Below are 57,379 nucleotides of genomic sequence, written 5' to 3'. Positions count from 1 at the left end.
CGAGACCTTGTATGGACCATAGAAATGGTGCACAAGCATTGTATTAGTGTTGCCCTTGAGAGAACCATAATGTGTCTTGAGACCCCTCAAGAATACATAATCTCCCTCCTTTAATTCCAATGGTCTTTGATGTGCATCTTCATAATGCTTCATCTTCTCTTGAGGCTTCTTTATGTTCTCTTTGCATGTTTGCAAAGAGAATGAGAACTTGCATTCTTTCTGCTTCATTCTTTGCATTGGGATTCACATTGTCATTCTTGAATGCCACAATTGGCATATGTACCTTATACCCATACATAGCCTCAAAAGGTGACATTCCAATCCTCACATGGTAAGTTCTGTTGTAGGCAAACTTAACCAAATGCAACCAATCATCCCAAGCATTTTGTGTCTCATAGCAATAATGCCTCAAGTAAGTCTCAAGCCATTTGTTTACCCTCTCGGTTTGACCATCAGTCTCCAAGTGATAGGCCTTCCTTAAAGCCAATTAAGTACCCATACTCTCAAACAATGTACGCCAAAATGTACCCATGAATTTAACATCCCGGTCACTCAATATTTGTTGTGGCATGCCATGCATCCGCCAAAACACATATTCTATGAATTGAAGTGCAACCATAGGTGCCGAATATCTCACTTTTGTACGAAGTAGCTTTTGTCAACCAATCAACCATTACATAAATGCTATCCCACCCTTTCTTGGTGGTAGGAAGACCTGTGATAAAATCCATTGCTATATGAGTCCATTTACCCTCCGGAATGGGTAAAGGCTGAAGCAAACCACCAAGCTTTTGTGTGGGATCCTTATTGAGTTGACAAAGCACACATTTGGCAACATCCTCCTTCACATCACTCCAAAGGCCTTTCCAATGAATGCTCTTTTTAATAGTATCATAGGTTTTAAACAACCCCAAGTGTCCCATTATTGGAGAAGCATGCATCTCATCCAACACCTTCTCCTTGAAAGCCAAATGAGGTGTAAGATACAGTTCTCCTTGAAGTAAAGAAGTCCACTTTGCAACCGTAAATGAGGTAACTCTTCACAAGTACCAAGCTATAATTTCTGCATCATTTGTGAAGTCTCCTCATGCAACATATACTCTTCTTAGATTTCTTCAATCCAATCTTCCATGATGGCAAACAATGTACAAGCCCACATTCTTGAGAGTGAATCAGCCCCACCACATTATCCTTCCTCTTCGTATAAGTGATTTCAAAATCAAAATTTTGAAGGGTTATCAATCTCCTTTGCTTTAGTGAGAGATTTGGTTGAGAAAGGAAATACTTGAGAACCCTATGGTCACTTCTCACATAAAACTTGCTTCCATAGAGATAGTGATGCCATTTCTTGATTGCATGTAATATAGTACTCATCTCTTGATCATAAACATGCATCTCCTTCTCTTTGTCATCAAGTTTTTGGCTTTCAAAAGCAATTACTCCATGGTATTGATACAACACGGCACCAATACCTCTTCCACATGCATTCGCTCTAATAGTGAAAGGCTTGGTGAAATCTAGGCATACCAAAATTGGGGTAGAAGTGAGCATTCTCTTCAACTCTTCAAAACTTTTATGGGTTGTTGCATCCTAAAAGAATGCCTCCTTTTTCAATTTATCGTTCAATAGAAGACGCTATGGGAGCATACTTCTCAATGAACCTTTGGTAGAATGAAGAAATCCCTAAGTATCCCCTTAGTTGAGTGATGTTCTTAGATATAGGCCAATTCTTCACACATTCCACCTTCCTTGGGTCCACCCTAATGCCATTTTCACCCACAATGTGACCAAGATACTTAACTTTACTTGTCATGAAAGTAAATTTACTCTTGTTGCATACAATTGGTTGGCTCTAAGTGCATCAAAAACCTTGCAAACATGAACCAAATTCTCCTCTTCACTTTTTCTATACACCAAGATATCATTGAAGAAGACCAAAACATACTTGAAGAGGTATAGTTGTAGCATTTTTCTCATTCAGGCTTGAAAAATGGCAGGTGCATAGCATAACCCAATTGGCATCACTATATAATGATATAGTCCCCTTTCAGTTATAAATGTCATTTTAATCTCATCACCACTCTTCATCCTTGTTTGATGATAGTCGGACCTCAAGTCAATCTTTGTGAAGAACTTGACACCCTTCAACTCATCCAATAGATCATCAATCCTTGAGATAGGATACCTATTTTTTATTTTAATCTTGTTCACATCCTTATAATCAATGCACATTCGAAAGGTACCATCCTTCTTCTTCACCAACAACACCGATGATGCAAATGGCAATTGACTTGGTTCCACCCATCCCATATCCATTAATTATGGAACTTGCTTAAGCCACCTCATCTTTCTCCACTTTTGACAATCTATATGGTGGCGTATTGATAGGCCTAAAGTTAGGCTTAAGATCAATTCCATGATCAATCTCTCACATAGGTGGAAATAATTTTGGCATTTGAAATATATCTTTGTACTCTTCCAAAAAAATTGCCATTATAACCTTGCCTTCATTGCCAATGTCATCCTCCTTGCAAAGTTGTAATACATATACCATACTTAACTTCTTGAGTTTGCTTTTGATTGAGTGCAATTGATAAGGTTCAACTTTGGTGTATGGTTGTCCCACAAAGTTACACCTCTTCTATCATGCATAAACTCCATATAGCCACGTTGCAAGTTCATGGTTATGCATCCAAGCGTAGATAACCAATCACACCCTAAGATTATATCAATGGGACCCATGTCAAGCATCAACAAATCCACTTTGCAAGCGTAATCATGTCAAAGCACCAATGCCACATCATGGCATACCATTTTGCAATCCATTTTAGTCCCATTGGCCACTTGTACTTTATGCAAATTTGTCACACATGGGTTGTAATTTGAGACTGCATATGGATTTTATATTCACAAAAAAAGCTATATGTACTTCCACTATCCAACACATGAGAAATTATTCCATTGATGTGTGCCTTAACCCTCAAAGTGTTTTCTCCTTCGCACTCAGCATACAAATCATGGGACAATGTGCATAAGGTTGGTTCCATACAAGTATCCTCCAAAAAAGTACACATAGGTAAGCCATCATCATAATCAACTTGTGATCAATGTTTAGTGCCACCGAGATCGAAAGGAAATTCACCATCCGGCTCATAATAATGGTCACTCTCCTCAAAGTTTTGGCAATCATTGAATATCTCAACCTCTTTCTCATTATCATCTTCCAAGACTTTGGGGTATACCATATTAAGCTTGACATTCCTTGCTTTGCAAACTTTGTAACGCTCCTTGTTCCATTTCGCTCCACATTTGAGGTATAAGTTTTTACTCCTCAATTCATTCAATTTCTCTCCACATTTGAAGCACAAGTTTTTACTCCTCAATTCATTCATGCGGTCCTCCCTTATAAACTTGCTCTTAGTAGCACCATTAGGAGGCTTCCCAGCAACACTTGTAGACTTTTGAGGAGCATGAGAAGCATTACCAAATCTATAATTTTATTTTCCTCCACTTCCACACACCATTGGAAACTCGGGCACAAAAGAAGTGGATTCGGTATCTCTCATATACTTCCAATAAGTGTTAGAGCTGAATCATTACAAAAACTACCTCGATTTGACCATGCATTTGAACACTTCTCCTCATATATCTCCACCAAAAGCATGGCTTCCTTAAGAGTAGTTAGCCTTTTTGCCTTGACATATAGACCGCTGTTGGTCCTCAAACCCTTGATGTACTTAGCATTTTTGAATTCTTCACTAAACCCATGTGCATGTAGCATAAAATTCATGAACTTGTGGATGCAGTGTTTGACACTACTTTGCCTTTGTTGCAAGTCATCCCAATCACACATAAGCTTGTCTTGATACGATTGAGAGATGAAGATGTCTCTCATTTTATCCTTGAAAGCATTCCATGAGGTAACTTCATAAGCTTGAGATTGTAAATGCCTCCACCAAGCATGTGCATACCCTTCTAAATGCAACGTTTTGCAAAGTAAACCATAGCCTTCTCACTTCTAGGGTTCATTTCGAAGGGAGAAGTCCATCATATTAAGCCACTCTTCAAAATCTTCATTGGAAGTATTCTCTCCATTAAACTTTGGCAACACTATTTTGTCTTTAACAACTTTGAACTCATCATGTCTTCTTACATGCCCATGATCAAAACTCCCTTGCCAATCATTATGCAAATCATCTTGCATAAGCCAATCGTCATCATGCAATGCTTTCCTTTGCATCCTTGGAGCTCTTCCAACAAAATTAGAACCTGAATGTTGAGTAGAGCCATGTGCCAATCCTCTCCCTCTTGTCGAAGCATGAAAAGAAGAGCCACGAGATGTATTTGGCATTGTAGCATTATATGGTAGTGATGATGTGTACGAACACACTTAGTACCGCTAGGGTATTTTTCCCTCACCAGGAGGTTTTTTCCCATGTGCGTATGTATACCCTCTTATCTACTCATTTTGGGGTGTGTACTTATCTTTTGTATCTAGCACACATTTGTTCATTCTATTCTAGTGAGTTTGTGTGCTCTCAAGCTTCTCTATCTAGTGTGTGTGCATTGTTAAAACCCTAACCCTAATTCCAACAATTGGTATCAAAGCTAACTTCCTTGACACTTGATCTAGTAGTCTGCCTCCCTCCTCTCACGACCTTTTTTTTTTCTGTCTCTGATTGAGATACCCTCTTAGGAGAAGGTGTATATTGTAGTGTGTTGTATACAAAGTATACAAAATTTTTCGAGGTCTGCAGCGCAATGCAGGCGCATTTTGGGCACGTTTTGGGTACCGCAAGGTTTCTGCAGACGTTCTGGAGAGGCATCATTTTGGATTGGGTCTGCTCGATTCTAGAGAGGCATTATTTTGGATTGGGTCTGCTCGATTTGGGTATTTGGGCTATGTAGCAACAAAGATTTGGTGTGCAGTAGCATCTACAATGTCTTCAACAACATTGACTATCATACTTTTGCCAGTAACACTCTATTCTCTACTCTGTGTTATTTTTCATACACTTTGTAGGTGATTCAGTCAGTTGGCAAGCCATCCAGGGTTGCATCCCCAGTGAATACTAAGTACTTGCAGTGTGTTGAAAGATTTTGCATTTGGTAAAAGTCATGGCTGACAGTAGTGATGTATTTAACATATTGTCTGCTGAGGACAAACTTGATGGGACTAACTACCCATTATGGTCATATATGATGAGGCATGTACTGGTTGCTAAAGGCCTTTGGAATGTTGTCAGTGGTAGTGAAACTCGTCTTGTTTCACAACTACCAGAGCAACCAAGTGCTGCACATACATCTGAAGTAGAATTTGATACAGATGTGGCTCCTCCACATTCACCACCAGTACCTCCCACTGCTGCTCAAACAAGATGGGATGGAAGAGATGCGTAGGCACATGCATTTCTTGCACTTTCTGTGAAGCAAAGTATTATTCCTCATATTCAGTCATATAAGACTTCAAAACAGGCATGGGATGCACTTGTTGCATTATACCAGGTGTGCAATGAAGCACGTGTTGCATATCTACGCAAACAGTTGGAATCTGAGCACATGAATGAGGGAGACTCAATGGATAGCTTCTTGACCAAGATCAAAGATTTTAAGGAGCAACTTGCTAGTGTGGATGAGATATATCATGATAGTAAATTGGTGCCCATAGTTCTCCATGTATTGTTGGATTCTTCTCAGAGTTTTGCCTCTACCCTTAGACTCATGATGAAGGGAAATCCAAATGCCCTTACATTTGATGAGCTGGTTTTAGTACTCTTGCAAGAAGAGCAGTCTAGGCAAAACAGATCTAATATGCGATTTGGTGAGCAAGCCTTTGTTGCCAATTAGAAAGGCAAAGGTAAAGCTTCTTCGCATGGTGGCTATAAGCCAAAATCAGAATCCTCAGGTAAGGATGCAGAGAAAGAAGGTGATAAGCCTAAAAAGAAGGGTAAGTGTCACTATTGCAGGAAACAAGGGCACTACATACATGAGTGCAAGAAAAGGCTAGGGAAGGAGAAAAAGAAAGAATCGGGCATGGCTGTGTGGCTGATGCATCTGTACCAAGTGCAGAGAAGAACGAATCTGTAAGTTTTGATCAAGATGATTAGGCATGGACTGTGCATTGTAATTATGATCCTTCTGTTCATAATGTATGCATGTTAGTAGCAGAATCAGATGCTTGGTACTTTGACAGTGGTGCTAGTAAGCACATTACTTCACAAAAAGGTTTGTTCTCATCTCTGGAATCTGTCCCTAGTGCAGGAACCGTCACGTGTAAATGGTTCCTCATATCCTGTCAAAGGAGTTGGTAGAGTTGTTCTCACTACTGCAAATGGGGGCGCATTCTCTTTCAAAAGTTTTATATGTACTAGACATTAAGAAGAACTTGTTGTCAGTTTCAGCCTTAGCCTTGTCATCAAGCTTGATGGTGAAATTTGTGGATGACAGATGTACAGTTCAGGATAGAAATGATGGTTATTCTATCATTGCCTCAGGTACCTTGTTTCATGGCCTATATAAGATGGATGTATTTGAGAAGTTGCATCATGATTCTTGCTCAGTCTCTATGACTGACTAGTGCTATGAGTGATGCAGAATTATGGCATATGCACAATTTGGCCATCTAAATTATGGTAATTTTTTACACCTTCAAAAGCATGATATGGTGTCTGAGTTGCCAACTCTTGAGACCCCTACTAGATATGTATGTGAGGGATGTATTCTTGGTAAAATGCATCAGGCATCGTTTCCAAAGGATGGATCTATAAGAGCTGTTAAGAAATTATAGCTTATACATAGTGATGTATGTGGTCCTATGAGGACACCATCTATAAGAGCTGTTAAGAAATTATAGCTTATACATAGTGATGTATGTGGTCCTATGAGGACACCATCTACTGGGGGATATCTCTACTTTGTCACTTTTATCGATGATTACTCCAGATATAGCTGGATGTATCCATTAAAGCAGAAGTCATAGGTTTTTATATGCTTTAAGCACTTCGTATCCATGGGGCTAAAAATGCATGTGAATGTAAAGTTTGCACCCTTTGTTTCAGATCGAGGAGGGGAGTATATGTCCAAGGGATTTCATGCATATATGGCTGAAAAAGGCATAAGGCATCAATGTACAGTGCCATACACACCTCAGAAAAATGGTATGGCTGAGAGGAAGAAAAGGTCTCTCATGGAGATGGCACGATGTATGGTGAAAGCCCAAGATTTACCTCATGGTTTTTGGTTAGAGGTAACTATGTGCACAAACTATGTGTTGAACAAATGCCCTACCAAGGCCTTGTAGTCTAAAACTCCTTAATGAAGCTTGGCAAGGCAACTATGTGCATAAACTATGTGTTGAACAAATGCCCTACCAAGGCCTTGCAGTCTAAAACTCCTTAATGAAGCTTGGCATGGCAGGAAGCCTTCTGTGGCTCATTTGCGTGTTTTTGGTTGTCTTGCTTATACTCTTGTGCATGAGCAACAACACAGTAAGGTTGATGATAAGGCAGTTAAATGCAATTTTGTGGGATACAGTTCAGAAAGCAAGGGATATAGACTTTACCATCCAACCTCAAAGCGGATTTTAGTAAGTAGAGATGCTGATTTGCAAGCTAATTTTGCATACATTCTACTGTTTTTGGTTGTCTTGCTTATACTCTTGTGCATGAGCAACAACGCAGTAAGGTTGATGATAAGGCAGTTAAATGCAGTTTTGTGGGATACAGTTCAGAAAGCAAGGGATATAGACTTTACCATCCAACCTCAAAGCGGATTTTAGTAAGTAGAGATGTTATTTTTGTCAAAAACTCAATTCAGCCCATGCTTTCATGCAAAAAATAGTAGAATGTATGTAAAATTAGCCTGCAAATCAGCCCTTTGATAAGGCAATTATTGAGGATGTAGTAGATGAGGAGAGAGCAGTCATAGAAGAATCTAGGCGTATGCCAAAATGGCTTGTGTGTAGACATTAAGGGATAGCAAGTTGGTAGCTCCTTTACCTAGCAGAACTCATGCAGGTTCTCATCATGCAGATTATTCTCATGTGGATCATGTTCTCATTTCTACTTTATGTAATGAGGAGGAACATGTTTCCTTTGAGGAAGCACAAGATGATGATCATTGGATGCATGCTATGTAGGATGAGTATAACTCTATACTCATCATGTTTCCTTTGAGGAACCACAGGATGATGATCATTGGATGCATGCTATGTAGGATGAGTATAACTCTATACTCATGTGGATCATGTTCTCATTTCTACTTTATGTAATGAGGAGGAACATGTTTCCTTTGAGGAAGCACAGGATGATAATGATTGGATGCATGCTATGTAGGATGAGTATAACTCTATACTCAAGAATGACACCTAGTATTTGATAAATCTACCTCATGGCAAGAAGGCCATTGGTACTAAGTGGGTTTACAAGTTAAAACATAAAGCAGATGGTAGCTTTGATCGTTACAAGGCCAGACTTGTTTGCAAAGGGGTATGCCCAGCAAAAGGGCATTGATTATGATGAGACCTTTGCACCCACATCTCATATGACTACCATTAGGTGTCTCATTGCTTTGGCAGCACATCATGGGTGAAATGTACATCAATTGGACATTAAGACTACATTCTTGAATGGTGATTTACATGAGGAGGTGTATGTATCGCAGCCTCCTGGTTTTGATGTGTGAAAGGGGAAGAGTCTAAAGTATGCAGGTTGAAAAAGGCACTTTATGGCCTTGAGCAGGCTCCTAGAGCATCATCGTATGAGAAGATTCATGCATACTTGGTTGTAAATGATTTTTGCAACAGTCCAACAGAGGATACCCTCTATGTGAAGAGGAGTAAGGACACATTTTTGGTCATCGTTCTATACGTTGATGACATGCTGCTCACAGGACCCAATATAGATCAGATTTTAGTCTTTAAGACTAATTTGAAGTCATCGTTTGAGATGTCAGATTTGGGGCCCTTGCATTACTATTTGGGGATTCAATTTATGCAGTGTAATGATGGCATTGTTATGCTGCAGTCTAAATATATACAAAAGCTATTGAGAAGAGGTTTAATCTTGAAAGCTGTAAACTACACCTATGGAGATAGGTACTCGACTTAGTCTTCAATTCAAGATGCAATGATGGCATTGTTATGCTACAGTCTAAATATATATAAAGCTATTGAGAAGAGGTTTAATCTTGAAAACTGTAAACTACACCTATGGAGATAGGTACTCGACTTAGTCTTCAATTCAAGATGCATGAGACTCAGCAGGCTGTTGGATCCCTTCTTTATGTATGCGATCTCACAGTTAAATAAATTTATGCATAGCCTAGGTACGAAGCATTGGCAGGCTGTCAAGCGGGTTTTTTGCTATTTGCAGGGCACTCAGTATTTTGGATTGTTTTATCCAAAGGGGTGTAAGTCACAGCTGCATGCTTTTAGTGATTCAGATTGGGCTGGATGTTATGACACACGAGTGTCCACTAGTGGGTTTTGCTTTCGCCTTGGTGATTCATGTATATCATGGCTCAGCAAGAAGCAGCCTACAGTGGCCACTTTCAGTTTGTGAAGCTGAGTACTGGGCAGCTTTTACAGCTATAATTGAGTGTATGTGGCTCAGACGTCTTTTGGCTGATTTGGGTGTTGGATCTATGTGCCTACACATGACAACATGGTAGATTGATTCACAAAGGCTCTTCCTCATGAAAAGTTTGAAGATTTTTGTAAAGCTTTGGGCTTATTGCCTTTTTAAGATTGATCGGCCATATCTTGTACATGTTCACTTCATCACTCCAAGGGGGATTCGTAGCATTATATGGTAGTGGTGTGTGTGAACACACTTACGACCGCCGAGGCATTTTTTCCCTCACTAGGAGGTTTTTTCCCATGTGCGTATGTACACCCTCTTATCTCCTCATTTTGGGACGTGTACTTATCTTTTGTATCTGGCATACATTTATTCATTGTATTCTAGTGAGTTTTTGTGCTCTCAAGCTTCTCTATCTAGTGTGTGTGCATTGTTGAAACCCTAACCCTAATTCCAACAGGCATAACATGGTGCATATTCCCTTGAGAAGAAGGAACATTGTCCTTGTTGCCAAAATACATGTCATTCACATCTCTAATGTTTACTCCTTTTGGAGGCCTTAGCATCCCATCTCACCAAAAGAGAAGTGTTGTTGCATTCCATCGCTAACCATGAGGAATTTGATCCATATGAGAACCTTGCAAAGGTGTACCATCATGATTATGCATCCTCGCATCTTGATAAGGCGGATGGACAACACCATTCCTTGACTCACTTCTCAACAAGGCCATCTCACTTTTCAAAGTGTTAAGAAGTTGATTTTACGAATTGATGAGTTGGTCTTGAAATTTGGATTGCTTATCATTGAAACTATCCAACATTGTTGTCATCATGCACATCATCTCGAGAATACATGTTATTGGAGACGGGTGGTACTTCTTTAGCTTTAGAAGGTTCTACCCTTCACAAGCATTTTTGCCTTTGCCATCTCCAAGAATTTTGTCACAAACCAATCCATGTATCAGTATTTTCTCAACATGTATGTTATCCCCAATGTCAAATGCACCATCAATGTCTTCCACAAGTTCTCCTTGATTAGGTTCCAACATCTATTGAGTTTCATCCACAATCTTGTGTGGCCTTTCCGAGGCGTAGCTGCAATTTTTGGATTTTAATGAATGAAAGGTCAAATGAGATTGGAATTGGGTGTTCAAGGTCTCTACAGAGAGCTAATTATGTGTGCTAACACAATATGCAAAAACAAAAAGTTTTCAAATGAGGCAAATACTCTTTGTTTTAGGGTTTATGAAGTACTATTGAAAATGGAAAGTTGGCTATAAGATGACCAAAACTAGACCAATTTTGATGATCTTTAGCTTGTTGGGACTATCGTAGCAAATATTATCATCCCCCCAAAATGTTTGACTAAAGTCAAAGTAGAAGTAAACTTTGTTTGACTTTGTCAAAAAGTCAACTATGTCACTTTCACCTAGCAAATGAAACCAGAATCAAAGACTTAAGGGCTTAATTGGAAGGTCTAATTAAGTACTAAAAGGATATGTAAATATCCTTGCGACACAATCTAGGATTTATGATTAAATTAGGGTAACTAACATCATATTAGTGAATTTGGGAATTTTCCAATTCCCATTTTTGAATACTTAAAAAGGGGGACATGGATAACATGTTTGTAAGTTTCTCAAAACCCTATCATATGACCTATCATTGGAAAGCGCTTGAAAAATAGAATCTAAAGAGCTATAAAGCGCTCATTTTGGATTAGTAGTGTTCAAGTTATGGTGGTTAATCCAAACTTTTGACCACGTGTCCCAAACTTGTGGGAAATTCCCATATTCCCCAATATGGTATTGGTTTGGTAATTTTTGGTAAACCCTAATTTTACCCCCCAAATGATGTCGGAATCAAGATCTTTAAGGCCTGATGCAAGTAGTTATGGACAAGAGGGTATAAATCCCTAGGCAAGGCCTAAAAACCCCTATGATTGAATTTAGGGATTAAGTTGCAAGTATGTAGGGCAATTTTAGAAACTTCGGCAACATTTTGTTTGCTTTTAGAAACAAATCTCAATATAAACAAGCAAAATTATTGATTTCCAACAACTCCTCTTGTAATTGCATTCATAATGCATCAATAGGCATCCAAGATCATCCAATTAAGTGTCCCTAATTGCATAACACTTTGCCCTTTGCAGAGCAATGCATCAACTATCCAATGTGTCAACACTTTGCCCAATGTGAGTACATCATTTTCCACAGTTGGTAGTCGATGAAGCGAAGTCAAAGAAGTGCGTTGAAGCTTGCTAATCTCCTTAGCCAAGCTCTTTCAACCCTTGTACCCAAGTTTGAATTCCGAGGACACAAGTTTGGGCCATATCTTTACCACCAAGACCTAATCCCTCATCGTACCGCTTTACCATAACACTCACGACATGGTGAGTTCATGCTCCCCCTGGTCTCTCCTTTATGTACCGAGGTACCCTCACACATCACTAGTGGTTAGAAATGATAAGTGTAGTACAATGTGATCTGGAGAGTGATTAAATCTCAAATAGATGATTGAGATCACTTACAATTGGATTTCAAGCGTGACTCATGCTTATCATTTCATCATTACAATAGCATTTACTCATGCTTTATGTTCTTCTTCATATCCCATCACATCCAACAACACAAAGAAACAACCAACAAACACCAAGTAATGATGGATAATGCGAATTGCAATCTTAAATCACACCAAGAATATGCCACATATGCCCATAACATCTAAAAAGCATTCAACCATCAATATGCCAATGTTCTTCAAGCATGTGGGACTTCCAATAGCATATGAGAAGCCATGGTAATCACCATTGCATAGAAATTGCTTGAAAATTGGCCAAACTTCCAAGATTGATAGTTAGGGTTTGATCAATTTGCATTAATGGCACCATTAGTGAGATTAGGTAATACTAATTACATGTAGGATTAGCCACTTCAAGTGATTAGGATTTCCAAATCACAAACCCTAAATCTTTCCCCAAATCTTCAAGAAATACACCAAATCATGAATTAATGGAAATAGCCACTCATCAATAGCCTTCCGGTAGCTTGAATGCTAGAGAATGTTAAAGTATGAAGCTCTATGTTGAAGATTTGTGAAGCACAATTTTCCAGTTTTCCTTCTTCTTCACCATGCTCCAAGAATCACCAAAGAAAGCTCCAAATAGCCCAAAGATGGTTGAAATAGACCATTGCTAAGTGATAGTAAGCATCAATGACAAGATTTAGGGCATCATTGTTGAGAATAATAAAAAAAGTTGTCTCCCAATGTTGAAAATCGCCGCCAGCTCCTGTAGGGGTTTTCTCCACCTATTGCATACCATTGAGGTGATGTTGATGTCCCTTGACTAGCTAAAGTGCTTGCCATAGCAATCTTGAAGCAAAAGATTGAAGATTGCTAGGGTTTGGAGTTTTCAAATGAGGACAAGAAAATCTTGAAGCAAAAGATTGAAGATTGCTAGGGTTTGGAGTTTTCAAATGAGGACAAGAAAATAAGGTTTTTCAAGGTTCAAAACGCCCCAAAAATGGACATCTACTTGAAGAAAATAATCCCCCCAATGTATTCTCCAAGCTTAAGCTCACAAACAAATTAAGAAACAAGCATATTTGGCTATGGAAATCTCTCAAAATATGAGGATTAAAAAAATGTGGTAATTAGCAAAAAGTAAACATGATTAGTGAACTTTCCCAAATTTGGTCCTACAGATTTCAAAATTTGGGGTATCCCCTAAATTTTGGTCCACAACATGTCCAAAGCCCAAAAGCTTTACAAATTAGCCAAAGGAATGGAACTTTCACCCTCCTTCAATGTCACTTTAGTCATCTTCCTGATCAAGAAAATCAAGAAAATGCCGAAAGTGACGAGAAATGATAGAAAATATAAAAATAATGGATCAAACAAGAGCTCTGATACCACTACCAAGAAGGAGGCCCACTCATTACATGGAGTAGACAATATAAGTGTTGGTCACCATCCTAGATCTCATATGGGAGAAGCTCACCATGGATTCTTGTGCCATAGGAATCAAGGTAATGTGTATTCATAAAAGATATCAAAAGGTACCTTTACAACTATGAGCCATTGTCTTATATACCTTGACCAATTTCACACTCAATTATTATACCCATGCCCATAAGCCTAGGCCCCAAAGCCCATATAAACATGCCCATGAACCCATGGCAACCACCACATTATTCTCTCTCTCTCTCTCTCTCTCTCTCTCTCTCTCTCTCCATTGGTTCCTTATATCAAAACCCTTATTTTGTGGATATTCGCCATTAAAAGTAAAAGTTGTTGTAGCTCTCACATGAAGGGCATGTATTGTGAGCATTAAAGTGGCCGTTGTTGTATTGGACTTAGCCAGCACTTGAAAGTTGAAATCTCTCTCTCTCTCTCTCTCTCTCTCTCTCTCTCTCTCACACACACACACACACACACACACACACACACATGCTCATGTGCATATGCACGTACACACACACACACACACACACACACACACACACACACACAGAGTTAAGAAATGAGTTGGCAAAGTGTACAATTTTTTTTACATTATTATAAGCACAATCAATGATTACAAAAATAATTAGTGTTGTACCTTTTACATGCAAACTATCTTGCTTCAGTAGATATCTTATTTTTAATCTTTAAATTGTGGAATCTAATAGTCTAAAAAAGTATATAGTTTATTTCACATTACAACCAGAATCAATATTCACAAAATAAATTAGTGTGATACTTTTTGCATGCAAAGTGTATTGCTTCAGTAGCTATCATATTTCTAATATCTAGATTGTGGCATCTAATAGTAAAATAAAATCAAACTGCACCTACAAATCGCATATGCTAGAAGACATTCTCTTATGAATTTGGAGGACATGTTGTAATGTTAAATTTTGTTTTAATAGAATCTTATTAACATTACATATTTTAACATTGAAAATTTTCATGTATCACACATGATTATACTTTGTAAATGATGACCGTTCATTCATGAATTAATGTAAACAACTTCATAGGGTAACAAGGGTAGTTCTAGAATAACCACCAAAAATAGTTACAAGCATACAAATGCACCAGCAAAAGATTGTTTTGATGTCAAAAATAAGTACTAAAAAGATGTTGTGTTAGTGGTTAATTGGCCAAAAACATGTTTTCGCTTCATCCATCTACCTTATTCTCTCCCAAGTCTAATCTCTCTTAGCCTTGCATTAGCTCTTTGGAAGTAGATATTTTCATTAAATGCTTTTCCACAATAAGGTGAAAAAAATCATCACCATGATATTGTAAAACCAATTACATGCTAGAACATCAAATGGTCTCTAGATTTGGTGCCTCATCCAAACCCTTTTTGAAAGTCTTTCATTTTGGTCCTTTCACCTTCATGTAGATATACACCACCAAAGAGTGAAAGTTGTAACTCTCACATGAAGCCTTGAAGGGCATGTAATGTGATCATCAAAGTCGTCGTTTGGTTACCGACGAGTATTGGACTTGGAAAGCACTTGAAAGTTGAAAGTGCTCTCTCTCTCTCTCTCTCTCTCTCTCTCTCTCTCTCACACACACACACACACACACACACACACACACACACACACACACACACTCACACACACGTGCATGCACAAACATGTACCTAGTAAGTTGAAAGTGTTCTCTCTCTCTCTCTCTCTCTCTCTCTCTCTCTCTCTCTCTCTCTCTCTCTCTCTCTCTCACACACACACACACACACACACACACACACGTGCATGCACAAACATGTACCTAGTAAGTTGAAAGTGCTCTCTCTCTCTCTCTCTCTCTCTCTCTCTCTCTCTCACACACACACACACACACACACACACACACACACACACAGAGAGTTAAGAAATGGGTGGACAAAATATACAATTTGTTCACAAGGCCAAGTTGAGGTCAATATTGTACTTGAGGATTTTGGGCTTCTTTGCACACAAGTTTATAGAGCATACTATAAGTGGATGAAGTGGGGGGCCAAGCCCATGTGATGTCAGGCTACAAAGAGTCCTAGTGGCAAGGCCCTAAACCATGCTTGAAAATTCAATTATTAAATTGCGAAAAGATGATACAAAAGTGCTTCAAGTACCTATTATCCAATTCATTCAATTGCGTGCTGAAATGCCCATTTTAGATGTAAACCTTGCAAAATTTTCAATTGTCCAAATGTATGTGTATGTCTCATGTATAGGAACATATGCTTGTCAAAGCGTTCACGGAAAATATTTTTCTAGAAGATCACAAAACTTAAGAGCCTTGAAATTTCGAAGGTTTTGCTTGAGAATTTGCAAATTTTTGAGCTAAAATACAACTAAGATGCCTTTAATTTTATAAAATTTACAAAAATAAGGACTAAAAATTCAAAGGTAAGGACAAAGATGTTGCAAGGTCCATTGTCTGGGAACACTTCAAAGGTTCCACACTGAAAAAATCTACTCTCCAAGTGGGAGCATTTCGTATCAGAAAAGAAAGATGATGAAATCTCGCAAACAGTAATTAATTTTTTTTTTAAAAAAGAGAATCTTGGAAACTTAATTAAAAAAATAAGCTTTATATTTTTATTATACTTTTATTTATTTAATGATTTAAAAAATCACCTTATGCCACGTGAACGAGCTGAATAGGCTACGAAAAACCGTGCACATCCACGTCATCGTCGTCTTGGACTTGCTGATCCGCCTGCCTTGCGTGCTACCCCCCTCTTCGAACTCCCGTCGCCATAGCCACAGAGCTCTCAAGCTCTGCATCCTCCCTTCTGTCATCGTACATACTACAGGTAGAATCTTGCCTCTGCACAGTCGTTTTTGTGTAGATTTTCTGTAGCTCCATCGCCACCCAATCTTGTCTTTTCATGGATTTTCTGCGTTTTTTCTTCCCCTGTATTTTGAAGAGAGGTTTTTGCACTGTGTGAGGCCTCTTTCGCCATATATGCAGAATTAGGGTTCTCAGACTTAGATGTACACAATTAGAGCTTCTTGTTAGTTTTCGTGCACGCGCCATAGATGTATCTTTTGAGGATTTTTCTTTTTCTCAACTAATTTTTCTATCTTCTGTGTAAAGCAGAAGGGATATTTGAACTGTGTGTGTCATCGCCATAGCCAAAGATGACATCCATGCATGGTGTGATTTTATGTAATGTAAAAAAGAACACAGGAGATGGCATCCATGACCATGGTCCAGTTCATGTTATTTTCTATAAGACAAATTTTAAAAACAAATCAAACGAGAACACAGGAGATGGCATCCATAGCCTGATTTGTGTGCTTTTTTTGGTGTGGAAGAAATATGTGGTTGGCCATGGATGTCCTCCGTGGCCTGACTTATGTTGTGTTTTCATTCTTTCTGCAAGAACACAGGGTTTGATCCAAGATGTTGGCAATCTTCAGCGAGGCAGTGGTGCATGGGCCGGAGGCCCTTTCCTCGCCTGGGTCGGCCAGGTGCAGCTCTGGCGACCTTATTGCCAAGTTCCGGGCCACTCATGCGCAGTCGGTCTGCATAGGCTTTGACGGGAATTCTTCCATGGCCTACACCCATGAACGCCAAGCCCTTCTCACACCACGGTATGTGAAAACCACCAAGGTTGTTTTTTTCGCTGACATTACTGGGAAAGAAGTAGTGAGAATTTTTTCACATTCAGCCATGTAGAGGAGAAAATAAATGTACCTGAGAAAGCTGCACAGCTTAGATCTAAAATTGCAAGCATATTACTGCACATAAAACTTGGAAACCTGCATGTACACCTCATCACTGCAGGGCTTTTGCTGCCATCGATGACATATTCTGTGTATTCGAGGGCGTACTGGAGAATCTCCCCATTCTCCGACAGCAGTATGGGCTGTCTAAGTCAGTAAATGAAGCGCTGCTTGTCATAGAGGCATACAGGGCTCTGAGAGACCGGGCTCCATATCCTCCAGATCAGGTGGTGGGAGATTTGCAAGGCCACTTCGCCTTTATTCTGTATGACAACTGTACCCACAAGATCTTTGTCGCTGCGGTGAGTTCTTCTGGATAGGAGGCATGTTGTTATACATAATCTGGTTGAGACATCAATGTGTATACGGCAACACAAGTACTTAAGATTGGTTTAGCATCAGAGACCCTCAAGTATTTCATTAAGGTTTGAGATGTGGAATTTTTATATTTAACCTAATCAGCAAGTTGTGAAGAAGATTTCTCTTGAATTGGTTGCAGGACCCTTTCGGCAAAGTGCCACTATATTGGGGGACCACATCTGATGCTTCAGTTGCCTTCTCAGATGATGAGCAGCTCATTCAGAAGACGTGTGGGAAATCCTTTGCAGTCTTTCCTCAAGGTAAGCAATGGCTTTGCTTTTTCTGCCATTGTTACAGTCTTCCCTGACATGGGTATACGATGAGTAATTTAAGCACTGAACTGTCACTCATATTGGGACTTTGTAGGTTGCTACTTCTCAAGCAACGATGGACTGAGGAGTTTTGAGCATCCATTGAAGGAAGTAAAGGCTGTGCCCCGAGTAGATAGTGAGGGTCAAACTTACGGCTCTACCTTCAAAGTGGATTTTGGGAGGGATCCATCTCGAAATCGGACTGATGGCCTAAGCCCTTGGGCAGTCATGTAGATCTGAGTCTTGATATGGTGCTCCATGTTTTGGAAGTCTCAATGTAAATATCGCTCTTTTTTGGCTGGTTAGAAAGCAAGTCTTCTATCTAAAAACAGCAACATAAAGAAGTGCATGAAACTCCTCACCATGTTTGTAAAGATGTATGTTGCGTTGGCTACATGTTAGTACTGTGGTAAAGCATAAGCCTCATTGCATGAATAATATGCTCTATGTTACATACAATTTTCTATTACGTCTAGCTCATAAAGTTTTGGGCTTATACATGAGTAGATTCTGCAATTTCTGTGTTGAAAGTCTGTTGCAGTGGACATGGGAAAAGCCAGCGAATGGTGCGAAACTCCTCCAACTCCTCCATAGCTAATAGACGTATGTTGCTTTAGTAATATGGTAATGCATAAGCCTCATCACCTGAATAATATGCTCTATATTACATACAATTTTCTAGTGTCTTGTGCTTGGCATGAGTAGTCGCATGTTGTGTAGCTCATGAAGTTCTGGGCTTATACATATGAGTAGATTCTGCATTGTGTGTAAATCTGCTGCAGTGGACACCGGGAAAAGCCAGGAGAAGGCAAATGGCAGTTAGTTACACATGCTTGGTGTGAATTGGAGGGTTGTTCCCCGTGTGATGGAGTTGTGAGGTCAATGTTAAATGGGCAAGTACTAGATGGTCCCTGGTAGGGTGAGATGCCCTTTGCAAACTGGTTGCCATAGCTGTCAAAAAGTTCTTGAGTGGAAGTGGAACGTGTTTTAATGCCAAAAACCACCCTTTCTCTCGACAAACATCTTGGAAGCTGAAGTAAAGAGCCTAAAAAAACAGGTGGTGGGTGTGACTTTGCTTTCTTCCATGTATTTGATTCTACCCCCCCTTCGTTATATCTGGCTGTCATCCATGACCGTGCTCACCAAAACCTAGGTGGAGCTAGCCTCAGAGGTGAACGGGAGGCATACATTGTAACACTGGTTTGTAGGTATATTACCTCAAACGACATGCTATTGCACATTTCACCATCTGGTTTTGGTGGAAAAGGTCCAGCAATCTAATCAGATTGATGTCCACTTTTATTGTAGTAGATGTATGTCAAAACCTTATCAATCAAAATGATAGTGCAAAGGTCCAGCAATCTACCCTTGAACTTGTATCAAGTTGATGTCACCTTTTAACTTGTATGATAACTTTTTGATAGTAATATATCATTGCATGACTAATATATGCAGTAGATGTCGACAAACCTCCAATATATGTAAATAGATGTTTAGCAGAAGTATTGTTGATCCCTTTCTCCCAAACATCATCCAGGCAGTAATTTAAGAACATTGGTTTAGATGTCAATGTACTTGAAATTAGTGGGTGTGCATTTTTTAAAAAGGAGTTTTTTTTTTGGACTTTGATAGTTGTCCACATGATCTGGTTTTGAGCTGCAGCCTTGAAAATGGTGTATATGGTAAATTCTTTTTGGTTGGAGAAGATCCCTTTGGGAACACCATGAACTAATTCTGAGCTTTTAATTAAGCGTATAAGAAGGATTATGTGCAACGAGAGTAAATTCCTTGTCTTTGGCTTACTAAAAGCTTTAAAAGATTACGTAGTGAGCAATTGTGATAGCATCAATCTTTGATGACAAGTTATTACAACACTCGATCGCTCAATTGTTTCATTTCTTACAAACAAGTCGTTTCATTTCTTACAAAGATAATCAAAAAGAGAGAAAGCTCCTTAAAGGATAAGCATAACCACAAATCTAATCCAATGTTGCACATCTGATCCATGTTATACTTTCATTGAATGATCTTTTAATTTTGTGATACACTTGATCCATGTTATACTCTCATTAAATGATCTTTGAATTTTGTGATGTCACACAACATTGGCTTAGGTTTCACTATCCACCCTTGAGAGAACATAAACGTAGCGACAGACCAAGGGGCATCAAGAGGGTATATGTTGCTAACTGTCTGGAAGAGAGAAGTGCTAGGTGTGGGTATCTCTGTGTTTGGGGAGCTCCCATATCCTCTGCAAAAATGTCACTGACTAGAACAGGGCTTCGGTAACCACTGGTGTGGCTCCTATCTCTGCTCTGACAATCTCATGAGGTATCGATGTTTTGCCCCGAATCATGCATGCGATCATAGTCACCAGTGGTTTCTCTAGTACCGACCATCCATCATAGAAATCTCTCTGGTCTGACCTGCGACGACAAGCAACTCCCTCCTCGTGTGGTAAGTCCCCATATGGGTGAGCCATATAAGAGTGTAGGTGTGACCAATGCGTCAAACAACCAGAGTTCGGTGTGCGGCTCCTGAAACTGAATGTAGGCACATTGTCTCTCTAGTGCCCCTAGGGCTACATATCCACGTGCCAATATAGCCTTTGCTGCTACTTGCCTCATAGAGAACTGTGGCCCGTTGAATGTGACTCCTAGGTACACATGATCTGGTGTACTCCATTGATTCACCTCTAAAAGTGAACTGATGGTCGGATCTAGTCACCCAGGCGGCCTGTGCGGTATTGAAGACCATAATCTTAGTCTTCCCAAGGTTCACTGTGAGGTCCCTATCTGCATAAAGCAACTGCAAAGCATCCAAATGCTGTTGCAAACCCTCAGGGGAGTCTGCAATAAGTACAATGTCATCGGCATATAGCAGTATGGGTATCCAAACCCCTGCCAGATTGGCCCCTGGCCCCCCATCCTATCAATGTAGTTGAATATCTCATCAATGTAAAATCCAAAAAGGGTGGGTGATAGTGGGCATCCCTGCTTCACCCCAATGGTGCTAGTCACTGTATCCGACATTTCTCCGAGAGTCCGTACTCTGCCTATCATCACTGCCTCATATAATGCATAAATGCCCCACTGCATCTCCTCGGGAACACCAATGTCATGCAATCCCCTCATGAGTCTGGTACATGGCACCGTGTCAAAGGCTTTGCGGAAGTCCACAAAGCAGCAATATATCCTCTTCCCCCGTGCTCGTCCCTCCTCAATGAGAGCCCTGAGGGTAAATATGTGATCCAACGTCGTGAAACCTCATGATGTCCGCGTACAACGGCATATATGGTGATTCTCCCGGCGTAGCGTATATGGAATGTGCCGGTGGGAAGTAGCATACTGCAATGTAAATGTCCCGAGGTCTATTTGTGCTCACTTTGATCCACATGTAGCGTGCGTTTGCACCTCATCACATGTATTGCCTCCCGTAAGTCCTCCCTTAACAGTACTGCTACCCCCTCACTTCCTCTAGTCTCCCCTGCTATGCATGGTTGGGGTCGACATACTGATTCCCATCTATACCCAAGAACCTCCGGTAATTTACTCCCTGCACATTGGGGTGTGTGTATACATGGCAATATCCCGACCTTTGAAAGTGTCCTCGAAGTACCCTGCATCTACCCGTAGGGCTCCATTGCAATTCCACACCGATAACTTCAAGGTCCCATAGGCCGCACCCCGTCAGGATGACCGGCGCTCCCAGATGAATACTTGCCCATCTCTATATACAGCCCACTTCCCCTCCTTACGTGCTAAGAACACTCGAGGCATGTTTTCCTTCCGGTGTGCTACCTGGGCCGGCGTAAGAGTCTCATCTAGATAAATTTTCTCTCCCTTAAGTGCGGCCCTCTTAGCGAGAAAGGCCACCTTCTTATCCATATCTGCAAATTTCAATATCAATGCTCGTGCTCTAGCGGGATATTCTTTCCCACTCTCCAGGCCTCTACTATGGGAATCTGTGGCTCCTATCTTTGTACTCAGTGTCTTAGCATCTTCTTGAGGAGTACCTTTCTCCCCCCTCTATAACCCGTACATGTAGGGCTCTCGCTCGCCGTTTAGCCTCTTCTCTTCGAGGGTTGCATTCATCACCTCCACTTTATTGTCATGCATTCCCTTGTGCTTTTTTACCACATCAATCCACTTAGCATTTTCTTCCACCTTCGCCTTGGTGCGCTGTGCAACCTCGGCGAAGGTTTTTATCTCCTTCTCCACCTGTATTTTTAGTTCTTTTATTTCCTCCTGCATTTGAGGTGCTGCAGCCATGCCTTGTCCCTCATTTTGATGGTCTAACTTTTCCTTGCATGCATTCAGCTCTGCCCTTGATTCCAAGATCATTTTATGCATTTCCTCTTGCAATTCTTTTTTGATTTCAACCTGCATGAAAGTTTGTACAACCTGCAGTTCCGCCCATACTTGGGCTTGCATCTCGCCCTTCATTTTTGCATACATGTCTACATACGCTTCAGCCAAACAGGCATGTGTTTCTTGCTACATTTCTTGCTTAACTTCCTCACGCAGGAGGCGTATCTCTGTCCTGACCAATCTGTGTATCTCATGATACATTGCTTCATCGATTCTCTTGGATGTCTTCCCCAATTGCTTTGACCCCGGGGAGGGCGTCCATTCCCTACCTTTTCTCACGTAAAACTTCTAAACAGAAAGGGACTTTACCAGTGTATGAAATGCAGCATCAGCGACTCCTCGAGTTCGGCGACAATCTCCTCTTCGTCCATGTTGTTACTTCCTTAGCATTGGCTGCTCCTCTTCAACATTGGCGGCTAAGAGAGAGAGAGAGAGAGAGAGAGAGAGAGAGAGAGAGATGGCGGGGTGGGCTGGGCACAGCAAGCGAGAGAGAGATGGCGAGGTGGGCTGGGCACAGCAAGCGAGGCAAGAGTGCTTGTGTGAGAGAGGAGAGAGGGCTGGTGACTAGGGGCAAGGGCGAGGGGGGAGAGAGAGAGAGAGAGAGAGTAGGCGAGGGGGGAGGGAGAGGGCGAGGGCAAGGGCGAGAGGAGGGGAGGGGCGGAGAGTAGGCAAGGGCGAGGGAGGGGTTGGGCGAGAGTGGAGGGTGGGCGAGAGGGGGGAGGGCGAGGGGCGAAGGACGAAAGGGTGGGCAAGGTGGGTGGGCGAGAGGGCGAGGGCGAGGGCGAGGGCAAAGGGGTGGGCGAGGGGAGGGTTGACGAGAAACAAGCAGTAGCACGAATAGCAAACCAACGAACCAGCCTGCGAACATCGAACCAGCGAACCAAAGAGAGAGAAAGAAAGAAAGAAAGAAAGAAAGATATATTAACGTCTACGAGAGGCCAAAGTCGGCCTATGAGACAAAAAATAATACAACTGTGTTCTTCCGGTCATCGGAAGAAAAGGAAAAGAAAGAAAAGAAAAAGTTTGCATGTGTCTGGATACAACTGTGAATCATCATGGATCGGTGGAGCCCATATACAAACAATATAAAGAGGGGTGGGGATGTGGATGGAGTGCTAAGGCAAGATGCATCTCTATATGCTGAAGGGGTAGTACAAGCATGCTATGCAGATCTATGTCTAACTCCATCCAGTGCCATAAGAGGGATATAAGATATCATACATCGCCGATGCTGAGGCTGTAAGTGGCGTGAACATGTACCCTGAGTTTGAATGAAAGCGAGCTAGCCTCTCCTGTGTCTCCATCTGGTGTCTCATCCGGATAGCTGCTATCTCTCGCTGACGGAGTCGGGGTGCTCTGTGTCCAATCTGTCTAGGTCTCCTCTTGGCTCTCAATTCCTCTGCTCTATGTGCGGTCACCCCACGTGGTACATCAACTGGCATTGGCATAGCTCTCTGGAAGAAATCTGGGAGCTGGGACTGTCTCCTACCCCTAGTGGGAGCGGGTGTCTGGAGGAGTCTCTCTCGAGAACTATGAAGCTCTAGTAGTAGTCTGCCAAGCTGTCTCGCTGGTCCGAGGCCTCCATCCACTGATGTAGTGAAGAGTGCTCCTCAAACAATCCTGCATAACTATCTCTGACCCCCTGGTGGGCTCTACATCTACATACAAAGTGATCCTCAGTCTCCACCTCCTCGCGGCACAATCTGCATATCCGCTTGGCTCTGGGAACCCGTGCCGCTCTCCCAGCCTCTATCTCTAGTTGATGTGATGAGACTCGTAGCTATCCAATAGCAACACGAGAGCTATGTGGCATGTATATATCCATATATCGCGGTCGCTATATAAACCCATCCCCTAAGATGCTCATAAAGTGGTCTCTGTAATACAGCATCTTCGGTGGTAGTGGGCTCTCAGGTGCTGTCCATGTCTCCTGTATGTAGCGCTGCCATATGTCATGTCTCATCACTCTGTTCCTCTCATTGAGAGAGGTAACCCCGTGGAGCAGACTAATCATACTGAAAAGGTGGCAACCGCTCAATGTCTATCCCATGATGTGAGAACCACTGTAGCATTTGTGCATACCAAGATCCAGTGTCCAGCCTCGGCCAGCTGTCTCGATGCCTCAAAAGTTCAGTGGGATAATCTCTCCGTGGGCATCTTCCTCATCCTGTATATAAAGGAGATCGTCTGGAACATGCCTCCACTGCCATAGGTGGTGCAGCAAACTCAGCTCGAACAATGTCGTGCGGGACGGATGGTTTGCTGCGTATCATCCTTGAGAGCATCAAGATCTGTGGTCTCTCCAGCTGTACCCATGTGGAGGCTGCAAGCCCTGGTGCCCAAACCGCTGCTGCATACATCAAGGCTGGTGTCACTAATGTATCAAAGAGCCACCCCTTCATGCGGGGTTCCTGAAAATGTGCCTGATGACACTGACGCTCAAGGTCAGCAGGAGCTGCATACCCCGGGTCACTCTGTCTCGGACTGCCTGAGCCATAGAGAAGCGTCCAGCTGAGCTAGTAAATGTGATGCCAAGGTAAACATAAGAGCTCACCACCTCGACCCGCCCTCCTACTAATGTGAGAGTAGTGTGGGTCTTGACTGCGGCGGCGGGTGAGGTGTGGAAGATCATAACCTTGGTTTTCCCAAGGTTCACTGTGAGACCCTGCTGTGCGCAGAAGTCATCAAGAGCAACAAGGTGTCTTTGAAGCCCAACCTGCGTGTCGGATACCAAGACGATGTCATCAGCATAAAGAATAACATGGACAGTAATACCTGATAGCTCAACCCCAGAGCCTCCTCCGTGTGTGATGTAATCGATCACCTCATCAATATAGAGCCCAAAGAGCGTGGGCGAGAGCGAGCACCCTTGCTTCACACCAATGGTGCTAGCAACTCTGTCGGACAAGCCTCCTGGGCATCGGACTCTCCCAAAGACCTGCTCATCATATAGCCTTTATATGCCCCACATCATGTCTGAGGGTATGCCTAGTGTTTGTAGTCACCGAAAGAGGCGCTCTCTGGGCACAGTATCAAATGCCTTGCGGAAATCCACAAAGCAACAATAGAGCCGTTGCCTCCGTGCCTTGGCCTGATCAATCAGGCACCTCAATGTAAAAATGTGGTCGATGGTCGAGAAGGCTCGTCGGAAGCCTGCCTGGCCTGCTGCTCTCAATCCCCCATCCTCTGCATGAGTGCTTAGCTCTGCCTCCAAAACTGCCCCGTATAGTTCGACCAATATACGGCCAATCATGATGGTCCTGTAGTTCCCGGGGTCTAGTACATCTCCCACTTTATGGATCGGCACAATAGTGTGCATCGTCCACTCAGCCGAAAACCCCTCTAACAGAGCTCTATTGAAGAGATGAGCAAGAAATGGTGCCAATGTATCAATAGCATAGATGAGATGCTCTCCCTGTAATCCTGTATGATCTGTAGGCCGTCCATGTTAGAGTCGGCATATGGCCCTCCTAACCATAGGTGGGGTGAAGAAGGTGGAGACTGTGGAGCATGGCTCTGTGGGCTATGGTATAGGGGGCTGTGGGCACATCATAGTGTCTCTCTGCATATGTCTGCCAGGTCTGAGGATTGTTAATAGGTGTGGGAGGACGGGGCTCTCTGAGTCTCCTCCAAGCAGCAGCAGCATCTTTGCTCATGAGCATGTGATATGTGTCCCAGTACTGAGCCTCCTCATAAGCTCGCCACTTACGGCGGGTGAGAGTATGCATCCTCTTGCCTGCCTGTCTCTAGGTGATCTCCTCGCGAGCCCTCTGCACTCGGAGACTGCAGTAAAGGTTTCTACACTCATCATCATACCATCGGTTTTGGGGCATGCTCCCAGATGTAGGTGACTGTCCTGTCTGTATGTGGTATGGGAAACTCCTCACGGGCTGCGGAGTGCAGTACATGTGAGAGCTGGGAGGTGAGCATAGCCATGCGTGCCGATGGGTCTAAGGCAAATAGCTGATCATGAACATGATAGTCATACACATCGGCTAGGTCCTAAGTGAAGTGGAAAATAGTGCGTGGTGGTTCTATGATGGGTGGGTGGGTCTCCAATAACCTCTTGAAAGTGAGGGATAGAAATGCATGATCCGCCCGCATGGTGGTACGGTAAAGTGAGACACCATATCTGCTGCCTCCTGGGATCCCATCACATAGTCCATTGTACTGTTGCCGCTCCCCACTGGAAAGCAAGTCAACCCATTTGAATCTCGCCACTAAGTCATCCCGTTTTATAAATAACAAGATGGTATCGGGCCCCAAGCTCCAGCAAATGTTGCCCATATCCAGTGTTGTCAACTCCTCCGTCAGCAGAGATCCGAGTGGTCCTTGTATCCTCTGTAGCTAGCGGCTCTAGTCTCAAGGGATCCTAAAAGTCATAGATCTCGCACTGTCTGCTCTGAGTCCGTGCATTGAAGTCCCCCATCAAGAAGTCTTCTCCCAATGTCGAATAGTGTAAGATCTCCTCAGATAAGACAGAGTATGGAGACTCACTAGCCTCTCCTCCACCCGGCTCCTCGGTGGTGGCAAACCGCGACCCCTTCGAAGGAAAGTAGCAAAGGGTGATATAAATCCATCTGGTCTCCGAGAGGCGTAAGCTAATCCACATGTATCTTGCCTCCGAGTCTCGTGCTACGACTCGAACATGCTCATGTAATCCATGTCTGAAAAGCATTGCAATACCTCCTGAACCTCGAAAGGTGGCCTGTCTCATCCCCTGTCGGTGAGCTGACTCCCACTGATAACCCTCAACCCGTGGTAAGCCCCTCTCCGAGCTCTCATGTGTCTCTGTCATCATCAAGATGATATCCCGGCCCTCCATCACCTCCTCAAGTCTCCCTGGATGTGTCCATAGGACTCCATTATAGTTCCAAACTGCTATGTGTATCTCTGTCTTCATGTTGTTTCCTCCGTGTCTCATAGGCCAAATGGCGCTATTCGACCCTCTTCCCATCAATGTAGATGTGACCATCCCTATAATGTGCCTTCTTCCCTTCTTTGCGCGCCGTCTTGATCTTCGGCATGCATAATCTTCTGCGCTCCAACTGCATCCATGTGAGGTCATCATCGAAGTAGATGGGGTTCCCTGGCAAGCTCCTCAAGATAGCCCGTCTTCTCATAAAGCTCATCCTACTCTCCTCGTCCGGGAACTGTAGCACTAAGGCCTTGCCTTTGCTGGAGTCCTTTGGGGTTGTCCTCCTCCATACTCTAGTGAATGGGAGTGGCTCATCCTCCTTTAGTCCCAGCTTGGTACATAGGTTCCACCCGCCAATCTCGGGCGTGGAGACAGTGCTCTTTGGTATCCCTGTGACTCGGATGTTTAGGTGCCGGATCCCGTCGCATCTTCTCTTCATCAAGAGTAGACTGCATCATGTGTACATCTTCTTGTACCTCCTTCTTGATGTTCTTCTTCATCACTTGTACATCTTCTTGCACCTTCGTTTTTATGTTCTTCTTCATCACTTCTACCCATCCTTCGCCAACCACCTCCATTTTCCCCTCGATTGTGTAGGTGAGGGTTTTGGTGATCTCTTCTTTGATTGCCTCTTTGTCCACCTCAAGAGTCTCTCCTTCCTCCCGTGGACGATCACGTAAGGATGCCACTTCGCCCTTCAAAAGGTTGATTTCCTCCTGCATGGCGAGCTTTTCCTTCTCCCACTCCTCTTGCATGGTAAGCTTCTCTTCCTTCCATATTTCCGCTTCGGCCTCCAGCTTTCCCATGCGCGTCAATAAGTCCTTCTTGACAGCGGTGATGAAACTGTCCAATGTCTTCTTCTGGTCCTTGATAAGATCCCTAAGGATATGATCAAGCTGGTTGATTTTGTCATCTACGGACCCTCCCATTGTAGAGGGAGGGAATGTTTGAAAGAAGCAGGTAAATATGTGGGAGAGAAAGAGAAGAAATGGTGAGATGAAATAGGGTGGGGGGTTCAAGTCCCCATTAGAGCCCTAGAGAGAGAGAGAGAGAGAGAGAGAAAGATATATTAACGTCTGCAAAAGGCCAAAATTGGCCTATGAGAGAGAGAGAGAGAAAGAAAGAAAGAAAGAAAGCGGTATTAACGTCTACTAGAGGCCAAACTCGACCTATGAGACAATCAATGTACAACTGTCAATGTCTTCTGGATGTCTAGAAAAAAAAAAGGATTGCTGCTTGTGTTGTAGCACCTATATACAAAATCTCAACAAGTATATTATTCCACAGTGCTTTTTCTTCAAGCTTCTTCATGCTTCCTCTCTAATCGTAGGCCATATGATTGTTCTCCTCAGCCTTAGAAGATGAACTATTTGAACCATCAGAAAACTCAAGCATGGCTATTCATTTGAAGTCCTTTGCCCTTCTCTAAAAGACAACATGCAAGCAATTCCCCTAAACTGATGAGGGCAAGGTCGACAGTTGCATTAGACACAATCTTGTTGCTTTATATGAGCTAATATAAAAAGGACATCGATTGTGTATTCATAGAAATATATAAAAGTCTACTATAGTTTTCCCTATTTCATTAACAGAAAAACAAGGTAATGGGTTCACTTGGAGCACAAGGATCATATACTCAAAAAATGGTGTGCAAGAAGTAGCCTTAACCATGTTATTACATCGTAAGGCTGTTATAGGGTAGTAAAGTAGCCTTACCATGTTATTACATAGACTTGCATCCCTCCTCACAAATGGAAGGGCAATGAGATACATCCATTGCTTGTATAAAATCACTAACACGCAGTAAATACATATTTCTGAAATCAATGAGCATAATCAGCTCTACAACAAAATACAACTTGTACCAACTTTGTGCAAAATGAAACAAGAATAACAGCAATTACTTGTCAACTCAAACCTCCCGCATAGCTTCCCCCAGCAGGAAAACAGTATGCTGGCTGCTCCAACTGCTCCAGGGTTCCCTTTCTATCGGTGTGGAGTCATTATTAATTGCAAGCTAGTCGATATTTTTTAACCCAGTTTTCACCTATTAAAGAATCCCCTTAAGCTTCTTGGCCTAATTATATACCTATGTGAAGGTCCGCGCTCGGAATTCAGGTATCTTTACTCTCTTTTGCAATGGGTTTGTAGTTGTGAGTGGAAGATGTTTGACATTCTCCCCCCACCAAGGGTGCAGCTGTCCTCAGATGTGTAGCCTCCTTCCTCGGATAGACACACAACAAAGGAACTAGCGAACTTGAGTCTTCTTAATCCAAAACGATGAACATTGTGAACATTGTGAGATCTGCACTAAAGCTCGGACTCCCTGTGCTATGTGGACTCAAACCTTGCGTCATCAATGCAAGAACTACAATGGTACCTCATGATGAATCACAGCATCTGATAAGAAACCTCCCAAGAAAAGCACCTGCACTTGATAGACACCGCATCAGAAGTCCTTATCTTGTAGTGCACCAGCTCAGATGCTCTGCAAAAGCAATCCTGTGGATAAAGAACTGGCAGATTTAGATGTTGCTACTCAGAAAACCAACACTACTCCATGTTAGGCTCAGAAGATTGGCTGCCCTATGGACACATTCCTGTGGACAAAACTCAAGGAAATAAACTCACTGGCCATATACAAAAACAAAAATTGCAACTATTCCTCAAGCTACCGAAGAGACCAAAAATGATGTTGAAGACTCTCTTAGATACTGATGGTGGTGCTACAAACCCTCGTGCAATCAATGTATTTGTGCAACAGTTCCTAGAAATAAGAAAAGCCAAGACACGTGCACCAAAGCTCCTTTGTCATCATCTAGAAGGAGCTACCTTGGTGAACTCGCCTTTCAAGTCCGACCTTGCAACTGGAGAATGGTTGGTTATCTTAATTCACAGGAACCTTGGAACTTCAAGAGATTCGTTGGAGTCCCCCACTTGCAATTGTTATTTCAAGAACTGAACCTGGATCACCTTTGTGGAGTTCCCTGCTAGAAATACAACCAAACTTTACAGTGGAAACTAGTACCACACTTCTAAGGATCTCATCATTGGGGGTCTTGGTATAGTTGACCAAAATTTCTTTAATTCTTCCAATGACGTGCATTCAGAAATCTAACTGCCCACAAAACTATGCCAAACAGAGATGTTGAACCATTTAGCAAACTGGAAGCCAAATTTTGCAAATTCGGTTATTACCCGTACATTTAAGCTGCAATTGAGTCTAGGACAGCAAACCCTAAACCTTTTTCACAACAAAGGTGCTCTGATCTACAAGCTGCCCAGCCATTCTAACAAAGAAAGAAATGCAACTTCTCCCTACAAAATGTTGGATCTCAAGCAGACCTAAGCTTTGATATTAATTGTAAGGCTATATGCACTTTAGTTTAAAGAGAGAGAACAGATAACAGCAGAAGACTTGCACAAACTCACTCAAAACACAGCAAATACACACCCAACTTACTGAATATACAAGCTGAAACTGATGAGAATAAACAGCTCTAGCCTCTACAACAAAATACAACTTGCTATATATCACCTCTATACAAAATGAAACAAGAATTATGTGACTTGAACCTTGATGCCTCCATGGCTCAACTTACACTGATTGGCCTAAAAAAGACTCTGCAAGCTCCAAATTGAGGTTCCTTCACCTTGCTTATATTCTCTTTGGCAATACATCTGCAGTGGTGAATGGCAGACATGTCACAGTTCATCTCACGTGCATAATGCTCCACAAACCTTGTCAATTCCAAGAAGCTCTGAAGCTCATGCACACCATCCAAAACAAAAATGACTTCCACCCAAGCTCAATCCACCGCCACACCAGCAGCTGAAATGATGTGACGAGAAAGGTGACGTTCAGCAAAACAAACTTGGACTTCTCATGATGAAAAGAATATATTTCCCTCTTAGATCAACTTCATGACAAGCTCTAGATTCTATTGTGCTCAGCAAAAGACTAACTATAGACCAAAATATTAGTCAAAAACACGATAATGAAGATACCTAGATGCTACTGAAATATTTGGGGGCTAGGATATCATCCTACTAATTGTAACTGTAGAGTTGATCAATCCTAACGGCATCACCAGAAATTCAAACAACCCAAAAAGTGACAATAGTTGTCTTCTAGATATCACCTAGTAAATCCTCACACACCCTGACTTTGAATTCGATTTGACGAACACCTTCACTTCTGCTAGTTGGTCCAAACAGATCATCTATACACAGCAAAGGAAAGTTGTTCTTGACGGACAACTTGTCAAGTCCTTTGTGATTAGTTAGCGAAAAGGATCTACCAATAAAGTGGCAGATGCTTTTAGAAGAATCCGCCATGTGAATCACATGGAGGCATACTCCCTTCTTTATTCTTGACCTCTACGAGCATAGATCCCCCGAATGGAGTAGAGTTCTGCCATATCATCCACCTCCTTTACAGGCTACTTAAACAGTGTGAGGTCCTACCTAATCATACAACGTGTGGCTCTGCTCTTAGAGAAGCTTGATACAATGGCTCTAAGGTCTTGAAGATGGCAACTGGGAACCAAGCATAGTTACTGGGGAACGCTGTTCCAAGTCCTGGATGTTCCAAAAAGTTCCCCCACAAGGAATGGCCAAGGGAAAACGTTCCGAAATGTTCCCCCACATTCTGAAACGTTCCCCCTGGTATCAGGCTGAGAAACACTTTAAAAAAGGGCAAAATGTTTTTTAAAAAAATGCATTTTTTCCACTCAACTATGCATACATAACACAAATTTTCAAAGTGAGATGAACTGTTGACATGTCTGCCATTCACCACTGTAGACGTGGCGTTCCCCCGTTCCCGTTCCGAGGGTTCAAAATGTTCCCGTTCCCAAGGGCCAAAACGTTCCCCTGTTCTTGTTTCTTGGTAACTATGGAACCAAGGCCCTCAAGAAAAAGGTGCCCATGCTCCTCCATGAGCTTCACCCACTTCTCTGGCAAATCCTCCAGGCCCTTCACACGATTATATTATTGGGCCAAGCTGAAGGGGGACTGTGCAGGTGAAAAGTGCAAAATAGGCTTAGGCCAACAAGACATTTATTGGAACTTTTGTTGCGTAAGTTGAGAAGAATGCGGATGTCACATGCACCCTGCATCGTGGTGCTTACGTGACACATTGACTCAGCATTCAATCTAGCATTATACAACATTAATACCCTTTTTAGGAATACTTGTCGTTTCGTATGCTATGGCCCCATTGTGAGCCCTTGTCCGGGACATGTCAACACGAGCTATGTAGGTCAGTCTCCCAACCTTAGGTGTCAAGGTCAGTCCCTTAACCCACTTGGAAAACAAGCATATAAGTCATCTGAGGTTAGGACATGTCAAATTCAGTCCATTAGTTGCATGTACTGATGGGCACTACTACTATCTCATCGTTTGTATGTCTGGAGATGAGCACTCAAGGATCTACCCACATGATCATCTCGCAGTCGTGGTGAAGGTAAGTCCTCATGAAGATCGCATAGCTCTGTAGTAGCAAGAATGGCACGTGCCTAGGTACGTGTCATGCGTCTGAAGCATGCCTCATCCTCCCGAAGGAAATCATATACCATATCTCATCTGTGGGCCTCTGAATGAATGTGAGATCAATCTGCTCACCACACTCAAGGCCTTGCTCTAGCTTTGCAAGAATCTCGCTGTCAACCTCCTTCACTTTCCATCACATTTCTCCTCCTTGGATGCTCCCATCATTGCCTTTGAGCTTCTCAAGCAAGCAAAGGTTTGCATTGATATACACCAACTTATCTAGTTGGCTAGTACTAAGCCTGTGACAAATCAACCACACAAGAAAAGGTTGAAGTTGGAACTTGGTCCATAATTCCGATTTCTATCTTTTAAGATTCGTAGTACATACTTCAAAATTTAAAATTTAAAGTTTTGATTCTCAAGACTCTAATACAATGCACATATACATGTTTCTCTTCTTGGTGTGAATATCTGCGCATATGCTCCATATACGCTTGGCTGCACCACTCATGCACTCTTGGGAGAGTACACGAAGAGCCAAGATCTGCAAACTTGGTGTTAAGTGTCCATTTATTTCCCACTTGCCATCTCTGCTCTTGCCTCATGGCAACCTCCCATGCAAACTGGTCATGATCGTGTGCATAGTTCCAAACATAAGCGCATGTTTCATGAGACAAACGTTTGCTAAAAACGCGAATGTTTGCAACGTTTCATACGTGTAGGTTTTTAAAAAAAAATTTGTTCCCCAATGTTGGGATTTAACAGGCGCCGTGTACTTTTGGTACTTTCTCACAACTTTTCGTTTTTCGAAGCTGCGCCGTTCACGGACCACCTGTCAAGCCAGCCGCCTCTCGAATCTCGACGTACGCCTGCTATACGGTCCGTACAGCCTGTAGTACCCTGTAAGCTCTGTCCACCTGGTCCCATTGACTGGGCGGCTAGTCTAGAGTCTAGACTCTGCATGATGGGCCAGGGGTCCATTGCTGCTCATGCTGCACTGTGCAGGCTGCAGCCTGCCATTGCCCCAAGGCCCCGGCCCCAATGCATTATGCCATAGACTCTAGAGCCCCCAAAGTTCAATGCTTGGCACCTGCAACTTGGCTCAAGCTGCCTGCAGGAAATTTGGGGCTTTTGCAATTTTCCTATATTTTTAAAAAATTGGGATTGTAAGTGGACATTGGACCTGCAAAAATTGGGGCTCTCGAGAAATTTTAAAAAAATTGGGACTAAGTGGACAGTCCCAATTTTTTAAAATTTCTTGAAATCCCCAATTTTTGCAAGTCCAATGTAAAAGCATAAATTAAAAATGCAAAAACCCCAAATTTCTCAAATTATTTGAAGCCCAATAATCAATTTTTGCAAGTTTCTATTGGACATTGGGAATTGTAGGAATTGCCTGGAGTTGGGGCTCAGGACCCGTCACCCTAGTTCTTGATGTGGGAGTTTTTGGGCTTTTGTAAAAATTGCAGATTTAGGATTTTGCCCAAATATGGCGCTTGATATTTAGTTTTTTTTTTCCAGGTTTGGACTCCGGAGATACATAGACATTAAAATGGGAAGACCTACAGGCCTCGAATGGGAGCATGTGACTATTGTAAAATTAAATGGCAAGGGTATGTATGGCTGCAAATGCAAGTACTGTGGGCATGAGTGGAATGGAGGGCCATTGCGCATAAGGGCCCATATCTTATGTATTACTGGCCATGGTGTTGGCAAATGTCCTAGTGCTCCCCAAGCTGCAAAGGATGCATGTAAGAGATTGCATGTGGACTTGACTCCTTCAGGAGCAGAGAGTGATATTGATGCCAGTGTTGCAAACTTGGGTGACACAGGTGGCTCCTCCTTTGGCAATGGTGCAAGGACTACAACCAAGAGATAGAAAGTCTCTAAGAGTAGTCAAATGCAAGGAAACTTGGCAAATGCATGGCAGTTGTTGCAAGCACGAAAGAATGCAACTATGGCTGTCATGAGGATTTTATATGCAGAGGACATCCCACACTTTAAGGTGAAAAGCCCGGACTTTCTTGATATGGTAAGGGCCATTGGAGATGTGGGATCCAGCTTCAAGCCACCAACTTATGAGGCACTTCGTGTCAAAGAATTACAAGATGAAGTGAATGTGTGGACAAAGATTTGATGGGGGTGCAGGATAAGTGGAAGAGGTATGGTTGCTCTATTGTGTGTGATGGCTGGTCGGACACTAAGCGAAGGCCTATTATCAATGTACTTGCCTCTTCCATCCATGGCACAGTGTTCCTTAAGTCTGTGGACACTAGTGGCCAATACAAGTCAGGGGAGTACATATTTGGCATCTTGAAAGATGTCATCCTTGAGGTTGGGCCTACAAATGTTGTGCAGGTATGCATGGACAATGCCTCCAATTGTGTGCGTGTAAGAGAGCTTCTAGAGCACGAGTGGCCAAGCATTTTTTATACTCGTTGCGCATGCCATTGCTTGGACTTGTTATTTGAGGACATTGGCCAGTTGGATTGGATTGCTCCAATCTTGGAGAAGAAGATTGTGAGTTTCATCACAAGAAAGCAGAAGGCACTAGCTATGTTTAGAAAGCATAGTACGAAGGAGCTCCTTAAGCCAGCTGAAACACGGTTTGCATACATGTTTATAGTGATGGCAAATCTGTTAGATGACAGGGCCCACAATGGGTTGAGGAGGTTGGTGGTTAGTGATGAATGGGTCTTATGGAAGACTTCACGCACATTAGTTACCGAGGAAGTGACCAGTATCATCTTGGGAAACTCTTTTTGGAAAGATGCCAAATTGATTGTGAAGATATGTGCACCCATCTTGAAGATTCTCCGAACAGCTTCCAGGGAAGGTGCAACCATGGGGCTTATTTACAAGCTCACAGATCGCATGGTGGAGAAGATTCAAAGTTTGGATGGTGTTGCTGCAGACAACTTGCCGAAAAGAGTTTATGTGTAGATCGATGGGACATGCTGCATTCACCCTTGCATGCTGCAGGTTTTGTGTTGCATCCCATTTGGAGAGACAAGGGCCAAGAAGCTGATGGGGAGGTGCAAATGTCATAGAGCGTTGGAGTGGGTACAATGTGGAAGAACAAGGAGTGCTTATAGATGAGTTGGATGCATATAGATCTGAGGGGGGCTCCTTCGCTCGTGAAATTGCAAAGAAAGAGAAAAGAATGTACCAAGCAATAACATGGTGGGAGTCATTTGGAGAAGTACACCAAAATTGCAGCAGCTTGCTCTTCGTGTGCTTTCTCAAGGGAGTTGTGCATCTCCATGTGAGAGGAATTGGAGCACTTTCTCTCTCATACACACAAAAAGAAGGAATAGGTTGAAGCCCTCCAACACAGAAAAGTTGGTTTACATACACAAACCTAAGGCTCATTTCTAAAATCAAGGCAAGAGGGTTTGAGAAAATGGAGGTTACCATGGAGATGATCAACAAAGAGAAAGATGATGAAAGGCTGATTACTATGCAAGAACTTCAAGAGCCTCAGGATGATGAGGACATTGTGGCGAATGCAACCATTAATGCTCAAGTGAATGTTGATGTTGAAGAGCAGGAGGATGATGACTCCGATGATGATGATGATGATGATGATGATGATGATGATGATGGTGCTTCTTCTCCCTCTCATGTGGCAGAAGAGAAGCAGGAATCAGGATAGACTCTAGGAGTCTAGTGTCATGATTCATCATTTCTCGTACTTGTCATTTCTAGTTTTGGTATTTGAGTTTTGTTGTAGCTTCATATCTTTATTGTTGGGATTTGGTTTTTTCCAAACTCATGTTGGAACTTGGGACTCGAGTCTTGGTCTATGTCATGAGATTTTTATTGAAATTAGAATTTCAGCTTGTCATATCTCAATGCTTATCATTTGACATTGATCAAAGTTTCAAACCTGACCTCTAGTTTCCCAGAGGTTTTAAGTTTTAAGTTACAACTTACAGCTTTTCATGTCTGGTATCATGACTCATGAGGTTTTTATGAATTTCAATTTTCAGCATGTATGAAATCCAAATTCCAAGTTCCAACATCATGCATCATTGCATGTATGAATTTCAGCATGTGCCATGTATTAATTACGGCATGCCTATGGCTTGACCATTCAAACTGGAGGTATTTGGAAGGCCACGTATGATTCTCCACAGAGACTTCAATCAAACGTTTTCATACTTTTCAGTCTCCCAGACGTTTGATGAATGCCAACGAATGTTTGGAACTATGATTGTGTGTAAAGAGGATGACAACCTCCTCAATTCTATTCATAGTACATACATTTGATTCAAGAATCAAGATAGGAAAACTTAAGTTTGTAAGTTCTATTTGAAACTTGAAAATCTAAAACTTGAGATAAGAGTAAGACTTAAGTGTAAAAGAATTTACGTGACTTGTTGCTCCATGGGAAAGACTCTATCCAAGTAGAAAGTCCAAACAAAATATGGCCATTATGAATTCTTGGTCATACCTTTTGGGTTAACCAATGCCGCGGCCACTTTCATGACCCTGATGAATGAAATTTTTGGGCCGTACTTGGACAAGTTTGTGATCGTTTATCTCGATGATATTCTGGTTTTTAGCCGATCTATGGTCGATCACAAAGAGCATTTACAAATTGTCTTTGAAGTACTATGCACCAATGTGCTGTACATCAACAAGAAGAAGAGCGAATTTTTCAAGAACCATGTGGAATATCTTGGTCACATCATTTCTGCTAATGGGATTGTAGTAGATCCTAAGAAGATTCAGGCGATTGTGGATTGGCCTTTGCCTCTCACCATTTTAGATGTTCGATCTTTCTTGGGACTCGCTAACTTTTATCACAACAAGGTGCATAGGTTTTCAGAGATTGCTGCCCCTTTGACAGAATTGACAAAGCTGGACAAACTTCAGTGGTCTTCTGAAGCTGAGGCTTGAGCAATCCTTCAATGATCTCAAGCATGCCTTGACGACAACCCCGGTCTTGGCCATTGTAGATCCCACCCAGCCCTTTGATGTAATGACAAATGCCTCAGATCGTGCTTTTGGTGGAGTTTTGATGCAGAATGATCGTGTCATTGCTTTTGACAGCAGGAAGTTTTCAGCCATTCAAAGCAGGTATCCTGTGTATGATAAGGAGTTTTTGGCAATCATGCATGCTTATCGGACTTGGAGACATTATCTTCTTGGAGCAGATTCAGTTGTACGTACAGATCATCAATCTTTGACGTACATTTTCACTCAACCTGTAATGAACTCTCGACAAGGCCGATGGGTTGAATTCTTGGCTAATTTCCACATGACTATCCAATATGTTCCTGGTCTTCAGAATGTGGTTGCAGATGCTTTGAGCCGCATGCCTCGAGCCACTAATTTTGCCATCACAGATGTGCAAATGGAAATCCCTGCTTGTTTCAAAAATGAGTATTTGACTAATAGAGATTTTGGAGATGCGTTCCGTGCTCTCAAATCTTCTAATCCCAGTCCTGCAGAAATGAACATGTTTGCGCCTACACCATCATAGATGAATTGCTGTTCTTTTCTGATCGCATTTGTGTGCCTCACAATACTTCATTGCGGAAGATTCTCATTCAAGAGCATCATGAAGTTCCTTATGCTGCTCATCCTAGTATCAACAAGACATATCGGCTTTTGTCTCTACATACTTCTGGCCTCAGATGCAGCAAGATCTTATCAAATTTGTCAAAGCTTGTCATTCGCCTCTCGACAACTTCCTCAAGGGTTACTTCAACCGTTGCCAGTTCCCAATGAGAGATGGGAAAGTATCAGTATGGATTTTATCACCACTTTGCCTCGTTCATCCAAAGGCAATGCTCAGATTCTTGTGGTGGTTGATCGATTTTCCAAAATGGCGCATTTCATTCCTTGCAAGAAAGCTGCTTTAGTCCAAGATGTGGTGTCATTGTTCGTGCAACATGTCTTCAAATTGCATGGTTTGCCGAAGACCATCATCTCTGACAGAGATCCAAAGTTCACTGGACATTTTTGGACGTCTTTGTTCAAATCTCTTGGCACGAATTTGTTGTTCAGTTCAGTCTATCATCCTCAAACAGATGGACAGATTGAAAGAGTCAATCAGATTTTGGAAGAAATGATTCGACATTACATTCAATCCCGTTTGGCATCATGGGAAGATTATTTGCCACTCGTGGAATTTGCTTATAATAATTCCCATCATTCAGCAATTGGATTAACTCCATTTCAAGCAGCATATGGGCATACTCCTCTTGTGCCTACAAACTTTGTTTTACAACACAAAGTGGCGTTGGCAGATCAATTGGTTCAAAAGATGCAAGATGTGCTTGTGCAAGTTCGAGATAAATTGGTCCATGTGCAACAAAAATATCGAAAACAGGCCAACAAGCATCGTCGACATGCAGATTTTCAAGGAGGAGATTTGGTCTTGTTGTATGCGGCACCTCACCGCTACAAAACAGTGAAGTCAGTTTTCCCAAAGTTGCGACCTCGCTTCTATGGGCCTTTCAAGATTCTTAAGAAAAATTCAGTTGTCAGTTACAAGTTGGAACTTCCACCTTCATGGGGGAAGGTTCATCCGACTTTTCATATTTCTTGGCTCAAACAGTATGTTCAAGGAGATTCGCCTGTTCCAGACTTATCTTCATATGTACCAGAAATTGAAGATGACCATATTATCCTTGTTCCAGAAGTAATTCTTGACGTACGACAGAAGGAAACAAGAAGAAAGTTGACTACAGAATTTCTTGTGAAGTGGATGGATTTGGATGAGTCTGATTCCACTTGGCAAACAGATGAAGACATGCAGCAGTATCCTAATCTTCTTCAGGAGTTCTTTGACAAACGGATGTCTATCATTTGACACATGGGTTTTATTTTAAATGGGAGGGAATGTCACGATTGTGACATATGTATGTATCAGATCCTCTCTTCATTGCTGATTCCTGTTGCAGATGCAAAGAGTAACCAGCCAAGGGAACCCCTACCCTCGACTGGTTGCAACTCTTCCCCAAAGGATGTACCTCTTCATCGAATAGCCACATCCCTTCGACGAATGGTTGTATCGCTTGATGAATGGTTGTGCCTCTACATCGAATAGACACATCCCTTAGCCTAAAGTTGTATCCTTTCGTCTATGGTCATGTCCTTTCGTCAAAGGACATGCCTCTTCAAATGAGTCTCTTCATCTCCTATATAAGAGACCTATTGTACTCAGTTTAATTCAATTCAATCTTCTCTCAAGTGTTCTCATGAAGTCTCTTGTTCTCTAATTTAAGTACTTAAGTAGTAATTAGTACACAATATGAGGGATTAACAACATAATCCTCACATGATGGCCCAATGGAGGAGGTATCAGGAGGTGTGTGGGCTGGGTTGCTAGTGCTGGTTGTTGGGTTTTATGCTGTGTATGCACCCAGAGGAGTGCTAGTGATCATCAATAGATTACTGGGGCACTTTTTACTTCAGTTAGTGGAGGTTTTTTCCCCCAGTTTAGCTCAGTTTCACTTATATGCAGTTTATAAGTGTTTTGGTCCACCCGGCACATTTATGGCCGGACATGTGAACACTTATCTTTAGGGTCACTATCATGTGGCTATTGTACTTCACTTTTTGATTATTCATGTTCTCTCCTCTCTTGGTTTCCACGCTTGCTTGAAGCTCCTGTAAACCCTAACCCTAATACTGCAGCTCCTTCATTTGGTATCAGAGCATTGAAGCTCTGCCTTGCACTGCCCGTACATTGCCATTGTTGTGCGCCATACTGAGGTCTCAGAATCTGTTGCCCGTACACTGCGCCATACAAATACTGTTGCTGCCCGTACATCTGTGCGCCGTACAGCAGCTTCAGTACCTTCTGCCCGTACTTCTGAGCGCCGTACAGCTGTGCGCCTGCTGCCCGTACACCCACTGTGCGCCGCCTTCAGCTACAGCTGTGCGCCTGCTGCCCATACACCCACTGTGCGCCGCCTTCAGCTACACCTGTGCGCCTGCAGCCCGTACACCTGTGCGCCGCCTTCAAATCGTCGCCTTCAGCACCCGTACCAGCTATAGTCAATGCTGGTCGCCTTTGTGTACTCAGTCGACTGCTGCGCCTGTACCTGATACGCACATCTGAACCTGCAGCTGACGTGAACCTGCTCGCCCAACACAATACTGTACCTGCCCGTACAGTAAGCGCTACCTGCACAGTACTTCCACCTACATCAATCCTGTGAAGTACAGTAATCTGTACTTGCACTTTGGTGATCAGTACCTGCAGAAATACCACAAGCTACACAGTCATTCAGTGGTAAGCATTAAAATTCAGTTTTTGGGCATTTTTATTTTCTCTGTGAAAAATATACAGGCACAACAGGCAGATTTTCTAGCAAAGAACAATACAGGTTTTTTGCACAGTTTGGGTGCAGCAAATTTGGGCATTTTTGGGGCATTTTGGCATTGTGTACGCCATTTGCTGCTCTACTCAGTCATTGGTGCATTGAGCTGCACATTCAGAGGATTGAGAGTGCAGGCATATTTGGGTGAACTGTATTCAGTGGAGTACAGTTGTTATCAGGGTTTCTGCTATTGGGTTTTTTGGTAAACAGGTACAACATTGTGCGTAAAGCATAATGGCAAATCAACAGCAAAGTGATGTATTCACATATTTGTCTAAGGAAGACAAATTGGATGGCACGAACTACTCCTTGTGGAGTTTTATGCTGAAAAATGTGCTTGTGGCAAAAGGTCTTTGGGATTTTGTTAGTGGTGATGAACCACGTCCAGGTCCATTGGCTCCAGAGACTCCTCCCCAAGGGGGTGCTCGTGGACGAGGACAACAGGTACAGGCTCCAGGACAGCCATTGCCTGTTCAGAGAACAAATGCTCAAAAGACATGGGATGCCAGGGATGCACAAGCTTTGTCACTCATTGCATTGTCAGTACAGAGGTCCATTATACCTCATATTCGTTCAGCTGGCTCTTCACAGAATGCATGGGTGACTTTGGAGCAGATGTATGCTGCTCGTAATGAGGCTAGGATCTCATTTTTGAAAAGAGAGCTGGAAAATCAGAAAATGAATGAAGGAGATGATATGTCTAGCCACTTAAACAAGCTGCAGGATTTGAGAGAGCAACTCATCAATGTGGATGAGATTATTCCTGAGACACAGCTTGTGTCCACCATCTTGCACTCTTTGCCAAGATCTTACTTGGCTTTTCATACCTCTTTGAATCTCAGCATGAGGAATACTGTTGAACCCCTCAAGTATCAGGAACTTGTTGCTCTCTTACTACAAGAGGAGCAAATGAGGAAGAATATGAATATGAACACAAATGCTGAACAAGCATTTACTACAAGTCAAAAGGGGAAAGGAAAAACTCAGCCAAAGAGTGCAAATCAAAATTCAGGTGATGGTGGTTCTTCACAGGATACCAAGAAAAGTGATGGACAGCCCAAGAAGAAGGGCAAATGTCATTACTGTAAGAAGCCAGGTCACTACATCACTGAATGTAGGAAGAGGATTGCCAAAGAGAAGGCAAAGGAAGCTGGGATGTCTGTTAATGATGCTTCTAAAGCTCCTCCAGAGACTGCTTCTTTTGTTGAGGACAGGGATTACTGTTTTTATACATGCAGCTATGATGCCTCTTGGTCTTCATAGGCACTCAGTTTGACAAAGCATGCATGTACTTGGTATTTTGATAGTGGTGCCTCAAAGCATATCACATCTCGCAGGGATTTGTTTAGTCATGTTGGCCCTGCCCCTGTTGGCAAAACTGTTCAGTGTGCCAACAATGCTTCATATCCAGTTCGTGGCATTGGGGAGATTCAGCTCACAGCCATTGATGGCTCCATTCTCCGCCTTACAGATGCCTTATATGTACCAGGGATAAAGAAGAATTTGTTGTCCATTTCTTCTTTAGCACATTGTGGAATGCAGGTCCACTTTGATGATGATAAATGCATGGTCAGAGACAAAGCTAATGCCTTGACCTTGATGCTTACTTGTACATTATGTCATGGACTTTATCAGTTGGATGCATTTCAGCCAGTGGATCAGTCTGCTTATCATGCATTCACTCTTACTCCGGCTATGGTTGATGCGGAGTTATGGCATGCTCGCATGGGGCATGTAAATTTTGGTAGTCTTATGCTTATGCAGCGACATAACATTTTTACAGATCTACCTCTCATGGAGAAGCCTCCTGATCACATTTGTGAAGGATGTATTTTGGGAAAAATGCACAGGTTTTCCTTCCCACGTGATCAGGCTCTAAGAGCAACTGCAAAGTTGCAACTTATACACAGTGATCTTTGTGGTCCCATGCAGACGAAGTCATTAGGTGGTTGCTTTTATTTTGCAACATTTATTGATGACTTCTCTCGTATATGCTGGGTGTATCCTTTGACACAGAAATCACAGGTATATGATGCATTTTTGGCCTTTGTAGCACTTGCTGAGACAGAGTCAGGATGCAAGGTGAAGACTCTCTGTTCTGACCGAGAGGGGGAATATATGTCACATATGCTGAATTCCTTTCTTGGGAGTAGAGGTATAAAACATCAGTATACTACTCCTTACACTCCATAGCAAAATGGGGTTGCAGAAAGGAAGAATCGGTCACTCATGGAGATGGCCAGATGTATGCTAAAGGCAAAAAGGCTACCACATATCTTTTGGGTGGAAGCAGTAATGTGTGCTTGTCATATTTTGAATCGATGTCCCACAAAGGCATTGGTTTCTATTACTCCTTTTGAGGCTTGGCATGGCCGCAAGCCTTCTGTATCGCATTTTCGTATCTTTGGGTGTCTTGCATATGCACACATACCCAAAGAGTTGAGGAGGAAGCTGGATGATAAAGCCACAAAATGCATTTTTGTTGGGTATAGCCGTGAGAGCAAGGGCTACAGGTTATATGACCCACTATCCAGGAAGATATTCACTAGTCGGGATGTGATTTTTGATGAAAAATCAGAAATATCCATGGCTGGTTATGAGACAAATCAGGCTGAAAATGATGTGTTTGAAGGTCTACTACCCATGGAGTTTCATTCCACAGTTGGTGATCCAACTCATGAGAGTACAGGACAGCCAGCAAATGATGTAGGTGGTGCAGAAATTCAGCAGCCAAATGAGCCAGAAGCTGAACCAAATATGGGGCAGCAGGCACCACAGGTCAGACATATACCTAGATGGTATTTGAGGACATCACAGGACAGCCATTTAGAGGGTCCTCTTGCTGGTCGTACTCGTAGGGAGACAAGGTCCAATGAACATGCACACATCATGGATTTGAATCTGGTTATGGCAGCCAGTTTAGAGGATGATGATGAGCCTGATTCATTTGTGGATGCACGAGATAATGTGCATTGGAACAAAGCCATGCAGGATGAGCTTGATTCTATTAAAAGGAATCAAACATGGGATTTGGTTGATCTGCCCAAAGGCAAGAAAGCAATTGGTACTAAATGGGTCTATAAGTTGAAAAGACATGCAGATGGATCCATTGACAGGTACAAAGCCCGTCTAGTTGCAAAGGGCTATGCACAGAAGAAGGGCATTGATTATGAGGAGACATTTGCTCCTACATCCCGTATGTCGACACTTAGGTGTGTCATTGCATTGGCTGCACATCGTGGTTGGGTTGTTCACCAGTTGGACATAAAGACTGCATTCCTACATGGGGACCTCGAGGAGGAAGTTTATGTATTTCAGCCCATGGGATTTGCAGAACATGGTCATGAAGGGAAAGTTTGCAGGCTAAAAAAGGCCTTGTATGGTTTGAAACAAGCTCCACGAGCTTGGTATGCAAAGATAGATGCTTTTCTACTCACTCAGGGATTTGTGAACAGTCCATCAGAGGCCACTCTGTATGTAAAGAAAGAAGAGACAGATCTGCTGGTCATCAGTCTTTATGTGGATGATCTCTTGCTCATGGGATCAAATGATGACAAAATTGCAGCTTTTAAGAAGATACTGCAATTTTGTCATGTCTGACTTGGGCCTTGTACATTACTATTTGGGCATACAGTTTGTGCAGGATAACAGAGGCATTGGGTTGTTGCAATCACGTTATGTTGCTAAACTTCTGGAGAAGTTTAAATTTCAGGATTGCAAGCCTATTAGTACTCCTATGGAGCCTGGGATGAAACTGTCACTACAAGATGACAGTGATTCCTTTGATGCCACTACATATGCTCAGGCTGTTGGGTGCCTCATTTACTTGTGTAATACAAGGCCAGATATTCAGTATGCAGTCTCTCAGTTGAGCAGATTCATGCACAGCCCACGGTTGTCACATTGGCAAGCTGTGAAGCGTGTATTCCGTTATTTGCAGGGTACCTTGTCTCTTGGATTGCTTTATCCTGAGGGGGGTGACATGCAGTTACACGCTTACAGTGATTCAGATTGGGCTGGTGATTTTGATACCAGACATTCCACTAGTGGAAATTGTTTCTTCCTTGGCTCTTCATGCATTTCTTGGCTAAGCAAGAAACAGACCACAGTGGCCACTTCGTCTTGTGAGGCAGAGTACAGAGCAGCCTACACTACTACTGTTGAGTGTGTTTGGCTGCGTCGTCTCATGACTGATATGGATATTTCAGTGGAGGAGCCTACACCTATCTATACTGATAGTCAGAGTGCCATTGCTGTGGCCAGGAATCCTGTGTTTCATGCTCGCACGAAACACATTGAGATTCACTATCATTTTGTTCGGGAGAGACTCCAGGCACGAGATATCAGTCTGATCTACTGTCCTACAGATCAGAATGTGGCAGACATCTTCACCAAGGCATTACCACGTCCGAAATTTGAAGCATTCCGCAATGCTTTGAATTTGTTTCCTTTTGGTGGATGATGTACAGTGATCACATATCACTCCAGGGGGGTTTGTTGGGTTTTATGCTGTGTATGCACCCAGAGGAGTGCTAGTGATCATCAGTAGATTACTGGGGCACTTTTTACTTCAGTTAGTGGAGGTTTTTTCCCCCAGTTTAGCTCAGTTTCACTTATATGCAGTTTATAAGTGTTTTGGTCCACCCGGCACATTTATGGCCGGACATGTGAACACTTATCTTTAGGGTCACTATCATGTGGCTATTGTACTTCACTTTTTGATTATTCATGCATACCGAAGTCATGTTCTCTCCTCTCTTGGTTTCCACGCTTGCTTGAAGCTCCTGTAAACCCTAACCCTAATACTGCAGCTCCTTCACTGGTGCCGAAGAAATCTGTCAGGGTCCTCTGTCAAGGTACATCATGGCTCGGCCTCCTGTCTGCCAAGAGGGTCTCTCTGTGTCTCCTGAGCTCAAGTAGAAACAATCCCAGGCATCTCTGATCCTCAAACTCCATGACCCTGTGTAACGGCCCAAAACCTTCTTGGAAGAGGCAATGATATCTCATAATAGACTGTACATCGGCAAATGTAGTGTTCCTCTGTCTCTACCTCTTGGTAGCATAGCTGACAACTGCGGTCATCCAAGATCTGATGCACATATCGCCCTGTCTCAATCTGCAGCTGGTGTGATGAGGTCCGGATCTGTCCAATGGCACAACGTATCCCATGTGATAGGTGTCCATCCATGTACACCGGGCGGGTGATAAAATCATCTGGTGAGAGGTGTAAAATGTGTGGTAGCCACAAAATGCAAGTCAACCCTTGCATGTGTGTCACATCCATATAATATAGTAGTACAAAAGTTATATGGATAGAGTGTCCTTTCACACTTCATATCCAAGGGGAAAAACCACATGGAAAAAAGTACCCTTGGTTAAGCCCTGTTCACACATAGCACTACCATAAGTGAGCATATGCCTACAAATCCCCCCTGTAGTGAAAGTGTGAACCTGTACAAGGTAGCAGATCACTCTTTGTATGAGAGTAAGTCCAAAGCTTTGCGGAAAGCTTCAAACTTTTCTCGAGGTAAAGCCTTTGTGAATGGATCTACAACATTATCCTGTGTAGGGCAGTAAGATAAACTGATCTCCCCTGCATGTAACTTCTCTCTGACATAGTGATAATGATAATCTCAATGTGCTTGGTATGTGCATGAAATACGGGATTTCGTGCCACAGCCATAGCACTCTCGCTATCAGTGAGAATGGTGGTGGGTGTCTGCTGACACTCACGAAGATCAACCAATAATCTCCTCAACCATACACAATCTACTGTAGCTGTGAAGGCTGCCCTGTACTCAGCCTCGCAAGTAGATGTAGCAACAGTGGGTTGCTATTTGCTCAACCAAGATATGCATGAACTGCCAAGAAAAAAACAATTCCCCATCATCTGTATACATAAACTGTATGCCGAGATAGTAGTGTAAAGACCCCAAATCTGACATATCAAATTCAGCTTTCACATCAGCTTTGAAATCTGAAATTTGCGCTTTGCTAGTCCCTCCAATGAGGGAAGCTCCATAACACCCGACTCCCAAAGGGTGTCTACCAACCACCTGGGTACTCGAACAAAACGCGGAGCCTCCTGCTGTTGCGGGGGCTCATCTCCAACTGCAGGCTCAACCTTCTCAGCATTGGAAGCATGCATTTCATTGTCCTCACCTCTTGTGTTAGCATCTCCAACATTCACTGTATGGACAGCTGTCCATAGTGTTGTAAGTGTAGATATAGCTGACTGAGGCTGTCCAGCTGGAATAATCGACTGGGAATCATCATCAAAATCCTCTGGGTCTCCAAGAAGTGGTGGCTCATCAACAGTGGAATCCGGAACATGCTCATCAAAAACCACATCCCTGTTGACGACAACCTCGTTCCTCTCTGTATCATACAACCTGTATCCCTTGGAAAGAGAGTTATATCCCACAAAGACAAGCTTTTGGGACTTTGAGTCGGGCTTCCTCCTCTGCTTCTTTGCAATGTGAACATATGCATCACTCCCAAACACACAGAAATGGGAGACATCAGGTTTCCTGCCAAAATACGTCTCAAAGGGAGTCATGTTCGGTACTGAAGTCGTCGGAGAACGGTTGAGAATATGGACAGCCGTAGCCATAGCCTCTCCCCAAAGTGGACGAGGAAGATCACGATGCTCCAGCATCATCCTCACCATCTCCCCCACAGTCATGTTCTTACACTCAACTACTCCATTCTCTGATGGCGAACCTGCATTGGCCAGCTCCCGCTTAATGCCATGTTCTGCACAAAACTACACAAATGCATTGGAAGAAAACTCTCCTCCTTTGTCAGTCCTAGAGTCTTTATCTGCAAGCCAGACTCTTTCTCCACCATCACATGCCACTCCTTGAACCGAGCAAAAGCTTGGTCCTTCTGTGAAAGAAAATAAACCCATGAGAATCTGCTACAATCATCTACAAACAGCATGAAGTACAAAGAACCTCCCAAGGATGGCGTCTACACAGGTCCACACAAGTCAATGTGTACCAACTCCAAAGGTTTCGAGGCCCGCCTAGAAGCCTGCTTCAGAAAAGATTCCCTGAGCTGCTTACCATGAATGCAAGAACTACAGCGTCCCTGCTTGTTGCCAACATCTGGCAAGCCAACCACCATCTGGTCCCGGAAAGCTCGCCGCAACGCATCCACATTCAAGTGGCCAAACCAAATGTGACATGTGAGGGAATTGACCGTCGTAAACACAACCTTAGGCTAACTAAACTACACTTAATGATGCTTGAGAAATAGACAAATAGTGTCAATGCAATGCAGTGCAGCTATATTAAATGAATGAGATTACAATGAGATCTAAATAGATCTATGATGTTGTCCTAGATGAAGATCCTTCTCGGGATGAGAAGAATGGGCTGAATGCTGATACTGAGGACTGTTCCTTGCTCCAATGCTGAGGTCCACCCTTCGATGCCGGCTTCCCTCTATGTAGGAGATAGGAATGATGACTTATATGCTGAATATGCTGATTTGAAGACTATATGCTGGATGAACTGCTGTCCCATTGACTTTCCCTTGTCTCCTGGGAAGGAAACGCTGAAGGGAATGCTTGGAACTGATGCGTTGCTGAACTGATGCTCTCCTTGTTGCCTGGAAAGGAAACGCTGAGGAGATGGATGCTCAATGCGTTTGCTGAACTGATATATATGAACTGAACTGAGATGATGGACTAAATGGATGATGATGCGCTGAACTGAGATATTCTGGACTGAAATGATGCGCTTCTATTTATATGGGAACATGGCTGCTGGTCGGCCAGTTCGCTACAGTCGGCCAGCCCCCCCGATGCTCGCGACTGGTCATAAATGCCTAGAAGGCTGTCGGCTGCCCATACCATGCTGTCGGCTGGTCATACTGCTGTCGGCTGGTGCTAACACTCCTGACCAGACGCAAATGAATGCCTTATATGCTCATGATGACTAAAGTACTGATGTTGGTGCTGAAACACCCCCATATACATGCTTATGCTGATACATGCCTGAATAATCCTTAAATGCCCTGATTAATGCTTGATGATGCCATGCCACTTGTACACCTGATGGGTGTGCACGTGACATTCCCCTCTGCTAAATTGTTGCTAGGTGGTATACCTGGCAACCTTTCGACTCCTCTGGTGATCTTTCTCCACTGAACCACTGCCTTCTTCTCACTTCTTCTGCCGGGATTGAGGTCGACTGTAGGAGTTGAATCCTTTGAGCCAAAGACTTGTCTTACTGCGGGAACTGAATGGCAAATGCTACTAAAACTGCTTGGAAATACTGATCTCCATCCGGTCCTCACTGTGAATCGGTATGGTGGAATTGTCGCTCACCAATGAAAATGCGACCTGACTACCGTTTCAAATCCTGAAAGAAGTCACAGGAAGGAGTCATGTGCCTAGAACATAGTTGACTGGAGTTTCGGAAACGGCGGGGAAACGGCAGAAACGGAGTTTCGGTCTCGAGAAGAAATGGGGAAACAGGAAACGGCTATACAAATAAATATATAATATATATATGACATTAGAAACCTTAAACAATATGCCAAAACATGCAATGTGCACTTGCCACTATCTGAAAACTGAAACCATCACTTTTAAGTTTTCACATTGGTTTACTTGCGATTCGCGAACAGACAACTTTCAAGACTTAAGACTCCAGAGTCTAGACCCAAATATGAAGCTCACAATGAAACAAAGTACATACTATAGAGTAAAATGAACAATGAACACTTGTCATCTGTCACGACTCACTAGTCAAGACTCAACTCAACACTAAATAGTAAATACTAAAAAATAAGTGCCGTGTCTCATGACTCATGAGTCATCATATATGTCTACAATATACATAAATCATCCATGATCGATCATCAAATCATAACACTAAGACCATCTAGCTGCTAGCATCAGTCCTGAGACCCCTGACCCTCCTCTGCATCAGATGCACTAGACGAAGCAAACTCTGAGGGACAGCTCTCAGCATCGCTACTAGTGCTGGCTGAGGATATGGCTGATGAAGTGCCAGCACCACCTGTCGCCAACCTGGACCTCCTCGATGCTCCTCGTGTGCGATCAGCTGGAGTGGACATCTCCTCATACAACAGGTATAGATGTCCATCTCCTCTCTAGGAATGTCTGGTATATCGTTCACCTTCTCTATGTCGACCTTGTCGACATTCACCTGACGAGGCTCGGGAGAAGTGGATGTGTGCTCGATCAGGCGCAGGTTGCAGTGGGAATACACCAATCTCTCCAACTGTGCTGTGGTCAGACGATTCCTCTTCTTTGTATGGAAGAGGGCCCATGTACTCCAGTTCCTCTCGCAAGGACCCACGCTACAATCCTAGGAGAGAACTCTGATGGCAAGACGTTTCTGTGCAACAAAAAATAACAATACATTACGATTTACGAGTTATAATCATGATTCGTGTCACATGTATGTAAATTGGTTTAAGACTTCCAATAGTAAGTATTTACTACAGTCTACTTACCAAGGTGGGTGCTGATGATCCATATTTCTCCCACCATCACACAGGCTGCAACTGTGTCTCTCGAAGTTCGGCAGTGGATCGGCCAAAAGAGAGACTCCTATTTCGGAATAGGAGTAAGTCATCCTCAAGCCTCCTCAGCACCTGTAGATCTCCACCTGCCCACTTCTCAAAGTAGTCGTGAAGCCCTTGTTCGAGCTCTTCATTCTCATATTGCTCTTCACTACGCCACAATGGGTGCAGCACATGAGCAACGGCATGGATTGGTCTATGAAACCAATCCCATCGTGTGCTCCACACATGTCGGATCTCATCAATCCTGGATCGACAGCCACAATGTGCAACAGTGCATGCGACAGAAAGTAAATGTGTGAACTTTGAACTTTGTATGTACCTTGTAAGCAATAAGCATAGAATTTTAAAATGTTACTTTAACTTACTTTTCGCGTGGCAGGAAGGTGTTTCTGTTGAAAGACTCGCCGAGTTTGTCCATGTACTCATAGAGGAGTCCCATGGTGCTACCCTCCATATCAGTGATACGCAAGACTGAGTAGATGGGCTGGTTCGTCTTGATGAATGCTTCGGCCTCTTGCCACCATGCCTCATCCATCACCATGCGTCCAAATGTCCTGTACTTTGCCTCTTGATGCTCAGGCATATTTGCCCACTCTCTAGACACCACGGTACACATGAGACCTCTGCATACTCGCACGAGGCGCTCAAGAACGATAAACATGTATGCAAACCGTGTGGTGGAGGGCTTGAGGATCTCTAGGTCACTGTGGGCACGATAAATGGCCAATACTTTGGGCCACTTTGTGAGAAAAGAAACCATGGATCTCGCTGTGGAAAAAATCCTGTCAACCCAAGCTATCTTTCCCAAATCTTCCATCAACAGATCCAAGCAATGCGTCCACCTGATGTTTGGATACCTGGCCTCAAGTAGTTGCCCCATGGCAACACAATTCGATCCATTATCAGTGACCACCTGTACCACATTATGAGGCCCTACCTCGTTGATGGCTTTTTCAATGTGCTCCCACATATAGACACCTGAGATGACTGTGCCAGCTCCTGAAGCATCAATGGCTCTTAGAAACATTGTCCCCTTGCAAGAGGAGACAAGTATGTTGTAGACGTTGCGTTTACGCACGTCAGACCACCCATCACATAAAATGGTACAGCCATATTTTGTCCACGCAGCCTTTAATGGCTCCAACTGCACCTGTATGCATGTCTTGGCCAGTGTGGGACAGTTTGCTACACAGAAGATGTCGGCTGTACCAGATCATGGCAGCTGCAGCAAGCGCTTCATGTCATGAAGAGGCGCAGCCCGACCAGTATTTATTGGAGTCCAAGCACCAATTGGTTGGTGGCTCCTCCATTATTCAAGAGGCATATAAATAGCAAGTTTGCTCATTGTTTTATTCATTCAACTCCATAAGAGTTGGGTCCTTAGGGTCCAAGTAGGGACTAGATTTTGGGTGTTTTATCACCTTTTGTATGAGGCAGCCTAGGGCTGCAGAAAAGTACCTTTTTGTACTACATGATATATACTGAATTTCCAGCCATATCTCTTTCTCTCTACTATGTCTTCATGTCTGCGTTTTGCATCAGCAATGTTCTAAGTGGTGTTTAGGGCTGAAAGAAGACCCCCAGAGCTTCCGCGTGTTACGTCAGGTGATGCTTTTCAAGTCAGCCAGCCCCATATGACCTATACATAGGTGGGCTGGCCTCTCCCCTTTTCATTCAGTGTTTTGCTTGAGGTGTGGTTCATGTGTTTGACACACTCTCACCTTTTGTATCCTTCACTTATGAGACTATTATGTCTCTTGCTCGGGATTGCTTATTCAACTTATTAGGTTCATATCTCTCTCTCTTCTCAGATCAGCACACTCTAGTGCTCATCTTGTTTCTGCTCTGTGCACTCTTTCATGGTATCATCGCTCTAGGTTCAGAGTTTTCTCTGCTGCCCCAGATTTTGCCCTATCTGCAGCACCTTCACCTCTGCGTTTTTCAGAATCACAGCCCTCTGGATTGCTGCTGCGTTTTTTGGACGATTACTGGTGATTGCTCTACCTTCTTCTAGGCTTCATCGCTTCTAGCTTACAGGTATATTCTCATCAGAGTTTTTCTCTGCAGAAGTGTGGAACTGGTCGGCCTGTATTTTCAGGTCTGCAGCCCCCTGTTTGGCTGCATTTTCTTCTCCAGTGGACACTATCTATTGTAGAGGGGGTCTTGCGGTGATTCTGGCTTTGGTGGCAACCTTGGTACTAGTGGTGTACACTTCTCTCTTCTGAGGTGTGCATTTTTTCTTATGAGATTGAGCCCAAGTTTTAGTGATGGCTGCCCTGACTACTCTTCATATGTTCTCTGAGTTTGCAAAGTTGGATGGCTCCAACTATACTTTATAGAAGGTGAAGGTGAAATCTGCCTTGCGTGGAGTGGATCTCTGGGACTGGCTTGTTACAACTGTCAATGCCACCCCTCCCACCCTTTCTACCGTTGGTGAATAATCGTCGTGTTTTTTCCTTTCTGAAGCATGAAGAAGAAGTAGTTTGTTGTGCGAGGGTTAGTAATACATGGTAGATTAGGTCATCTCTCTCTACTATGTATTGAGCATGAAGAAGAGGCAGTTTGTTGTGCATGGGTTTAAGTCTCTGATTAGGTGCTAATCCCAATCAACAATAGATCATAAACATGCTTCCGCAAGCATCCATGTTACACACACAAGGCACTAGAAATAACTTTGAGGGACTCTTTGGAGATTTACAAATACAATAAATCCTCCAAAACTTGACTATCCCCTCCAAATTTTTGTTCTCGGGTCCTTGGATGATGAACCTGGAGATAGGTTCCCTGCACTGGGTGCAGCCCAACCACATCAATTCTCACAAATAGATAAGATTCATTCTTTGAACTGGACTATGAAGCTAGCACAACAAAAAACTACCTCAGACGAAAATCAATGTGAAGCCTACGCAACAGAAGCCATCTCCAAATCCAGCCTTGCAGGGAACACCTGCAAAGGCAAATGCTTGTTATCAACACACGCTCGAATGAAAAAATGCCATGTATATAGCCCCCAAAACATGGAAACTCAAGCGTACATTGAATTACCAGCACAACAGTGTATAGCTGCTCACAAGGCTATGACATTTACCTCTGGGAACGAAATTTGAGCACCCACAATGACCCGGTTAACACCAAGAACACAAATTAACAACCTTGATATTCAAGCTATTGTCACACACAATAAAGAAGGGAACTTAGAAAACCTTACCCAGAACAGCACTCCTACAGCAATGGAAGTAAAACTTGAGTACTGTGCCCGCTACTCGCATCTGCTAAACAAGCGCACTCCCGTAATGCTCGTGCCCCCAAAAAAAAAACGATCTTCTTCAGATCTTTGGCCATGAAGTCAAGGGGTACGTGTTTTGAAACCGCATAGAACTTTGTGTTCACCTGCTTCCTCCATAACTAATGCCATAAGATTGGCCATTGCCAATAAGGTCCTCTTCCTGTACGGAAAATGGATGCATGATGAAGTCCAGCTGTGGCATATAGGCTTTATCCCTTAGCCTCACACACAACCTTTTTAGCATACAGTATATATCATCACTCTGAAGATTATTCTCATCTGCCACACAAAACTCGTAGATATGGCTTCTTATCTTGATCAAAGCCTTCCCTGGTTTCTTCCATGCATGAGCACTGGCTTTGAGACCTTGGACCTTCCCAACATCTTCCCACATGTTAGCATCCATATAGACATTGGACATGAGAACATACCCAGAAGCATGTCTGTGATCCAACAAGACAAAATTATCAAAGCACCGACTCCCTATCTCCACGTTGCCATATGTTTTGCAGTGACTAAGTAAAGATGACCAACCCATAGGATTGGTTTCGAACGGAATAGTCTGCAGTAGATCTTCTGCTTCATTTAAGCATCCAATACGACCTAGGAGATCGACGACACAGTAATAATGATCAGGGGCTGGTGGAATGCCATACTTTTGTTCCATCAAATTGAAGTGGTGAAAGGCCTCATCCACAAGCCCAACATGACTGCATGCAGATAGAAGGCAGATGAAAAGAACCTCATTCAAATTGAACCCTTTTTGCTGCATGGAGGAAAAATATTTGAGGGCCAAGTTGTAGTTACTACATTGGGCACAACCAACAATGATTGCACTCCATGTGAACTCGTTTCGATGTGGCAAACTTGTAAAAACCATCACAGCGTCATCAAGGCTCTCACACCTCGCATACATGTCAATGAGTGTGTTCCCAACAATCACATTGGACTCACAACCACCTTCAACTATGTGGCAATTAACTAGCCTTCCCCACTCTAAAGTTGTTACATTTGAACATGCTCTCAAAGCACTCACAAATGTAACAGTAGTTGACTGCTTGCCATCTTCTTGCATTCGCTGAAACAATTGGAGAGCTTCTTCGTCAAGTCCATGCTCAGCATATCCAAAGATCATTGCATTCCATGCTATAACATCTTTGTTTGGTAACTTGTCAAACACAATGCGTGCATCCTCAACGCTCCCACTCTTTGCATACATGTCAATAAGGGCATTCCCCACATATTCATTCAACTCAAACCCACCTGCTATGATAGACATATGGATAAGCTTGCCCTGATCTAAGGCTCCTATGTTAGAACATGCTTTCATGATGCAAACAAAGGTAATATCATTTGACTCAATCCCCTCTTGCTGCATCTGAACAAAAAGTGCGAGGGCCTCTACACCACGTGCATGGTGGACAAGTCCTGAAACCATGGCACTCCATGTAACCAGCTCTCGCTTTGGCAGCTTGTCAAAAACACCACGAGCATCCTTTAGACTTCCACATTGTATATACATGTCAATCAATGTGCTCTCCATAAAAGCATCCCACTTAGCACCATACATGATGAATTTAGTATGTATCGCTCTGCCTTCCTCTAGTGCAGATATATTTGAACTTGCTTTAAGAATTGAAGCAAATGTGACAGCATTTGGGTTCACTCCCTCTTCTTGCATGCGCTCAAAAAGTTGGAGAGCCTCGTGACCATATCCATGCTGGCCAAACCCACTGACCATTGCATTCCAGGTCACAACATTTTGCTTTGGTAAATCATCAAACACTTTGCGCGCATCATCCAAGCTCCCGCATTTGACATACATGCAGATGAGAGCATTGCCAACAGCCACATCCGAAGCATAACCACTTCTTCTGATGTGGTCATGGATCAGCTTACCTTTGTCTAGAGAGGCAACACTGCCACATGCTTTCAGCACACATAGAAACGTAACATCATTCGGTGTGATGCCCTTCTCTTGCATCTGATGGAAAAGTTCAAGAGACTCCTTGCCGTGCTCCTGTTGGGCATATCCTGAAATCATTGCACTCCATGTGGCGACACTTTGGTTGCTCAAATTGTCAAAAACCCTCCGTGCATCTTCAAGACTCCCACATTTAGCATACATGTCAATAAGGGTGTTAGCCACAAATAAATCTAGGTCACAATCCCTTGTGATGACCTGGGCATGGATCAGCATGCCCTGGTCAAGAGATGAGATGCTGGCACATGCTTTAAGGACAGCAACAAAAATATAAGAATTAGGACATACATTAGAGCGTTGCATTAGATAAAACAATCTGATGGCATGCTCACATTCTCCAAGGTTTGCATGGGCTAGGATGATTGTACTCCAAGAAAATATGGTGGGCGGGTCCAATTTATTGAAAACTTGATTTGCTTCATAGAGATTGCCACAGAGAGCAAACATGCGGATCAGGTGGCTGCCCAGAAAGGGGTTGGATTGAAACCCACTTTGAATAATACGGCGCTGCACCTCCCTGCCTGCAGGCAAGTCTCTCTTGGCAATGCAATTTTGCAGAAGCGAGTGAAGCTTTTTGACAGAGAGACGGGTGCCCATAAAGACCCACAAACCTTAATGATAGAAATCAATAAGGCACGCGAGCTTCCGAGGTTCAGAGATGAACGAAGCAGCCTTGATTTGAGATTTCTGACTGAACTTTTCAATAGCGTACCTCTGCTTGGGGTGGAGAGCAGAATGGAACGAAGCACTGTTGACGCCAAGCGGTAGTGGAAGTTTGGTGAGTGCTGACCAAACGCTGCAGTCCATCTTGTTGTTGCAAGCTCCGTGGCCATGGATCCGGCTTGCTACCAACACCTCCATGCTCTCAACTTCGATGTAAGGGTGTTCATAAACCTCAAGAAATACCATCATAATCAATTTTAATTTGACTAGTATTGGACCTGCTGCGGTATGGATCCTCGCATCACCCTCACATTGAGAGACCATGTGTGCATGTACAAACATGTGTGTGTGCACATACATGTGTAAGTGTGTGTGTGTGTGTTAGTTCGTGCATGTATGTGTGTGCGCGCATGCAATTGCATGTATGCATTTGTGTGTTTGTGTGTGTGAGTGTGTGTGTGCACACACATGGGGATGCACACGTGTTTTATTAAATTTTAATTTTAGTATAATTTAATTAATGAATTAAGTTTCCCTTTAAATTATTTCTCCCCTCTCTGCCCCATCACTCTCTCTCTCTCTCTCTCTAGCACTACGGGCATCTACTCTCTCTCTCTTTCTTTGTCTCCCTGCGTAGCACTGTAGACTGCCTCTAGTTGTAGGCATCTACCCTGTCTCTCACTCTCTCTTTCTCTCCCCCTAGTGTTGTTGCTACTTTTGTCTATGAAGTTGCCTCCCAAAATTCAGGGAGCGCTCCTCTAGGGTAGCCACTACCTCCCCCTCAGACTCTCTGTGTCAAGC

The 57,379-nt window shown here is 43.1% G+C and overlaps 3 protein-coding genes across 20 annotated transcripts; 1 reads left to right on the top strand and 2 right to left on the bottom strand.

Moving 5' to 3' along the window:
- Window positions 1-16,231: 16,231 nt before the first annotated feature.
- Window positions 16,232-18,474, top strand: LOC147611767 (stem-specific protein TSJT1-like). 2 transcript variants are annotated; one of them, XM_086784828.1, is made up of 5 exons: window positions 16,232-16,371; window positions 16,952-17,155; window positions 17,349-17,589; window positions 17,787-17,907; window positions 18,014-18,474. In XM_086784828.1, exons 2-5 carry the CDS (start codon window positions 16,965-16,967, stop codon window positions 18,190-18,192), a joined length of 732 nt encoding a protein of 243 aa, XP_086640954.1. In that variant the 5' UTR covers window positions 16,232-16,371; window positions 16,952-16,964; the 3' UTR covers window positions 18,193-18,474. The 2 variants fall into 2 exon arrangements, with proteins under 2 accessions (XP_086640954.1, XP_086640955.1); XM_086784829.1 differs by having other exon boundaries at window positions 16,233-16,371; window positions 16,945-17,155.
- Window positions 18,475-28,853: 10,379 nt separating this feature from the next.
- LOC147611765 (pentatricopeptide repeat-containing protein At4g19191, mitochondrial-like) lies at window positions 28,854-56,916 on the bottom strand. Of its 17 annotated transcripts, XM_086784820.1 has the most exons (6): window positions 53,854-56,916; window positions 53,524-53,592; window positions 30,849-31,078; window positions 30,079-30,233; window positions 29,627-29,748; window positions 28,854-29,465 (listed from the first exon to the last, which is right to left on the bottom strand). In XM_086784820.1, the coding sequence occupies exon 1, from the start codon at window positions 56,510-56,512 to the stop codon at window positions 54,032-54,034; it is 2,481 nt and encodes an 826-aa protein (XP_086640946.1). In that variant the 5' UTR covers window positions 56,513-56,916; the 3' UTR covers window positions 28,854-29,465; window positions 29,627-29,748; window positions 30,079-30,233; window positions 30,849-31,078; window positions 53,524-53,592; window positions 53,854-54,031. The 17 variants fall into 17 exon arrangements, with proteins under 17 accessions (XP_086640946.1, XP_086640942.1, XP_086640943.1 ...); XM_086784816.1 differs by having other exon boundaries at window positions 29,627-29,734; window positions 30,079-31,078; XM_086784817.1 differs by having other exon boundaries at window positions 28,854-29,748; window positions 30,079-30,236.
- Window positions 49,656-53,504, bottom strand: LOC147611766 (uncharacterized). The gene is made up of 3 exons (XM_086784827.1): window positions 51,011-53,504; window positions 50,574-50,889; window positions 49,656-50,455 (listed from the first exon to the last, which is right to left on the bottom strand). Exons 1-2 carry the CDS (start codon window positions 51,670-51,672, stop codon window positions 50,610-50,612), a joined length of 942 nt encoding a protein of 313 aa, XP_086640953.1. The 5' UTR covers window positions 51,673-53,504; the 3' UTR covers window positions 49,656-50,455; window positions 50,574-50,609.
- Window positions 56,917-57,379: the final 463 nt, after the last annotated feature.

This window comes from Cibotium barometz, chromosome 47, assembly GCF_041138505.1.
Source record: "Cibotium barometz isolate CiBa-2024 chromosome 47, ASM4113850v1, whole genome shotgun sequence".
Lineage (NCBI taxonomy): Eukaryota > Viridiplantae > Streptophyta > Polypodiopsida > Cyatheales > Cibotiaceae > Cibotium > Cibotium barometz.
This window is presented reverse-complemented; position numbering and strand designations above follow the sequence as displayed.

Coding starts and splice junctions, on each gene's coding strand:
- LOC147611767 (XM_086784828.1), top strand. CDS start 16,965: ATGTTGGCAATCTTCAGCGAGGCAGTGGTGCATGGGCCGGAGGCCCTT. Junction 17,156..17,348: donor CAAGCCCTTCTCACACCACG/GTATGTGAAAAC, acceptor TCATCACTGCAG/GGCTTTTGCTGCCATCGATG. Junction 17,908..18,013: donor CTTTGCAGTCTTTCCTCAAG/GTAAGCAATGGC, acceptor GGGACTTTGTAG/GTTGCTACTTCTCAAGCAAC.
- LOC147611766 (XM_086784827.1), bottom strand. CDS start 51,672: ATGTTTCTAAGAGCCATTGATGCTTCAGGAGCTGGCACAGTCATCTCA. Junction 50,890..51,010: donor ACCTTCCTGCCACGCGAAAA/GTAAGTTAAAGT, acceptor CTGTCGATCCAG/GATTGATGAGATCCGACATG.
- LOC147611765 (XM_086784808.1), bottom strand. CDS start 56,512: ATGGGCACCCGTCTCTCTGTCAAAAAGCTTCACTCGCTTCTGCAAAAT.